Source organism: Anas platyrhynchos, chromosome 37 (assembly GCF_047663525.1).
Source record: "Anas platyrhynchos isolate ZD024472 breed Pekin duck chromosome 37, IASCAAS_PekinDuck_T2T, whole genome shotgun sequence".
NCBI classification, from domain to species: Eukaryota; Metazoa; Chordata; class Aves; order Anseriformes; family Anatidae; genus Anas; species Anas platyrhynchos.
Window position 1 is genome coordinate 4220883 of NC_092625.1, and position 69345 is coordinate 4290227.

The 69345-nt window shown below is 50.6% G+C and overlaps 2 protein-coding genes and 2 long non-coding RNA genes across 9 annotated transcripts; 1 reads left to right on the forward strand and 3 right to left on the reverse strand.

Moving 5' to 3' along the window:
• Positions 1-10145: 10145 nt before the first annotated feature.
• LOC140001082 (ATPase family AAA domain-containing protein 2-like) lies at positions 10146-31597 on the reverse strand. Its single transcript, XM_072032223.1, has 21 exons — positions 31463-31597; positions 27526-27640; positions 26984-27089; positions 26056-26178; positions 25725-25827; positions 25389-25504; positions 22954-23128; positions 22494-22582; positions 21999-22158; positions 21064-21154; positions 20322-20636; positions 19885-20011; positions 18724-18907; positions 17517-17750; positions 15868-16074; positions 14565-14724; positions 14097-14210; positions 13851-14000; positions 12533-12781; positions 11714-11847; positions 10146-10419 (listed from the first exon to the last, which is right to left on the reverse strand). The coding sequence occupies exons 1-21, from the start codon at positions 31586-31588 to the stop codon at positions 10372-10374; spliced, it is 3126 nt and encodes a 1041-aa protein (XP_071888324.1). The 5' UTR covers positions 31589-31597; the 3' UTR covers positions 10146-10371.
• On the forward strand, positions 23818-40244 carry LOC113841786 (protein N-terminal glutamine amidohydrolase). Of its 6 annotated transcripts, none has more exons than XM_072032301.1 (6): positions 23818-24498; positions 32247-32346; positions 33106-33156; positions 34365-34513; positions 34860-34984; positions 39943-40244. In XM_072032301.1, the coding sequence occupies exons 2-6, from the start codon at positions 32344-32346 to the stop codon at positions 40074-40076; spliced, it is 462 nt and encodes a 153-aa protein (XP_071888402.1). In that variant the 5' UTR covers positions 23818-24498; positions 32247-32343; the 3' UTR covers positions 40077-40244. The 6 variants fall into 6 exon arrangements, 5 of the variants coding, with proteins under 5 accessions (XP_071888402.1, XP_038040058.1, XP_071888399.1 ...); XM_038184130.2 differs by lacking the exon at positions 23818-24498 and adding an exon at positions 31925-32059; XM_072032298.1 differs by lacking the exons at positions 23818-24498; positions 33106-33156 and adding an exon at positions 31925-32059.
• Positions 29379-30753, reverse strand: LOC140001122 (uncharacterized). Its single transcript, XR_011806263.1, has 2 exons — positions 30623-30753; positions 29379-30526 (listed from the first exon to the last, which is right to left on the reverse strand). It is a non-coding gene; the product is annotated as an uncharacterized lncRNA (long non-coding RNA).
• LOC113841788 (uncharacterized) lies at positions 40205-41676 on the reverse strand. The gene is made up of 2 exons (XR_003494179.3): positions 40649-41676; positions 40205-40561 (listed from the first exon to the last, which is right to left on the reverse strand). It is a non-coding gene; the product is annotated as an uncharacterized lncRNA (long non-coding RNA).
• Positions 41677-69345: the final 27669 nt, after the last annotated feature.

Consider the following 69345-nt stretch of genomic DNA (forward strand, 5'->3'; position numbering starts at 1 on the left):
CTGCAGCAGCCCAGCTGTCCAAGGCAGCCCAGAGTCCCCCTGCCCCCAGGGAACACCAGCTCAGCCCCCTCCTGCCTGCCCAGGCTGGGCCCTCAGTGCTCCCCAAGTCACAGGGGCTGCAGTACAGCCTGGGTCCTCCGGGGCTGGCCCAGTTTGTGGCCCTGCGGCTGAGGCAGCCTCACTGACAGAGTATTCTGGGCTTGCAGCACTGACCTGGCCATGTGGGAGGTGATCCTGGCCATGCCGCAGACCTTGGAGAGGGTTTTAAACATCATGATGCAAGACTTGCCGCTGCGCAACTGGTGCACCGAAGTCACCAAAGACACCTGCATCCGTCGCTTGGCTGTGAGTTCCCAGATGAAACCTTGCTCACAGCAGGGCTACGTGTGCCCCTTCAGGCACACAGGCACAGCCCTGTGCCCATCTACCCCCAAACTGCCAGCTCCCGCAGGACGTACGGACACATGGTCCCTGGGGCCGGCAAGCCCCCGTAGCTCCCCGCGCCTGGTGCCTCTTTGGTGCCAGCTGGCGCTGCCCCATCCCTGCCCAAAGGTGGGAGAAGAAGAGGCTGCAGGGAGCCCTGCAGGCCCTGCCAGGCTCTCACTGCTCTTTCTTGCAGATGCTGGCCCAGAATCACATTTCTGAGGAGGACTTTGTTAACCCAGTGCACCTCCAGAGCTACCTGAGGCACCCAAGACCAATGATGCGCTTTTTGGTTCTGAAAGGGCTCTGCACCGTGTCAGAGAGCCCTGAGAAGGTGAGCGGGCCATCGTCAAGCAAAGCCATGTTGGCAGCCTGGGGCTTTGCTCTTCTGCCCTCCCGTCCCTCCCCGCTGCCAGGAAGCAAGGCAGGAGGCTGGTGCTCAGGAACCAGAGCCCTTTGCCCAGGGTGGTCTCTCACTGCCTCACGGAAGGGAAATGGTGTCTTTCCTACAGGCAAGGGAAATTCAGGTCTTGCTGCCAGACATCCTGGAGGCCCTGCAGGACACCAACACACACGTGGTGCTGAAGGCCCTGCTTGTGCTGAAAAACGTGATGGCTCATGTGGAGAGGAGGAAGGCCAGTGGCCCGGCTCTGCAGCTGGCTGAGAAGCTCCTGCCATTCTTTGACCACGTAAGTGTGCTGCGGGAGCCCGAGCCCTCAGCTGGGCCCCCTGTAACGAGGGCTGCCCTTCAGCCCGGCCCTGTGGGCAGCACTCAGGCAGGGCCTTCCCAGTCTCCTCGTCAGCCCAGGCGCTGGGGAGCTCTGCTTGGGCATGGCTGGTGCGGCTGGTGGCGAAAGTGGGGTGGCTGGCGGGCAGCCTGCGATGGCAACCGATTGCGTTGCCCTTCACGGGCACCAGGCCTTGCAGCTGCCCCTGAGCAGCTCCTCTGGGAAGGATCCAGCGCTGAAGCATCTCACAGTGCTGGGAGCTCCCTTCACATCGGCCATGCTAATGCTGAAATTCCTCCTGTCCTCCTCCCTGCCAGGAGTCCAGCCACATGCGGGAGCACTCCATCTGCCTCTTCCAAACCGTGGTGGAGGCTGTGCTGCGGCAAAGGAAGAAGGAAATGAAGAGGACAGTTCACAGGAGCCTTCTCCCACTCTACTTTCACATGAGAGACCAGAGTGAGAGCGTAGCAAAGGTACAGATCTCAGAGCTGAGCAGTTATGTGGGCAAGGGTGTGCTGATGCCACAGGGTTGCTCTGGGGGATCTCTGGCCGGCAGCATGAGCTGCCTCCGATGGTGGCTGTCCCGTGGCCTTGCCTTGGCCACTGAACCCAGTGCACACTGCCCCCCACCACAGCCTCCCATAACGCGCTGGGAAAGGCTCGCAGCCCTGCCAAGAGGAGGGGACAGAGGGTCTCCTTCCCAAGGCTGTGCTGCTACCTCCCAACCTCTGCTGCTCCGCAGGCCTCTGGGGAAGCTCTCGCCGTGACTGCAGAGTTTCTGCGATGCAAGGAGCTGAAGCGCTTGGCCCAGACAGAACAGACGTGGAGGATCGGGGAGTGCTTGGTAAGGACCCAACTTGGTTTGCCCCAGCTGGGCAAACGTGCCCGGCCAGAGCCCGCTGCCTGCAGCCGCATCCTCGCTCCCTTCCTGCCAGCACAGAGCCCCAGGGGGCTCTTCTGCAGGCCCCTCTGCCCTCCCTGCCCCCAGGATGCTGGAGGAGACCCTGGAGAGGGTGTGCAAGCCCCGTGACCCTGCGTTCTCTCTCTCTCCAGCTGCAGCAGGACAGAGGCAGAGTAGAAGAATACCTGCAGCAGAGCCAGCCCTACCTGCAGGCCACTCAGACCGACTTGCGACTTGAGGCCGTCAGATTCATTGGTGAGCCCAGCCCCTGGGTCCCTCTTGGGGCAGTCTTTGGCAGCCCCAGGCACTGCCCTGTTGCCCCCAGAGCCCCCCGACTGGGCCCTTGCTCCAGGGTGCAGGAGGGGGCACAGCCTGGCTGGCCAGGCCAGGGGCTGCGCTGCTGGGAGCGTGCTGGGGAGCGGGGCTCTGATGGGGTCTCTGTGTCTAGGTCTTGCTGCGCGCTACTGCGAGGACCAGAGCGAGGAGAAGCTGAATGAAATCCTCAGAGGTGAGTGAGGGCAGTGGGGGGTGTGCTAGGGCTGGGGGGACAGCGGCAGAGGCCCCCGTGCCTTGCCCTGCTCCAGGGAAATGCTTCGGGGCGGAGGAGCAATGCAGCCATAGGAACGAGGGAGAGGAGACGGGGTAGCCTGTGGTGTCAGGGAATGGCCTCCCAGCCTGGAGCTGGGCAGTGCCGCTGAAAGGGTTGAGTGTCCCTGAGGAAGAGTCAGGGGAAAGGGTGACAGTAAGGCTGACAGAAGGTGGGAGCCTGTTGTAGAGCACGCAACCAGGACGAAGAGGGAGATGAGACAGCCTACAAGCAGCTAGGAGCAGGGTCACGATTGCTAGCCCTTGCTCTCATGGGGAAGCACAATAGCGAGAGGAAAGAGTCCAGGAGATTCCTGGAGTGTGTGAATCCTCCCAAGGGATGGAGGCAGGTGGTGAGGGAACCAGCTTGTGAAGGTGCCCCACTTGACCTGTGGTGCGCAGGTGGGGAAGGACTGGTGGCTGCATTTGGGACATTGCTGAGCAGCAGCTTTCAACGGATTCCTTTGTCCCTCTTGCTCCTCCTGGCCTGGGGAAGAGTCGAGTGGGGCTGGCATGGTCTGCAGGGGATGCCTGGGGATCTCTGCAACGAGTGGGTTTTCATCTCTGCTCTTCTTTCTTTTGCAGTCCTCCGGCCTTCAGAGAAAGACCCGGAACCCATGGTCCGTTCCGGGGCAGTTGAAACCACCGTGATGCTGACGTCAAGGCATACCGCAACGTCAGGACGGAGATTTCCACTGCCGTGTTGCCGCTAGCCCCGCAGCAGTCCTCAAAAGAGCAATATATATATTTAATAGAACTAGGTTGTTGTCTCGTTATTCCAGCAGCTCCTTCACAGTGACTCGGTGCCATGACGCTGAGCTAACTTGGAGGCCACCATGGACGTCTTTTCCCTGGGCCCGGTGACTGCATGGTGCCTACTCAATCAGTGAAAGAGTCACAGAACCCTTGCGCTTGGAAAAGGGCCTTCAGCTCAAGTCCAAGCGTCAGCTAACACCACCAGGCCCACCACAAAACCACGGCCCTTAGCGCCAAGTCCACGCATTTCTTTAATAGCTCCAGGCCTGGGACTCCAGCAGTGCCCTGGGCAGCCGGTTCCACCCTTTGCATGAAGAAATTCTTCCTGACATCCCATCCTGTGAGTCCACCTGTGGTAGGTGCGCCCAGGTAGAAGAACTGCTCAGCCTCCTGGCAGAGCTTCGGGAGGAGGTGGGCAGGCTGAGGAGCACCAGGGAGTCGGAGAAGGTTGAACTGTACTGTGCCAGCCCTGGGACAGATGCGTCAGGCAGACACAGCAGAGGAAATGGAGGATCCCCTACCCTCTGGCCATCAGGCAGAAGGAGTGCATCTCAGTGACGAAGGGATGGAAGTTTAGATCTGCTCGGGGCAGCAGGCGGACCCCTCCTTGCCTACCTCACCTTCCTTTCAGGTGCCCTGAAACAACAGACTCTGGAAGTAATGGACACACAAACGATGATGTGCATGAAGGTCCATCCAGGTTGGAGGGGTTTTCTAGGGCAAGTCAGCCTTCCCCAGTATCACGACCACCTCCATCAAGAAGAAGAGAAGGGTTACTGTCATAAGTGACTCCCTTCTGAGCAGAACAGAGGGCCGCATATGCCGGCCTGACCCAACCCATGGAGAAGTCTGCTGTCTCCCAGGAGATCAGGGTAAAAGGTGTTTCTGGAGAGCTCACTCGCCCCGTAAGGCCCTCTGAGCATCATCCATTATTGTTCTGTCCCCGGGGTTTTTCGGGGCCCGGTGGCAGTGCCGTCCCCTCTGTGTCCCCCTTCGCGCAGGTGACACCTCGGTGCTGGCCGGGCTGTACGGCCCCGCGGAGGTGCGGGGCTCAAAGGAGAGCCCCGAGAGGGCGACGCTGGAGGTGCTGCTGCGCCCCAAGTTGTGGCTGCCAGGTGGGGGCCGCCTGGGGGGGGGGGGGGGCTCGGGAGGGAGATGGGGTCGGGGCCAGGCTCCGAGGGGCGTGGGGGGGGCCGAGGGGGTGGGGTCCGGGAGTGCTCTGAGGGGTCTGGGGGTGCTCAGGGGGATCCTGAGGAACAGGGGGGAAACGGGGGGAGCCCTGAGGGGGGGCTATAGGGGTTTATGGGGCTCCTGAGGTGCTCAGAGGGCTCCGGGGGTGCTCAGAGGGGTTTGGGGATGCTCAGGGGGATCCTGAGGGGACAGGAAGGTAACAGGGGGAGCCCTGAGGAGGGCTACGGGGGGGCTTAGGGGGCTCTGGGGATGCTCGGAGGGGTTTGGGGGTGCTCAGGGGGATCCTGAGGGGTGGGGGGGTAATGGGGGGAACCCTGAGAGGGTCTTCGGGGGTGTTCAGGGGGCTCTGGGGGTGCTCAGAGAGCTCCGGGGGTGGTCAAAGGGCTCCCGAGGGATGTGGGGGTGCAGGGGGGAGTCCTGAGGAGGGCTCTGGGGGTGCTCAGGGGGCTCCTGAGGGGCAGGGGGTGTAATGGGGGGAGCCCTGAGGAGGGCTTTGGGGACTCTGGGAATGCTCAGAGGGGTCTGGGGGTGCTCAGAGGGCTTCAGGGGTGGTCAAAGAGCTCCCAAGGGATGCGGGAGTGCAGGGGAGAGCCCTAAGGAGGGCTCTGGGGGTGCTCAGAAGGGTCTGGGGGTGCTCAGGGGGCTCCCGAGGGACGTGGGGGCACCGGGGGGAGGGCCTGAGGAGAGCTCCAGAGGGGAGCCCCCTCCTTGGGGGCTATTTTGTGACACTTTGGGGACACTCTGGGGATAATTTGGGGACAATCTGGAGGCACATTGGGGACACCTTGGGGGCTATTTGGGGACACACCTTGGGAGCTATTTGGGGACACCCTGGGGACAATATGGGGACACTCTGGGGACGCACCTTGCAGGCCCTTGGTGACGTAGTGGACGTCGATGTTGTCACCTGTTGTCACCCTGTGCCCCCCCCTCACCGGCGTGCAGCCCCCACTTGCAAAAGAGGCTGCGCTGGGGGAAGCCGCTGGCCCCCACCAGCTGCCTGATGACGTGCAGCTCCGCCATGCCCTGCGGGGACACGGGGGGGGGGGGACATGGGGACACACACACACGGTGTCACCCCACCCCAGAGGGGGGGTCCATGTCCCCCCCCAGGGGTTTCTGCACCCCCTCCAAGGAGCTCCCCACCCCCTTGCACTGCACATCCCAAGCCCATCGCAGCCCCCCCCACCCTCTTGTTCCCCCAATTGCCCCGTCTGACCCCCCCAATTGCCCTGTCTGACCCCCCCTATTGCCCCACGCCCCCCCCACTGCACCCCCGCCCCCCCTTTTACATCCCCTTACTCCCTTCTCCCCCCATTGCCCCCCCAATTGCCCCATCACCAATTATTACCCCCCCAGTCCCCCAATTGCCCCCTACAGACCCCCCAAATTGCCCCCCATCCCAAATAATTACCCCACCAGCACCCCCAATCGCCCCCACCCCAATAATTACCCCAACCAGTCCTCCAATTTCCCCCATCCCCACTAATTACCCCCTCCAGCCCCCCTCATTAACCCCCACCCCCAATTGCCCCCCCAGAACCCCCTTCCCAACCAGGACCCCCCCCCAGCAGTACCCCCCCCTGTCCCAAAAAGACCCTTTTCCCCGGGCCCCTTCCCCGCGTCTCCATCCTGCACCAGTCCCGAGACCCCCAAGTACCGGGGCTGGTGGAGTTGGGGGGAGGGGCGTCGGTCTTGGGGGTGCTCGGTGCTCCCCTGTGTCCCCCCCGCGGGGGGGGGGCTCAGCACTGCACCCCGTAGCGCTCGAAGTGGCCCAGGATGACGCCGAGCTCCAGGCGCACGGTGCCGGCGGCCCCGGTGCGCAGCCGAATGCGGTCGCCGTAACCGGGGTCGGGGGTAAGCGGTTGGGGGCCCCCCCCCCCCCAGCCAAAATTGGCTCAGGCGCTCCCGCCAGGTCCCCTGGGGCCGCCAGGTGACGCAGGTCAGCGCGTGGCACCCCGGGGTGCTGGGGATCTGGCAGGAGCTGAAGCCCATCAGCTCGCTATGCCCCAGGGAGCCCTGGTGCCACACCTCGAGGTGCAGCTTGGGTCAGCCTGGGGGGGGCGACAAAAGGGAGGGGACAGGTTGGGGACACTTTGGGGACACCTTGGCGGCTATTTGGGGACACTTTGCAGACACCTTGGGGGCACCTTGGGGACACTCTGGGGACGCACCTTGCAGGCCCTTGGTGGCGTAGTGGATGTCGATGTTGTCACCCGTTATGACCCTGTGCCCCCCTCACTGGCGTGCAGCCCCCACTTGCAGAAGAGGCGGCACTGCAAGTATATATAATCCTCTATACCTAGAGGATTGGTTATCTACTTTGATCAATCAAATTTGATGTATGTGATGCTGCTGGGGATGATTAGTATACATTGTGTGGAACAATGAGTTGGGTGAAATATTCTAGATATGGGAGTCCAATAATTGCTAAAAACTTGTTTATAAATCTTGCAGAGAATATTGTGAAAGCATTCTCTTCTGGTTCAATTGGCCTTGGCCAAATCTGAAAACAAGACACGGATTAATGATACTCAAAAGAAGATGAGGGATTGTGATATATGGAGTGGTAATTCGTGTGGAGAAAATGGTTGATATTAATAAAGAAGGGGGAGATTTGGGAGTGTGGCCATGGGGCTTGGAAAGCCCTGTGGTTGAGATAAAATTAGACCCTTAACGAGGAGGCCATCAGGAATGTAAAAGAGTTTAGAGGGAACCAAGAAGGGTGATTCAGGAGACTCCATGCAGGCTCGGGTTTCTTGTTCTCCAGCCAGTAAGGCATGGAAGCTCCTGGGTGTTTGCTGTTGTTGTTACATTCAAAGTTGTTTGAGCAATGAAAAGTTGTTTTGAAAAGAACTGCTGTGGAGAGAAGGGGATAAGAGGGGAGCCTGCCCTCAAGAAAGAAGAAGAAAAAAAGGCAACACGATGAAGTTACATCAATAAAGAAGCAGGAAAAAGAAGTGAAGAGGAACAGGCTGGCAGAATGGAGACCAGGACGGGAACAGGCATTTTGATTGCCTCATGAAGATAGGTTCGGCCAAACTCAGCAAACTGCTCAGAGAAGCTCGTACTGGAAACAGGCGCGCCAGAGCTGGAGAGAAGCTCGAGCTGAGAGAAGCGGAGCCAGCACACAACTGCCCCTCGCTGCTAAGCAGCTGCGCATTATGGGGAATCATACGTCCTTAGGAACAAAGACTGTCCTGGTCACCTCACAGCTTATTCTCCTTATTAACAATCGGACAGTTTATGATCCTGAAACATGGGACCAAACTGAGGTCAAGGTGTGGGACTCTGCAACTAGAAACGACAAGGTTGCAGTGGGATTGCTCGGCACCTGGCGAGCAGTCTCTGAGGCCTTAAAGAGCCCTGTGGGACCACAGTCAGAAACGTGTGGTTTGCCAGACTGTGAGGGAGCTGCGGGCTCCTTTACTGCTCCTTCTGCCACGCCATCGGCCCCTCTGCTGCTACAGCCATCGAAGGCTTTTGCTGTTACGCCCATGGTGACCTGGATGTGCCTTTTGGCCCAGGCCCTATGGCCTTGAGAAGGAGCTGGATATGCTTGTCTTCGATTTGGGAAGAACGGGATCCATAGGGCCTGAGGACCGAGTTGCTTGACAACATAAAGCAAGACATATTGTTCAAAAGGAATGGAAAACGGAGACTTGTTAGTAATCAGGAAAAGGAGTGGAAAATGGAGACAGTTGAGTCGTGGAACTTGGAGGATTGTTTGTTACCTTTCCTGATTGTACGTATGTATAGGCATACTTGGGTTTAGTATGTAAAGCAATGTTCTGTATATTTAGAATGTTTGATGTTCGTGTGTGCGTGCTGGTGGAGCGTAGACTCCCCGCACACCCAGCGCTGTTTACTTGCCTTTTATACCTTTTATAGCTTTTATACCTTTTAGAAATATTTGTTTTATAAATATTACAAAGTTCAGATTGAGTTGAGACCTCATGTATAACAAGGGGAAGAGCAGAGCTAAGAGCAGAGCTGAGCGCCTCCAGCCCCCATTTCTCGCCCCCACCCCACACAAAACAGCACCGGGGGGGGGGTGGTCCCAGAAAAGCTAGGGGCTGCTGGGGGGAGTCGAGGTGCTCTAGGGCAGGCGCAGAGGGAGCAGAGCAGCCCCTGAACCCCTCAGGGGGCCGATCCGGACCCTGTCCCGGTTACCCCAGAGCCAAACCAGCAGCCAAGCCCTCAGGCCCACCCCAGTGCTGGTGGAGACCCCAAAAACGAGGGGTCCAGACCCCTCCTGTCTCACAGGAGACCCCACACAAGACCTCAAAGACATCCCCTTTTGGGGACAATTCCACCTCTCTTGGCAAAACTTCCCACTTTTTGTAAACAACTCCCACTTTTTGGGAATGACTCCCCTTATTTAGGTAACAATGCCACCTTTTTGGGGAAAATTCCCCCGTTTTTGGGGAACAACTCCCCCCTTTTGGTAATAATTCCCCGTTTTTTGGCAACAATTGCTCCCTTTGTGGGAAAAACTCCCCCCTTTGGAGAAAAAATCTCAATTTTGGAGAAAAACTCCCCCTTTTTGGGGAAAAAATTTCCCCAAAAAGGGGGAATTGTTCCTAAAAGTATGTTGTTGTTACCCAGAAAGAGGGAGTTTTTCCCCCAAACAGGGGAATTTTCCCAAAAAAGGGGGAAATTTCCCCAAACAAGGGAATATTTTCCCCAAATGGGGAGTTGTTTCCCAAAAAGGGGAATTGGTCCCAAATAATAAATTAAATGTTAAGTTACAAAAGTTCACAGGCCATGAGATTAGAAATAAATCCCTTCTCGAGCTAAAAGATCTCTTTTTTTTTTTTTTTTCAGGAGCGGCCTCCCTGAATCTAAATAATCCTCTCACAGGCAGAACAGAGTGTGTCCGTTCTAACTCTTTATCAGATGTGGAAAAAGAGATCGAGATGACCAGTGCCTAAAAAAAAGAGGCACTCTCTTTTTAAGGCAGACTGATCAGCACAACACATTTTATCTGTTCTTAAGCACAAGCAACTCTAAGATAAATGGGTTCAAGGATCTTCAATGTGAAGAGTGAATATCCAGCGTATACCGGGAACACCTGACTTGGACCATGGACGCCTCACGCAGATTTCGGAGGAATTCGGACAACTCAGAAATCATCTTTTACAGGAAGAGACCAGAGAATTTGACTCAGTGTAAAACTGGCACAGGCAGAAATCTCCCCAGTTACAGATGCTCAAGCGCATTAGTTAAAAAGAGATTAGAGTGTGACTAGAGAGAAGTCTCAAACTCTTGTTATATACTTAAATTTCTCTCCAAGGATGGAACAACCACTATCACCGTGCATGACTGGCTGTAGAGGGAGAGAGCAAGTGAAAGACTTAGAAAAGCACCTTCCCTTCATAGTCCTCCCACTCCCAAAATGGTTCTCAAGGAAAACTACTGACAGACTAAAGTTAACTGCTTTGAAAGGGCTGTGTGGGTGGACCCGTTGTCTTCAAGTTCAAGCTTTTTCCTGCAGAAACTGCCAACAATTATGCCAAATACAACAATGGTTTTGCAAGATGGATAAACGTCTTCCAGACTGAAAGGGAGAAGTCGTACTGTTGTTGTTGTCTGTGCACAGACACCTAAGCAGTAAAGAGCAATGCTAAACAACCACGATATCCCAGAACACACAAATACTGCGTAACAGTGACAGAAAGCGCTAGAATTCAAAACAAAAATTACCTCCACCAAATCGGTTTTGTCGTAGTCTTCTCTATGGTTGTAAATACACTGATTAATGACGCCATATACTTTTTCCAGGTGTTAAATGTCAAATCCCTTCGTTATCTTAGTGACAAAGCATAACAGTTTCTGAAGACAACAATGGAGCAAAACAACAACTTTAGAATAGTATAAGATCCTTTGAATACGCTCTATATGTTTTCAGAGGTTGAACAGTAACAATACAAGTGACAGCCTACTTTTTCTTACGCTATTAAATAAAATGTGACACTTCAGAGAACAGATTAAATATCCCATAAGATTTCAGCAGGGAAAATATGAGTTAATTTTTCATATTTCAGAGAAAGGAAAGGCTGAAATTTCGGACAATCTTTTACTACTAATCAATCACATCAACGGTTGTAATTGCAAGTCGACTGCTCCCAAAGCAGCAGGGAATGACACGATCCTCTTTGTAGGACAGCTGCTGCCACAGCAAAGCCACTGTTGCATTTCATTAGAGAAGCGTTGCAGCAGCGCGGGGCACTGTAAAAAGGCTGCAGATCTTGTAGATACAGCTGTGCCAGCTGGAAAAGGAAGCACCCTTAGGTGATTACCTTTACCCACGTGTGCCATGCCTACAACTCTGCTGGCAGAACAGATTGCTCAAACGCCCAGAGCAAAGGTGGATTAGTTTGCTCAGTCCTACCTTTAAATTCAGGGGTGGGTAAATAGCAAAGTGACTGCTTGTAGCAATCACCTCTCTCTCACACAGCCATTTCTATTACCAAAGATGCAGAGATGATAATCTCTGGCACAGCAACAGTGACAAGCTAGTGGCAGCACCTTCTTCCACTGCCACAGCTGTCCATTAGCTGTGTGAGCCTGCGAGTATGTAGCTTTAGGGAGCAGCCATACCAAATGGAAATACTACTGCCCCCTGGAAATAATGCTGCTATCATCTAATCAGCAAACTCTGCCTCCCTCGTGTATATATATACACACACACACACTATAAGAACTTCTAATGCTGCACTTTCAAGGAATTTCAGAAAAGTAGTCACTTCTCCATGGCTAGCTAGTTTACGTCAACCTGCTAACTTCAGGTTTAAAATCATCACTGCAAGAAATAAAGATCCTTTTCAGGTTCTTAATACATCAAAGCATGAAAAAAAAATCCCCAAATAAAAGCCCTCAAACCCATCATTAAAATTACAAATCATTAAATGATATCCATAATAGTGCTAGCAGGTTGTCAATGTGGTATTTTAAAATTCAGCAAGGCCTTTTATCTTAAAAATTAGGCAAAGAATCTGTCTCCTAAACTACAGATGACCAGAAGCAAATGGTAGCCTACAGAAATCTACACGAGGTATGGAAACTAAACAGTCACAGTGCATATGTCCTATTTGAGCATCAAAAAAAAAGCTGAAATTAGACATACTTTGAGCTCATAGCGATCCACGATAACTATGTAGTCTGTCTCTGTAGGAACTTGTACAGGGTTCTCATCACTTATCTGTTGCTGGTCTTCTTCCCAAGAATGTTCAGGAGTCACTGCTTGAAATGCCCAGGAATCTGGAAGGACACAAATTTCTTCAGTCAGGTTTCCTGTTTATCTAGAATACAGTCTCAGTGAAGTATCCTGTACCTGCAAAACAGTCTCTCTCTACAAATACAGAGACAGAATTGTTATCGTCTGCACTGAGAAATACTTGGCTTCTCCCTTCTTTCCAGCTAAAGCCACTGCTCCATAAAAAAACAGAAACTAAGACAAAAAAAAGCAAACAAAAATACCCACAAACAAACAAAAAGCACTAATGAAAAGGTTAATAGTGAAAAAAAATAGTCATGTTGCCAATTCAGGTTAGGGAACACATCTTAGAGTACAACATTAGGGCTTAAGTCTCCTATTCCACATGTTACTCTGGATCCACGCATCTTGAAGTGCTGCTTTTTCACCTAAGCTGCTCGTTATTGGAAAGCACCTCGTACAATAAAAGAGTGTCAGTGACTGCCTGCTTTCAGTTAGGTACCATTAGAAAAAAACACACTTTAGAATCAAAAAAACAGCACCTACAGAAACATGTGGGCTAGGCTTGCACAATTAGAGGAGCAACATCGTTATGGAATAAACTGTGTGATGATTTTTGAGAGCTGTAACAGAAAAAATAGAGTGAAATTGAAGGCTAAAGCTAATAAATAGTGCAATCCTCCTCAGCAAGAATAGGGTGCTAAAGGATCTGATGGACTTCTCCCTTACCATTTGAACTTGGATTTCCATTAGTTATAGTTCCCCATCTTGGTGTTGAATATCCACAAAGCTTAGCACTTTCCTTTTCAGTGTTAAGTTTAACTTGACATACGTCAGAAACATGTTTGTCCACAAACTCTTCTCCATCACTATTGTTTTGGTCATCTGTTGGTACTCTGTTCTCTGTATCGAATTGAGAACTCCTCTTTGCTGCAGCACGCGCACAGTTGTTCCTTCTGCGCTTTCTTTCTGACGCACCTACAAAGAGACAGCATAAAAAAATAATCCAAAACATAACCAAAAGAATTCTTTCTTCAAAATCCATTATCTTCATCTTACTCAACTGACAAGGAAAACAAAGGAACTGAGCTACCACTGCCTATATCCCTACATATGCTGAGAAAAGAGTTGAAAGTTAATGGGGTCAGTTTGCTATTAAGATTAAAAACAAGCAAACAAACCACACACACAGCTACGGAATTTCATTCACTAAACAGTCACTTTCAGGATTTTACATGCTGAGGATTCTTACTTTGGATGGGCAGCATTAATACAACGTGAGGTTATTTGACAAAGTCACTGTCTTACTACATGAACTAATACAGATGAACATCATAAAAGCCTCTGGAAATAAGCTCTCCTTCGAGTCTGGTATCAAGCTGAAGACTTCAAAAGCTGAATACGTGTTTGGAAGAGATTAATTAATGAGACAATTTTAAGGGAATATTCAAAGGAGAAAAAACATGAAGACTTATACCTCGTACGCTTCCTGATTTGGTAAACCTTTTGTGAAAAAACAAACTTTGTGGTTTTGCCCAACATTCGTAGTATTCATATAGTATTGCAAAAGGATATGGGTGGAGTCCATGGCAAAATTCCCACTCTCACTAGTTAGACTTCCCTCCTTCAACTGGGAATCACAGTATGAGGTAGCTAAGATTTTAGCATTTGGGGAAGGGAGGGGTGGAGTGGGGGTAAAAATGCCATTTTGCATAATTAAAAACTAGTTAAGTATTCAGAAACTGCCATCCACAACATTTTTTACCTCAAGAATTAGCAATTTAGGGGCGGCTAAATGTCAATTGGGCCATCAAAGTTGTTTTTGTTTGTTTGTTTGTTTGTTTTTTATGTTGTAAACCAACTTTCTTTGAACTTTAATTCATCACTATATTGAATGAATGACCTCTGGATTTCTCTCTCACATTTTGAAGTAAATTTGAAAACAAAATACCTCTGGCATAAAGAGCCAGGCATCAGAGACACCTGTTGCGCCTCAAGAACAGAGAAGGTATGAATGACAAGAGCAGCTGAATAAAATGCAACTTACCATTAGAAATGGGTGTACTGGCATCTACAGGTGCCGCTGTCATCTCCTCATTTTCATTACTCTCTTCCTCTGGTTTGTCGTCTTCAGTAGCAGGGTTCTGCTGTGGTGACTTGGAGTCGTCCCATGGAGACCACGCTGGAGAGGTGCGACCTTGCAATAAAGAATAGATACCAAAGATCTTCGTCGTGCATTTTCAGTTACAAATGCAGAGACAAGTCTTAAAATCCTTAGCGTTAAAGCACGTACCTCTTTTCTCACGAGATTCTTTAATTTGTTCACAAAGTCGTCCAAACTCTGTATCCATTTCGTTCCTCACCATTGAATATGCAGTGTCTTGCAAAACATAGGCTCTGTGACGATCTGAAATTTTACAGACTTTAACTGAATGTTGTCTACCAACCAATGAAACTGTTTTGATCACAGAAAAAAATTGCTTTCTTCATAGGTTGGTTCCAAAAGGTTATCTCAGTGAATATTTTCAGCATAACAACGTAGAAGTTAATTAAACAAAAGCACTAGTTCCTTGGGAACACTTATATCACAATTCCATGCCCAAGTAGCAAAATGGTAAAATAGTTACAATGTGGTAAGAGATGTTCTCTGTGGATGTCCAAAATCATCTAATCCATCTGAAGTCTACTGTTTGAACACAGCATTTATCCATCTATACGTTTGACCGATTTTTTAAACTAGGGCTAAAAAGCACATCCTCACCTGTAGATCTTTGATCCGGGTAGTACTCTAAGGCATTGTTACAGATTAGATCGATGTCCTTCAGATAGTCTCCTGCAGTGAGGTACTGGTGCGAGTCAATTTGAGTCAGAACTGTTAAAAGATCCATCGGCTCTTTAATCCTTGTGGCATAGTCAGGTACCTGCAGATCAAATACAAGCATTCAGAGGTTTTCTTAACCTTGCGCACTGTCTACCAAATTATTCTGAAAACTTTAAATAAACGACTTCCTAAAAACTCTGAACATTTGCGATGCATCAGAAGATGCTGAAATTAACCAGTTTGCTTCTCAAAAATGGAAGGGCTCTTTCAACTGGCATTAGAGCTGCTAGGAGAGGACAACAAGAGGTAGGGCGGTCAGAAGCACGTGCATGGTAGAGAAGAAACACTGAGGGTGGGAGATTCATTTCACTTTGCTTCAGAAAATCACAACAGTGAAAGCTGAGTAAGCCATCCGACATTCTCTTTGTTGTCGACATTGAGGAAAAGGTGCATGCATTGCACCTGTGAAGTACCTATTGCAGGCATCTACTTTAGAATGAGGTAACTGGGCCCAGAGGTGCCGAGTTCTTCCCTCAGACCGTAAGAGGAGCCTAATAACTAGTTCAGATGAGGACATACGTATCTGTCTGGATTTTTCACAGCTCAAGAACCTAGGAGAAAAGGGGAAGAAAAGCCAGTGGATGCCCACATGAAGAGGACTTTGCTGATCCGCAGGTATATTCAAGTTACATCTGTCTTTGAAATATACGCCCCTAGTTTAGACTTATCTAATCAATTAAGGAGAAAAAGGGATCTAAGCAGCCAATTGGAGGAAAAAGAAAACACACTGCACTTATGGTTGATTCCTATTGAGGAGTTCCAGATGAAACAGAGAACAGGATCTCAAAACTTACTTTTACAAACGGCTGCTCCTATTCCTGTTCCCACAGGTACTGACAGTCCAATAAAGGGCTTTAGACTTCATTAAAGTAGTCCTGTAAATACTGTTTGTAATTATAAGGGAGGATCTCTGGGCTTTTCAGTGCTGTGACATGCCTACATACCAAAGCCTTTTCACGAGCAAACTGTGTTGGCATTTGGACTGGCTTTTTAGAATGAAACCAGGGCTTTCAGCGAATAATCCAATAAGAGACGTTTGAGAGTCAGCAGAAGTAAAAGCACTGCCTCTGCTTCTTGCAAAATCCTAATAGCGCAGCCCTAAAAACAAAGTTGAACCTTCCCCAAAACGCTGAGAAATACGAACGCTGAGAAGTTACAGACACACAGATCAGCACTAGTTTACCTTCTGTGGGTCAACGGGCTTTGCAAATTCCCTGAAACGTCTGTCAGTGGCAAGTCTGTGAGTAATGTCCCTCAAGAAAATTCTAAGTTCACGCAAGGTATCCTCCTCTTCCTCCTCCAGCATCCCTACTTCTTCCTCTTGTGGCTTCTGAGGCTCAGCTGGTGGTGCTACAGGCAGGACTTCCAATGTCCGATCAACTTCAATTAATCAGGAAAAATTAGCCAATTTACAGTACTCAAATTCAAGCATATGACAAATTACTGACAGAAAATGACCACCAAAGCAAATCCCAAAGAGCTAGTAACTTCGATAGGAAAGTTTTAGATGTACTTCTTATATCCTCCTCACCCGTTTTCTTTACAGGAGGCTTAGCCACTTGATTTAGAATTAGGTCCTCAAAAAAAGCTGCTCTCTCTGCCCTACCAGGCACCTCAATATTGCACACTTCTCCAAATTCCTTATTAAATAATTTTTGGATCTAAAGCAGAAGGAGGAAAGACATTTCAGATTTAAGGCCACAAAAACTCATCTTCTATTCCAAAAAGACGAGTACCTTTTAAAATTAATAATAACCTGAAGAACACAAACTGAAAAAAGTTATCTTCCTGGCCTTAAACGGCTACATTTTCACAGGCTGGCACGGCAAATTCAAATATCACCTTTAAGAATCACCTGTAGAATTAAAGCTCGGTGAAGGGATTGTACGCTACACTGATAAAGTAATGCCTTTCACCACATCCAACATCGCTTCCTTTGTATTTACTTGCCTTGCTGCATCCTTTACTTAGAACCTTTATGGCTATAGAGGGAAGAGAAAGGCTTCAGCAGACAAGTGAGGGCTTTTTGCTGAGTTTTTATTTCTCTACCAAAAGGTGTCTGAAGTAGCTAGTACCTCTACGTCTTCCTCCATTTTCAATTTCTAGTATTAAAAGGTAGGTAAGGAATTTCACTACTTATTTTAGAAGGAATTTAGAACCTGCACAAAAACTTCTGTGGGAACTCAAGCACTTTCAAAGCAGTTGATAATAAACACGTCTAGGTAAGACCCGTTCTCTTCCCCCAATAACTGAGACAAAATAATCAGAACGAGAACAGCGTGTTCCTGTTTTGGGCACCTTCCCTTAATGTAAACTCTCAGAAGTCAATGAAGTTCTGCATGTACTTTTTTTACTACAGTTTATTTAGGAATACAACTAGAATTCCATTCCAAAGTTACTTGAGCAGAAATTGGAACTCAGCTTTCCAGCTTGGAAAGCTTTGGCCTATATGAAGAAAGAAACTGATTTTTTTTTTTTTTTAATCAAAGTGTTTCAATTCTCTACTAAATTGCATTATTAGCAGTTTACCCAACATAGCATGGAATGACAGACTGTCAGAAGAAGTCTCTTCAGTAAAGACATCCTCTTGTCATTTCAAGCACTGCATATTCTTGACTGAACCACTTTGTAGCCACCGGAATTATTGTATTAATTTATTATTTGCATGCGTGAGAAGGGGGTGAAAGTCACTTGCTTGACTCAGAAAAAACTTTAAGCAGATGCTTTCACAGTATTCCTTTTCTCTAAGCAAATTTTAAGTGATTTGTTAGGGTGCCTGAGTAATAACAGTATGCATTTAACAGCACAGCATTTTGATGCTGGAAGCATTCAAAAATTACAAGAAACTGAAGAAATAGTAAGAAAAGTATTGAAAAACACCTCTTCTGGGAGATCTGAGTGACGTACATCAGACGTAGCAAGCAGCAAAACTGGCGAAAATGCTGGAATGTTACGTAGTAGAGTTAGAAAAGTAAGTTTCAAGGCAGGTCCAGCGTTGTCCCACCATAAATGGATATCTGGGACATAACTTATGCTTGGTGCTGTCTTCTGAGCATTTCGGATCAGCTAGTGAAAAGGAAAGCTTGGGTAAGAAAACTAAAACACGGAGAATAACCTGTTAATACATAGCTACATAGCCATCTGACTGCCCCATGAAATGAAACTATGTGAACAGAGTGGCAAGCATCCTTTCACATAAGGAATTTCTCTGGGCACCCTTTCAGATTATCAGTATTCGGAGAACTCTAGTCAGAAGATGGGAAGGATATATTCAGGCAGTGGCTAGACACCGTAGCTATATGGCCACAGCCACAATCATCGCATAACAAAGAAAGGAAATGTCCCTCTTTTGGGACACATCAGTATTCAGTAGTGTAACATGCCTGTTCTTACTTGTATAGCTCTCAAATGTTTCCACTAAAGGTAAAAATATTTTAAGGTAGTGATGCCAAACAGTAAAATGGATTTCCTGCCTAAAAGTAAAAACACCAAATCTGTTCATTTTTTCTAGCTAAAACCACATCAGCGTGTTAATGCTTTTATTGCACACACTGCAACAGCACAAGTTGTGTATGTCCGTGTGAAAACAAAATAAACAGAAGCCCCAAACCTTGGTTGCCTTACTAATATAATTTAAAAGAAGGCTACAAAAAGTAGCCGACATGCAGTCTGGTACAGAGCCATCTACTGGGAGCACACAGTCTTAGGAGGCAATGAGAACTACTTTCTGGATCCCAGGGAGATGAGCAGCATTTCTTTCCACAAAGAGATGTTCATTAGCAATACCGCCCAGCTTCCTGAGCTGCTAGCAACATCCTCACTGTAAAATTGGGTATGGAAAACGTGGACATGTACAACATCCAGATTGTTTGTGGTGCTGTCTAAAAGAAAAGGGGATTTTCAGACAGAAGCAAACATCCCAGCACATTAAAAGAAGGCCACCTCCATTACCAATGAATTTTGCTCACCTTACTTGCAACTCGATTGATCCTCTACATACAGTCAGTGAATCCGATGAGAATAAAAAGAAAAAAGGTACCTGTCCGCAGATTTCTTCTGGCGGTGCAATGTTTGTAAGCAGAACAGAAAGGTCCAGGGTGTGAACGGGAAACTTCTCCAAAGCGTGCAACACCACGGGTGCCACGTAAGAAACCTGGCCGTACCCTTCTTTTCCTACTATTAGCAGACGGGGCCGGCGTGATGTTGGTTCGCAGAAAGCACTCCTAGAACAAGAGTTAAGAAAACAAGCTTATAAATGAGGTGCTGAATAGACACACAGATGTTCCAAGTACTTTTCCTATAGATTTTCTTTTCCCTCCCCAAATAATCCCAATGGCAGTGGTACATTAAATACATGTAAGATTTCCAGTTAAGTTATTCAGTCATTCCAATTGTTTCATCTTCTTCCCTTGTGTTTCCTATTCTTTACTAAACCAAGACTGCAAATTAATATCCCTGCAATCTTGCCTTACTACTAGGAAATAAATTTGCAATGAGCATTTGTTTCCCCACTACAGTCAGGCTGTACCTTTGCTGGCTTAAATCAAAGATGCTAGAGACTTAGCCTTGCTCTAGAGGACAGAAAATCTTCTGGACAGCACAGCAATAGAAACTGAGAAAAATAACTGATCCAGCTGCGACAACATGATCTAACTTTCCAACCGTGGGCTTGCATGACTTCCATACTAAAATACCACAAGATTAACACAACTTGGTGGCTTAACAAATAAAGACACCATTCAAATTTTTCTCAAGGTGTTTTAACAAGCCATTTCTCAGTGTTCTTTCTACTACAAAATTCACTACTGGTTTAACAATCCTGGAAAACAGAAGGGCAAAAGGTGGCAACACAAACCCCTAAAGTTGGGGTACTTTTAGCTAAAAGGACAGATAGGACATGTATGCGGTCTTGAGTCTTTCAAAGAATGCCATGGATTAAGTCAACGTGTTCTGGTAGTCTACGGATCACTTTGGCTTAGGAAGAGAAGCCTGGGCATTTCAATTGGGTCATTCAGAGCAACTTCATTACAACTTTAGTCCCTTCACCCTTTCTTCTTGTGAATACCAAGCACCCCTTCTACACACTAACTTGATGTTACCCCTTCGTCTACCACCCCTCACACTTTTAACAGCTGGAACTGTTTACAAAGACTCATCAGACCTGAGAATTTAAACATAACAGGGATCTATCTTTCTTTACCTGCTGAAACAGAGGAGTTTTTTCTCCGGTCCGTCAGGCATTCCATCTTTGAATTCATCTCCGGAAACCAAGGATGCATCGTCATCACTGTTGAACATACCATCTTGTAAAATAGGATTTAAATGGTCTGAAAGGCAAAAGAGGTTTGTTAACTTCCCTGAATAGCCTTTGTCTCTTTCTCTTACATTAATACAGCTTCTAAATCAGTGCCAAAACCCTTTCTTCATTTGAGAGCACACACTGAAAGCTATTTCCTAGAGTTCATCCCACCACAGATCTAAGCAGATGGCACAAGGCCCTACAAAGCTGTACCAAGTCCCACTGATGTGTACGTATAAGGTACGCTACTCTTGGTGATTTTTTTCTCTCCCTTAGAATAAAGGAGCTTACGAACAATCTTTAGCAGAATTATAAAGAAGTGGATGCTGTGGTTATACCTTGCTGTCGGTCCTCCTTTAGCACTAGCTGTGCCTGCGGGAAGATCTTCTGCACAACTTGTAAAATATTCGCTACTGATCTTTTAAAAAGTGGCTTGAAAATGGGTGATAGTGCTTGTACGGGTGAAGCCTCGATCCTGTTTGATGCCGGAACAACCTTCTTCGGAGCCATGAAAAAGTCCTTTGCTTTTATTTTAATAGAATTAACGTCTAGTTGCAATTTCTCCCTACTTGCATAAATCTGAGGATAGCATCGGCGCAGAGAGCACAGAGCAGCTTCAGTACATAGGGATTTGATATCTGCACCACAGTATCCTAACAAACAAAAATCAAACGTTACATCAGTCAAGGCCCAGGTTTACAACATGCAACATTTAAAGAATTTGTCATGTCAAAACCAAACAGGTTAACAGGGAATTCAAAGTGCTACCGCTCTGCAGGGAAGTTTCATGTTGCTCACTGCCTGATATCCTGCGCTTATGCAGCTGAAGCAGACTCCTCATCAAAAACTATACTCTTGAGGCAGATGCCCCAGAACCATTTAATGTTCTCAGACAACAAGAGGAACGACAACAAAGAGTAAATAGATGAAAGCATCTAACTCTGATTGCTATGAAGGCGTGCCAGCTGCCTCGTTGACTAGTTGTGCAGCAAGGCACAAGAGCTTGGGTACTGCCTGGTACAAGCTAAGGTTCTTTACAACTTGGTCACAAGCAAGAATCCATTTTGGTTTCAGTCTTACCAATGCATTTCTCAGCTAGTTCATCAAGCAACATGTCCGGTGGCTTAGGGGTCCAGTCACGAGTATGAATCTTGAAAATTTCTTTTCTAGCCTGGAAGCAAAATCATTGCATTTTAGCTTGTCTCAAGTTTTCCTTAAAAATACCAACAAGAAACAAACAAACAAAAAAACCAAAACAGTCCTCCCTCAAAACCCCTCATCTACTAATACGCTTTTCTTACTTGCTCAACTTTCAAGTATTTTACAGTTATTTAATATACACTCTGCATTGTCAACCAGGAAATTGAATATTTCTTATTTGTTACACTGGACTTTTTTCTAGGAACCTACAGTGAAAGAAAAGGCATTTATAGCTTCAATAACAAGTTTCCAAACTACGAGACCTAAAGACCCAGAGGAAAATACTGCAATGAAAAATTTATCCAGAAACATTTCTTTGTTGTCCAAAAAACTTCTCTAAAATTTAACAAGCTTTCATTGTGACAGTCTCATTACTTCATCACATTTGCTTTTCAGGCAGTAAATTCACAGAAAGCACTTCTGGCACAATGTTTCAAATTGCTACAATTACTATAAAGAAGAAAATAATTATGACTCAAACTACTACCACTGATCTGGGGCACAATCAAATGCACACATGCCCCCTATTCATTCATAAGTGAAGGACTGAGACCAAAAACACAACTTCATGATGAAAGCGCCCAAGTGGACTAAATAATTAAGCAAACAGGTACAACTTTGGGAATGAAAGGTTTGATTACAGAACTAACTACTTGGTGGTATCATCTTGACCATATATATTCAGTACCAGATTTGCCCTCCATGGAACAACGCAGTGTCTCCACATATCACTCTCTTGTTCAAGTTGTCAATTTTTTTTTCCTATAAAGTTGGACTTTGCCATGGTAGCGCTAACGTTGAATTTCAGTTCTCACCTCTTTATTTGGCAAGTTGAAGAGGAACTCTCTGTCAAAGCGTCCTGGTCTTCGTAAAGCAGGATCTATAGAATCCAGTCTGTTGGTAGCTCCGATTACCACGATCTCCCCGCTGTTAACTATGCCGTCCAGAAGCGTCAGAAGAGTTGAAACAATGGAACTAATAGAAAAATATAATTTTTACTTACTGGTTCAGTAAATTTTGTCACATTCCACATGACTTTCTTCCATGAGTAGTCAAAAAGGACAAGCTTTAAGGACAAGACTCATTTTAAGACATAAACAATAGGTAAGTTAACACAGACCACATGCTGATATCAGGCTTAGTAAATTGGTTTCAACTATTGTTTAGAAGCACCTGTTTTGGCATTGAGTTACAAGTTTTCAGGATAAATTAACGTGTTCACAGTAAATTAAACAGGTCATCATCCTTTTTTTTTTTTTTTCATTCCCCAAAGATCAAGCAGATTTTATGTAGGTGCAAAACTGTAATACCTATGAATGTGGTCTTGTTTACTAGAGCGCACAGGAGCGAGACCATCTATCTCGTCAAAGAAAATAATTGAAGGTCGCATCTGATAGGCCTAGCACAAAAACACAGAGTAAAACACCATTATCTAAAGGAAAAATACACAAAAACATCATGGTTGGAATGTCATCTAAACTAGATTTTTCACTTCAGCCTCTGGGACCTCTACTGATAGAGCTACTGGAGTATCTGGCATGACTAACAGAAGACAGCAGTCTGTGTCAACCCACTGTATCCGGGTGACAGGAAGCAAATCGTTCCAGTAGCTCCTACAGCTGACATTCACAGCAGAAACACTGGCATTTCCGTTTCAGTGGGAAAAAAAAAATAACAAAATACAAAAAAAGCAAGTTCTACTTAAAAACGTTGACCACAGAAAATAATGGTTTCAACTCTGACAGAACACACTGTGCATTTCAACCTTACCTGTTCAAATAACACACGAAGTTGGCGTTCTGATTCCCCCACGTATTTTCTCATGCAGTCCGAAGCACTTCTCATAAAAAATGTTATTTTTCTGTCACTTCGGCTATATTCACCGGCAAGTGCACGAGCAACTAGTGTTTTCCCTGTTCCTGGGGGGCCATAAAATAGACAGCCTCTGCAATAAAAAACGATCCAGATAGGAAAAAAAACATCATGATGAGTACCTCCTACAACCATCATCTCTAGAACAAGCGTCTTTCCTAACCAAAACACATCATGTACAAGACAGCAGTAATAGCTGAAGTGTGGGTAGAGTCAGAACAGATAGAAGTTCTGCATTTTTACAACGTTTCACAAGAAAATTCATTTTTTTCACCCAAAGAAATGAATAAGGGGGTAACTCAAGTGTATAAAACCTTCAAAAGAGAGCATACTGTCCCAGAAGGACACTTCCAAAACTGCTGACAAACAGTTTGATCACAGCAAACCGGAGCCAAACAGGCAAACTTCAGCACAGAATCTGAGAATGGGCTGAATGGTGAATCACCACTTCATTCTTCAGTGATAAACTGCATATTCTTGCTTTCATAATATGCAGAATCTGATAGTAAAGCATTTAATGCTCCTCTCAAAAGCATTAAGTTACTGGGTTTGGTCTCTCAGACCATCTATTGCTGATGGCACGTGAGGAAGCCTAAAGCCGGAAGGAAAAGAGATGCCTTAGCACTCAGAGGGAAAAAAAAAAAAGAAAACAAAAGTAGGCAGGAAAAACAATTGGGCTTCCAGGCAACATATTACAATTGACTTCCACTAGATAATCCCTTCTTGCCTACAAACTAATCAAGCTGACTGTGGTGTAAATGCCTGAAGTAACTAGGAAAATAAAACTAACATTCACGTTTTTAAGGAAAAGGTACAGCTTTGAAGAGGCTTTCAGGGTAGGGCATAACTGCATTATCTGAGTGTTCCCTAGGCTCCCAACCTTAGATGCTATCGCGCTGGGGAAACTTGGTGTGCTAGCTCTAAGGAACACCACGGAGCGTGGAGTGGAGTGGAGACACCACGGCTAGGCTCTGTGATCAGGTGGGACCTCGATTGTTCTTGTGCACAAAGCAGCACTTTTTGCCACCCTAAGCCAAAGACCTGTCATGTTTTGACAAATGCTGTACCCTAGTGTACTTTTTGCTCATTATAATATCATTATAATACCAAAACACACCTCCATCCCAAAAGCTACCCGCCTCCAAGGTGCGACCACCCCTCACTGAGCATGCGCTCTGAATTTCTCGGAGCCTATTACTTTAAACGGAGACGGGAAAACTTTACACCAATCATAACTAAGATATGCTTGACTAGAGCCACTCAAGCTCCACCTAAAAGATAGAAAATAATATAAATTGGCCCAAGAGAGAGGGGATGTGAGGGAAGATACCATCGTCAGGGGAGATACCATCCCGAGGACATACAGCATCCTTAGGACCTCCTGACTCCTGGGATCAGTCGACGGGCTGAACCTCTCTTCCCCCCCCATTGGGACGCCTTTGGGTGAGATCTGAATATTTGCTTATAAATCTCTATATAGAGTCTTTGATCCTTTCAACGCGTTTATTTCTAGGCTGTGCACCCATAACACCTATAACACCTGTAACACCTGTAACATCTATACCATCTATAACATCTATAACATCTGTAACACCTATAACACCTATAACATCTGCAACACCTATAACACCTGTCACATCTATAACACCTATAACGCCTGTGTATTTCATGCATATTAGCTTGCTTTTGCAGACAGTCACTATCGCCGGCAATCCAAAAGAACCTGATATTCTGTTGCTGTAATAAACCATACTTGATTGCATTGTGATAGCTTTCATTAATGCGACTTGGGTGAGGGTGATTATCCGTGATAATTCAGTGTTCTGAATCTAACCAGACCCCCAGACGGTTAATGCATTGTTGGTGAATGTCTGAACGGACCCCCAGGTGGTTAATACGTTTTTGGTGAATGTCTGAGTGGACCCCCAGGCGGTTATTACGTTTTTGGTGATTGTCCGAACGGACCCCCAGTTTTGGTGAATGTCCGACTGGTTCAGTACTCTGAATTCAAACGGGCCCGTGACGGTTAATCAGCTACACCCCTTTAACGCGACACTGACTTGTACATAAAACTGAGAACAAAACCACTCCAACCCAACTAACCCAACTTTTTAAAGACACCAGACGGTAAAACTTAAAATTTTAAGACGTTGCTTATATTTTTAACCTACAAATATTCTGGATTCTATCCATTTTTAAGAAACCACTTTTTGCCACTACTAAAACAAACGTTCACCGCTGCCAAAATGTTGAAGCATGGAAGCATATTGATGCCTGAATTGAACTTTCTCCTGAAAACAGCTGACTTACGATTTATCACTTTAATGAGTTACCTGGGGGACTGAATATTGAACCGCTGAAAAACTTCTGGATACAGGAGGGGAAAAATCACCATCTCTTTCAAAGCTGCGATGTGTTCGGAAAGACCACCCACGTTCTCAAATCCAATCTAAAGAGAAATTCAACACAACAGAGTTTGTATGTTAAAGAAAGCAGCAACCTAGATCAAGGTTTCATCAGAAATTATCTCAGCACAACGGAAACATTCTGGGCAACTTTTGAAGTTGCTTTAGAGAAAACCATCAACAAAGGTAGTTGTAGATGGCACACTGAGATCTTTCATAATCCCTGGAAACACTCGCTGACACGATGATTAGTTTAAGACTTACCGCACTATCTATTTGCATTGCATCTCCCTGACTTCCTCCAACTTTCTTTTGATCCCTCTGAACTCTCTTTAGGTCCTGTTTCTGAAGTTTCACTCGAAAAGTCCTGATTTGAATTAAGGAGAAGTTATAGGGCTTCTTTTTCTTTAAGATGCAACTCGAAGATTTTTGTTTTTCATAATAATGCCAAGCAAATGTAGAAAACATTAATTAATATATAGAAGACCTAACTAATTGACATAAACTCACACAGTTAAATTTAGATAAACTTAAACATGGCTAAATATTCATTTGAAGGAGATTCATCCCTCCCCTATTCTCTAATGACAGCAACCTTCTTGGAGATGTGCTCTCGCTGTCCTCACTGCTCTCACCACTCTCCTCCGTATCACATGTGCTAAGCAAGGGAGATGAGCAAGAGGGTGTAGAATCACTGATGTCATCTGCATGTCTCTGTCTGCAAGCAAGCATATAAACCAGAAAGTTAAAAAGAAAATAGAGCAGATACTAAGTAACACCAAAAATTAAGGGAATTCTATCTCAAAATTTACTCTGAGATCTATTTTCCAGTCCATTGTACTCCTTAGCAATCTGATTTCAAAGGCCATGACATGATTTTCCTCGTGACAACTGTCTGCTTTCAAGAATGCTCAACAAAATATCTGGCAATCAACAGCATTCTCTACGCACTAACTGCTTACAGAATCCAAAAAGCCTTTATCATTACTAAGGCAATTTATGATTTCATTTAGATCTTTTATTGTTTAAGGTTAACTTCATATAGAAACATTAGTTGATTCCAAACAGAAACTAGAGTCAGTATTTGAGTGATAACTTTTTTTTTTTTTTAATCCAACAAAACTTCCATAAAGCCTCTCCCTCTAAATCGAATAAAATTATTTTTGGTTTTAAGAAAATAATTTGTATCCTTCAAGATTAAATAGTGTGACTAAGATTTTTAAGGGGGGATTCTGGCTTCAGTTCCAGAACCAAAGAATTTCAGTTACAGAAACTCAGACACTACCTCCATAATCATCTTATCAGCGACCCACAAATATTGGATTTAAAAAAGAAACCAACTTAAAAGTATCCACCTCCTGCCCTCCAAATATTTCTTTCCTCTCTATCCTCAGACTACCAAAGTACCGATCATAAACTTACTCTGTAATTACCACTAAACTGAAAACCCTTTGAAGCATTATGCAGTAAGGAGACTGACAGCTCTACGGATAAGTAAGAGCTATCACTAGCCATACACCAACCTGGCACGTCTTCTACATTTTTGTGACCCAGCATTTTCAAGTGACTCTTTCTGTCTGACAGAACAGGGCTGGCCCGAGTTAGTCCTCTCTCGATCTCTTTGTCTTACTGAAAGGAAAGAATTTAGAATAATGATACAGATACATTTAAGAGAGGAGGATATCAAAAGATAAAGAAAATGCCACGTGTTTCACTCATCCCTAATTCCAGAAGAATTTTTAACCGTTTTTGCTTTTCATCAGTGCATGGTACAAGTGGAAAACTACGCCCTTTTTAAAGGTGAACTGAAAATCACAAGAGCAAGACTATTAAGTGTGATTAATTACTGTTATATCAAGGATACATAGCACTAAGTAGGCCAAACAGCAAAGAAATATAATGGGCACAGGACACACGTGTCTGATAAAAACAGCGAAGTTCATGTGCAGAATGAAGGTACAGAACTGAAACAGAACTGTGTGCGCAAACACATGTATTTGCATTGAAAAAAATTATCTCACTTATGTGCAAGAAATAAGGTTTTAAGAGAAACTGTGCGTTCAACCTGCTTTCCATAGGAGCTTGGTAGCGGTCAACAGGTTTCCTCCGTCGAAGGTTGTAACGCCTTGGAACATCTTCACCGTCATTTTCTTTGTTCTCACTTCCTCTTGCTGTTTGTACTGTACCACAAAATGACACCGAATCGTTAAGTACTTTTGCAAATTATATGAAATCCAAAATGCATTACACAGATGCCTGTAAGTTTTATTATTATCATTATTTTAATGACACAGTGGATCCTGCAAAACCTTAAGATGAATTTATGCAAGTCACGTTTCAGAAATCACAAATCCTAGCAGATGAGCATGCATCTAGACATTGTCTGTCCTCTCTGAAACTGCTGATGGACTTGTCGTCAGCCTCAGTGTTTAACAACAGGCAAAATTCTGTCATATTGCTTAGCTAAGATGCAGATCTTCTGAAAACAGCTATTTCAGAAAGTCACTTCTTAGTTTGAGAAAGTGTTTAATGGAAAGGGTTTTAATAATCTGTAGTGCTAAGACTAAGCACAGTAATCTAAGTCCAAGTCTAGCTCTGCCACAAATTCTGTGAGCAATAATGGGCCAGACACAGGCTTGAAGCTCACCAATGAGAAAACAATGCCAAATGCACATAAGCTTAGGCCATTAGCTTCTGTCAAGTAACCTGAAGTTGTTTCATGAAAGATGGTAAAAAACACAAAAACCAGAGTGCAATTATCTACTGGGTTCTGGTGAATATCCTCTCACGTTAACAGCAGGACACCGAGGAAGGAACGTACATACTCCGTTCACCTACCTGTTTGCCAAAAGGACTTATCTTTTTTTCTTGGAAAGCACCGCCCTCTTTGGTTTTTATTTTTTAACCCCAAAGGTTGCATTGCTTTCTGAACGCAAGGTAGGTGCCATGGGGTATACAGACAGCACACGGAAAACTGAGCGATCAGTAAATGAGTTTGTGATCACTACCATCTCCAGTCCTTGGTGTTCCAACACTTCTATCACAAAAGCATGAATTTCTTTGCTTTATTGCTCCACTAACCCTTTCTCAAGAAACCCTGTGCTCAAGAAAAACCTGGAGGAAAAAAACAAACAAACAAAAAAAAACTTTCAAAACTAAAGCTTCCCTCTCCCCACCATTTTCTTGTGGATAACTTAAGCTTAATATCCTTGGCAAAAAGATATTGCAGCAAAACCTTTCACATAAACTTAGTGTTTCGTGAAAAACAACAACAAAAAAAACCTTTAAATTGAATTGGAATTTAAATTCAAAACTTTGAATTCAATTGAATTTAAATTAAAAAAACTAAACTAATTAAATTAAAAAATTTAAATTCAATTGACTGTTCAGAGGAACAGTCAAGCTTGACATTATACATCCTAGAATTAAAATCTAGTTCGAGTTTTTCTCCCATCTCCAGACCTTGCTAAAGATGCTTATTAGGAGCTCTGTCAAAAAAAAGTGTAAGGCTTGTTATATCAAAGCTTTGAACCCTTCTTACTGCCCTTGACCTTCTTCACATTGCTGCTCCTACAAGGGTGAGTACTATCATTTTTAGTACGGGAGGGAAGCTGTGATATCCTTGATTGGGGGGTCGTTCTGTTTACAAAATGAAGTTCCAGCAAGAGTACATCAAATGAAATTTCACTCCAAAGTCAGAAAATAGACAAGATTTTTCTGCTTCCCGGCACTAACTTTACTAAGAGCTTAGTTAGTGTTTGCTCAAGGTAACAGCAAAGGCATGAAGAAGTTAGAGGAGGGCACTGGTAAGGGCACGTGGGAGAATGCTTTTCTCCCTCCTGTTCTCCGTGCTGATAGAAAGGGGCCTCACGAGATGCTTGCCCTAGCACAAGTTTGAATCCAGGCATCTGAAACAACTCTTGAAGACATTTTTTATTCCCCAGACCCAGCAGAGATGAAACAAGACCTAAAGCTTGATGAGACCAGCCTGGTCTGCCACAGTGATGTTTAATGTTTTTCCTCCGGGAGGCTTAAGAAAGGAAAGAGTGGAATAACTCAGGAGACCTCTGTACACATAGTTATGCATTTCTTTGATGACTTCTCTGCAACAAGCACAGTGCCGTGTACTCGTGTTATTCTTTATCAGCTCTTCTTTTATCTTCACCTTGTCTCAAACAAGGGCACAGCCAGGAACAATGGACCAGGAACCCTGACCATCCTCTGGCTCCTACAAAAGCATCCCAAGTCAGTGAGACAGCAGACACTGAGAAGCACTACGTTACCTGCAGCAGGCTGCCAGCAGGGCAGAACTGGCTCGTATCAGTCACACAAGGCTGAAAAAACACACTCAAGAAGTGAAATTCAGCAGAAGCAAGTGGCTAAACCAGAGCAAGGAAACTGCAGGAAGGAATTTTGTAGTAGTTTGAAAGTTATTTTCCTCCTACTATGGGAAGTGATCAACAATTGCTTCTAAGAAGTTAGCTGTTGGGTGTCTCTAAGGAAGCAAGCAGATGCTCAAGTGCCAGCCAAACAGGTAAGTGTGTTTAGGCTAGGAGCTCTGGTGTCAAGTCCCTACGCAGATGACTCAGGAAGGCTCAGCAGAGAAAAGGGCCACTTCCCACTTTCCCCAAACAAAAAGGGAACTCTGGAGCACACGGGTGTCAAGTACAGGTCACAACAAAACGACCTTGTTCGGCCTGAGGAATCACAGCGGGGTTGTAAAGCTGCAGACAAACAGCCTCCAGAGGGACAGCCGCCGCTTACGGTCTGCCACAGGACTCCTTGGGACTGGAAACTTGGGAGAAGACGAAGCCATCAGACTCCGGTTTACCTGAGACTTTCTGCTGCATGCTCCTTAATCTAGATGGATGAAATACGCAGGTAAATGGCTTGCTGGTATCGGGAAAACTGCAAAAGCTGCTATTGCCGAGTCTTTGCGCACCAGAAAGTCAGGGAAGAGACATTAGGATGTGAACAAGCAGCTAGGAGCAGGATCGCCATCTCTGTCATCTAGGGCACTTCTACATGTCTCTGCTATATGAGTGCTCCAGCAAAGGCTGGCGGTCCTACAAACGAAACAGGAGTGACTCTGTGCCTTGAAGCATGGGAAAGTTCTGCAAAGAGGTGAAAAAACACAAAGAAAGAAACCAAACCAAACACACCTTACAACCTGTTTCATGAGAAGGATTCTGCTTTCGCTTCAGTGAAAACTTTACATTTAACTTCCTCATTCCTGCTCCCACAAGGAAAGCGGGCCAGCTGTTTGCCCTGCCTGACTTTGCACAGCCTTCCCTCACGTGCCACGGGCAGCTCAAGTCCTTGCAGGCTTTGACAACCGCTTCTCATGCACACTGCAACGGCAAAGTGGAGATACTGAAGCAGCCTCCAGCGCCTGCTTGCAAAGAGACGACACCCCAAGGGCTGCTTCCTGCTTAGTTCAGTAGACTTGAAATGAGAAGGGGGAAGAGAAAGAGCAAAACAAAACCCCAGCCTGAACCCAAAGAGCCGAGAACGCTGAGCTCGGCGGCACGGAGAGCTGAAAGCATCGCTCGGAGGCGGGGCTCGCCCTGAGAGCTGGGAGGTGCTTTGAGGTGGTTCTGCTCTGCCTTTGGGAAGAGCAGAGCTTGAGCTCTAGCTAGCTGTGTGTACAGCAGCCAATTCCTTCAGGTGATGCTGAGCGGGGATGGGAGCAGCAAGACGGAGCTGGAAAGGTGTGGATGAAATACCAGACACACGAATCGTCCCTAAGAGCAAATTCGGGCTTTCCCTAACACCATCAACCCCTTAAGGGAAGTCGTAACCACATTACACCCCCTAACTAACGGTTTTTTTACTTCAGCACTAATTAACCCTGATTTTTAGCCTTGCTCTCCGAGCCCCCTCAGCACCCCCCGCGTGCACCTGCCCGCGGGGCCGCCTGAGGGGGTGGGGGGCTGGTGAACGAACCCCCCCCCAAAGCTCCCCGCCCGGGCTCGCTCGGAGGGAACCCCGCGGGAACTCACGGCCGGGGCTGCTCTCTGCCTGCTCGTCCTCCTGCCGCCGGGCTGCAGCGAGAGGAACTCGGAGCTCGAGTCCATGGCAGCCAGGGACCGCCGGCGGCTGCCGGCGCTGCGCCTCAGCACCACCATGGCGGCGCCGCAGGGCCTCCCGGAGGCGCGGCGCCCACTGAGGCGGCCCCGCGGCCCGCTGCGGATCCCTCCGCCTCACACGGAGCCCTCCATCCCCCTCCTCCCCCCTTTCTTCCCTCCTCGGCGCGGCTCCCTCTTCCGGCCCTCACTGAGGGCCGGCCCTCGCCCGCTCTTTTAATTTTTTTTTTTTTTTTGGAAGTATTTTTTAAATCTTTGCCGGCGGAGGGTTACAGGCGGGAGGCGCAGCACCGTTTGAGCCTTTTGGCGGGCGGGAAGCGGCGCGTGCCGCCCCCTCAGGCGGGCACCGCCTCCTCACGGGCTCCGCGCCCGCCCTCAGGCGGCTCCCTCAGGAGCCCGGCCCCGTTCCCCAGCACGGGAAATCTGCCCCCGGAGCATGGCGGAGCTGGATGAGGACCGGTACCGGCCGGCGGTGCCTCCCCGAGCCGCCTGCGCCTACACCGGCTGCTACTGGTAAGGGAGGCGCCTGAAAATGGCGGCCGGCGCCTGACTGGAGGCTGGCGGCACGCTGAGGGGGGGAGTTGAAAACGGAGCTAAAAACCCCGCAGGGAAACCTTCCCGGCCCGGTTTGGGTTGCTGGAAGTGAAGGTGAAAAGGGGATTGAAAAGAAAACGGTGCCGTCGACGGTTGTGTTTTGCAGTGAGGAAAACGTGTGGAAGCTGTGCGACTACATCAGGAGTCGGGGGGAGCGCCCTGTGGAGGAGTTCTACGCGGTTTTCATCTCCAACGAGAGGAGGATGGTGAGTGGGTGAGTTGTGCGCTCCGTGGGGGTGGTAAACCAGAGGCGGGGGGAGGTGGGAGGCGCTTTAACTACCCCAGGCCTTTTAAGTACAGCCTGGGGTAGGTGAGTCTTGGCCCCAGGCCCCCCTGCAGCAGCTGAGAGGCACGCAGGCAGCAGCACCTGGGAGCATGAAGAATTTCATTTGTTTCTGGCCTCCAGACCCCACGCAGTATTTGCTCAAGACATCAAGGCAACACCAGAACCTGAGAAACAGTAAAAGGAAACAGCTCGAACTGCTGCACCAGAAGAGAGCCCTGCTCTCTCCTCTAGAAGCCCCAAGGATAAGGATACCCTCAGGGGAACAAAAGGTTCATGGCATTCTTTCCAAGCTTAAAAGAAGTTGCCCTAAAACAACAGATCAATCTTAATTAAAGGTTAAAGGTTGGGCTAGATGATCTTAAAGGTCTCTTCCAACCTGAATGTTTCTATGAATGTCCTTACCTGACACGCTTGGATTGTGGGAAGAAGGAATCACGGTGCCCCTAAGGGCTGTGGGATGATTTTTCCCTGTCATCCATCAGGTTAGGGGGAATATTACATTATATGGTCCAGAATAGCGTCCAGTTTAATGTTTCTGAAAGATAAAAACTGGAGCAAGCTTTCTGACAGCAGCACTGATACAAGCTGATGAAATGCAGAGTTTAGCAAAGAACTTACCCAACGTGAAACTAATCTCTGTAAGTCAGGAGTGGTTTATGCCAAATTGCTTAACTTTCAGGTCCCGCTCTGGAAACAGAAGTCAGGGCATGGAGATGAGCCTGTTGTCTGGGTAAGGCCCTCTGTTCTTTCTTTGTCAGTATTTAAGTGCGTGCCTCTGCAGCTGAGGTCTGCAGGATCAGATGTGGGTAGTGTTAGATACCTCTGCTGGAATGAATTTAGGTTTATGTCCCCCCTGAGCATCAGGAAGCACTCTGTATGTGCCAGAGGTCCCTTCCGACCTCAGCCGTCCTGTAGTTCTGTATTAGTATTTATTATTCTTCTACAGCAGCCTAAATGCAACCCTTTTATTGTTCACAGGGAAATAGCAGTGAGATGGCCCATAAAACCACCAGGTGACAAAGCTTAGTTAGCATCGGTAAGAGTGCACAACAGTTCTGTGAAAATTACTGTCTGGTTTTGTTGGGGCCCGCCAGCTTTGTAGGATGTTAAATAGATGTCTTGTAACAAGCTGACGGGTGAAAATATCCATATAGGTCTGACATGGGATGGAAAAACGTGAGCAATACATGTCTTCAGGTGCCAGCTTGTATGTAAGCTCTTCCAGAGTTTTTGGCGTGTCATTTAATTTAATGTAGTTCAGTAGTTGCCACTACAGAATTCCTTTTAAAGATGTGTAGTTATGGTTATACTGTATGGGAGGGAAAAAATCAATTTTGCGTGGCAATTTGTTTCAGAAATTCTGTTTTAAAAAAAAAAAAATCTGTGAATTTCTGAAATTCTGTCCTTACAGAATCATTTTCTGGAAAATTATCAGTGTGTTTATATTGTACAAAAGGCTTGGTTTAAAAAGAGGTCCAAGTGTTATCGGGATGATCTGAGAAGGAATAGGAGTTAACAACAACTATCTTCAATTTACTTTTTGGAAAACTGCAATGAATGTAAGTAACTAACACTGAAAATAATAACTGGAGTTTCTCCAACCCCCTGCCATACCCGTGTTTCCTACATGTTAAGGAATCAAAGATGTGGTATGAGGACTAGCGTACTCTTCAGGTTAGCTGCCCAGGCTGATATCAAAGAAGGCTACAAGTAATGGGGAGAATAGCAAGGCTTACCAAAAGGCACGAGGGCTGAGGCAGGCATTAGGAAACGTCTCTCCTGGTGCTGGAACATCACAGGCGTGATACCCGAGCATCAGAAAGCAGTCTCTAAAGAAGAGAAGCTGTAGCCTCAGCTTCCAGGAGGCTTTTTTTCTACTCCCTGTGCCGGTTTCTGGTTAACAACTGTTTAACTCCTGACAATTACCGTTCTTCCCAGGACTACCACGTTATCCTACTTCGTGTCTCCAGTGGGGAGCAGAACTTCATTTATGATCTTGACACAGAGCTGCCATTCCCCTGTCCTTTTGACGGGTACAGCACGGAGGCCTTCAGGCTGGATGACAGCCTTCATCCTGAATTTCACAGGTGAGGACAAAAAAAATAAAGATGAAGAGCATGAATTTTATTTCATGAAGTCCAAGTTGAAGTTGTCTCTGTGGATATATACTGATAGAAGTCTTCTGTTATACTCCAAGAAACTCAATGCACTGCATTATTTTTCTAAAGCTCTTTAATTGCTGTTGTTTAATCATCAAAAGCCTTTCCTTGCTGATGTTTATTCTTAACAGCCCAGCAGCTTAGCCCAGTGTTTCTGAGTGGAGTATTTAACTAAGCTAAGGCTCCCTGGGAGGAAGAAAGGGCTCTTCTCCAGAGTGGCTAATGCAGCGTTATGTACATATATCTCTTGATACAATTGTGCATTGTTGTTCAGGAAAATCCGGATGATACGAGCAGATCTGTACCTGGAGACGTTTGCTTCGGACAGATCTCACATGAAAGATGCAGATGGGAAATGGCAGAAACCTCCTCCCTCGTACCCCTGCATTGAAACAGCAGGTGAGCTGGCAGGACTCCTTTTTCCTTTTAACAGAGTTGAATGATTCAGTCAGAGGTGGGTGCAATAAATAAATGTGCTTTTGGACATGTGCTTTGGAAGCGTATCCAGCCAGCACAGTGTGTGGGGACAAAATGGGGCTCTGCAGTGCTTGCCTTTTCCGAACATGTAAAGTGTAGCGTGCTTCCTGGCAGCTGCCACTGCTGTTATCAAACACGAACTGCTGGTCTTCAGAAACTGAGCAGAGAGTAAGAGGTATGAAATGTTGCAGTGGGGAGCTGAAACAGAGGCCAAGCAACCTGCCTAGGGTTGGAAAGGGAATTTTTAACACGGTGATTACCCCACTTTTTTTTATCACACGGCGTTTCAGCTTACTCGAACCAGGTGTTTGCCAAGCTGGCTAATGTTTGCCATGTGCTTATTCTCTCCTTTTCTTCCCAGATGGAGAGAAGTGTGGTGAAGTTTTGTTTTGGTGGAGTTTGTTGATGCTGTGCACGTTTGGTTTTGCTGCTTTTTTAATAATACAATGCTACCATATATTTCTGTTAGAGAAGGTGGGGTCAAAGGAACATGTCTTGTGTCTAGAGCCAAGTTTATTGTGGTTTTAAGCTACAGGCAAGTTAATTCACAGTTTTTGTGTTGCTTTCTAAGAAAGTTTGGCGTTTCACTTGGGTATAAATGAGTTATGAGTGGGGGCGGGAGCACAGGTACAGCCTTGTGAAGCATTTTTAGAAATTCCAGGCTATGAAACACCTGTCTCAGCCAGCCCCCAGGTCATCCTTGGGATGTTGGTAGGTAGCTAAAGATGCAGAGACTTTGATTGCTCCCATACTTCATTCCTTAGCCTGTACCTTGCCAGGCTGGGAGGAGCATCCCCAAGTCATCCAGTCCAGACCCTGCTCAAAGCCGGTGCAATTAGACTGAGGGGCTTTAAGACTCTGTCTGGTCTAGCCTGGAACAACTCCAGGGACGGCCATTGCACCACCTCTCTGGGCACAGTGTTCCAATATTTGATCCCAGGCATGAATTCAATACAATTCCAGTATGCAACCAGAGTTTCCTGTGTTCCCACTCGAGTGCTTTGCTTCTTGTCCTGTTGCCAGCCACCTGGAAGGCTCTGAGTGCACCTGTGGTGATGTGCTCTTGTCTGGGCAGTCACCTGGGTGTTGCAGGGGACGGTGACTGCTTACCCTGCGCCCACCCAAGGTGGAGGATCGCTGACTGGGTAGCTCTGGGATTGGGGTCAGAACAGGAGGAGACTCTGTCAGGTCTAGGACATCTCGTTCACACTGCCTTTCGCTCAGTGCAAGTTTCTCAGGCTTTGATTTTGTTTTTCCTTTCCTCACCTGAGGCACCTCGTAATGGTGTGTGCTTCAATGTATGCACAGTCTTATCAGGCATAAAGCACCTGATTTCAAACTTGATAGGAAGCCAGGTGGCTGACCTTTGGTTAGTGTAAAACAGCCTGGGACATTGATGTTCATCCACGCCAAATGCCTTTATGGATAATTGCTTCCTCCCCACTTAGAGTACTCTCTTTTCCATGCTAATTTGTGTTTGTGGAAGATTAAATTGCTCGCTGCTGGTGTTAGAGGTGACTGTAATTTAACAGCTGGCGGAATTGATCACGTATATGGCTTTAGTGCCAATTTATTTGTGAGATCAGAGCATTACATTACTCCTTGAGGTTATATTGCTGTCATTTAGAGAAGCCAGAGTTATAAGCTCTTGAGAAGATGACTACAAAAGCTTATCAGTTACAAGGACTCATATTACATCTATTTGGTCTGTCTTTGATGCTAAACAAATGCTTGAAGACTGAAAAATAGCATAAATACATATATTTTTTTTTAATGTATATGAGCATTGTACTGTTAAAAAGAAATGAGCTTGTGAACTTAGGGTATTTAAAGAAAATCAGCGCTCTGGTGCTGCTGCGTCTTAAAGGATGTTAGTTACACTCAACACACCCTGCTTCACTTATCCAGTGGGGGTTTAAAGCTTTTAGTAAACTTAAAAAGATTGGAGGTTTTGTTCTTGATACTGAAATATTGCCTCTTCAGGGCAGAGCAGCTGCTGAGCCCAAATAGAGCACTTTGGGCAAGGAAATTCTGTAGCATTTAAGTCAAATGTAGGCCAAATAGGGTAATGTAAATACCCACTGTGGTGCTGGGACAAGGCACTGGGACCAGTGATGCCTTTTTATGAAGTTTACCAGGAAGTGTTAAAGGACTGTGAAATTCCTGTTGGAATTCAACCAATAAACTATCAGGAACCAGTGAAGCATTTTTTTTTTCCTAATACTAACTCAAAAGGAATAATTCTTGTGTTGGAGTAAGTCTTGTGTTGGCAGTGCTCTGGCCTCTGTTCCTCTGCTGCAGGTGCTCATCCTGCTTTTTTAAATAAAACTAAACAAGATCTGTTTTGAGGTGTGGATTCACCATTCTGGAGCTGGCTAGCCCAGCCTGGGGTTTTCTTTTAAGTCTTCCTCCTACAAATGAATGAGGTTTGATTCTGCATGGTTTAAGTCCCGATGAGATCAGCCCTCCTTGCTGCAAGCCTGTGTAAAATCCAGCTTGCACCCTGCAGTTACTCAGGTCTTACTGCTTCGATACAACTGGTAGCACCAGCTCCTAACGCTGAAAAGCCTCACTTTGATTTTCAGTTCTCCCCAGGTGTTTGGCAGCACACAGGCAGAATGGATGTGTAAAGGCTTTTTGTTCTTTTTATTACTACTGAAATCCCTAGAAGCCATGAATTCTGGGGGTTTATTTCTGAAGAATGCAGGTAGGGCAGCTGAGGAACTGTGTGGGTGCCGTGTGTGATGCGTTTCTGTAACGGGCAGCTGCTAGACAGGGCAGGCAGGTGGCTGCAGTTCCCTTCTGTACCTTCTCCACAAGGTAATGGCAGGATCCTAGCAGAAGGAAAGAAGGACTGATACAGATCTAAGCAGCTCATGCGTGCTATAACCTGATTCCCATTTGAAAATAAAACTGTTGTGAGAAACACCTCAAATAATTTTCTTCAGACAGGATCTTCTGTGAAGTTATTTTATTTGCGAGTGCAATGGCATGCGGCCTGTCAATCAGGAGCGCATTTCAGTAAACAAACCATAACCTTTTATTCGCTATTACCCGATGCCTGATCACCTCCCCTGTTTCCTCACTGAATCCTCTCTGGATTTATTCTTCGTTCCCCCTCAGCCACTAGATGCCCTAACTATTTGACTTCTCTTTTTCTATGAATTTTAATTTATTTTCCAATCCTTTCAAGCCCTGTTTTCCCAGAAATTCAAATAGCTTGTTAGTGCCTTCCTTCACAGCTGTTTTCTCCTGTCCTAACAATAGAAGATCATCCATATATTGTTACAGCAACACCCCCTTTGGAGGTTGGAATTACTCCAAAAACTCCTGTTGGCAGATGCCACAGGTATCGTGGCTGTTAGGCTGTGCACTATCGGATGGTGTTTTTGTTTTGTCCCTGCTCAGGGCAAAAGTGTCAGACTTGATCAAAAAAGAAATGAAAACGTGCACGGATCTCGGAATGCACCAGGTAGGTCTCACGGACTGTAAACAAAGTGAGTTTGGGCAAAGAGGAAGCCTTAGCTCTGTGCGTGCCCAAATGCAGACTAGTGTAACACCTACAGCATCAGAGGAGGACTGTGAGCGTGTTGTAAATCTTAAAAATAAACAGGAGATTTTTCATTATTATTTTTTGCCACTTTTTATCTGCTTCAGAAAAAGGCTTTTGTGGTGGTCTGTTTTTGCGGAGCTGTTGGCTAAAGCTGTAAGGTCTCACATAAGTGCACAGCCTTTAGATGTGACACGTGAATAACAAGGATGACAAAGGGGGACTTCTGTCTCCTGAACCAAAGGAGATGGGAGAGCACTACAGGCAGTTACATGGCTCTCATACTGCTTTAGTGCCACCTACTGACTGGTCTTTAGACCATCTGCTCTTCGCGGGACGGTGAAGCTTGTTTCTTCTTCTTGCTTGCCTGTTACAACAGGTTTTGCTCTCATTAAACTCCTGATGCACTGTGTTATGCCCTGCCACCACCCTCCTGACTGTCAGAGACTGTTTCCCTTCCTACAGACAGTGTGACAGCAGTTCCCAAGTTGCTAACAGCAGCTGCTTTGGTTGTGACTCTGCTGGAACAATCCCCCTTGGGCTTCTTCACCATTCGCAGAACATTTTAATTAAATTATTCTTCTGCTATGCTCAGTGCACATAAAGCAGGGACTTGTTTATCTTTCAGATCTTAAACTACATGAGTAATCACATTAATTGTAAAATAAAAGCATCTGAGAGGAAAAGACAAGCTGGGGATTGGAAAACAAGCTTACCAGGCTACCTGCATGCTGGAACTGTTATCCTCTGCTGGTTGTTCTGGAGTTCCAACAGAAAATTGCTGGGCTTGTGCTATTTTAAATCCCCACATAGTCAAGTAGAAAGTGGCCTAGTGCTGGCACTTGTGGCAGCAGTGGGACTGTGGTTGAGAGAGTTTTTGATGTTCAGTACCCAAAGGGGCTGACAAGGAAAAGGTCAAGTTAGGGGCCAGACCTTGCAGGTGCTGAGAGCTGGGGCTCAGAAAATCCCAAAGCTGTGCTGCGGTGTAGATATGGTGCAAACAAGAGGGCTGCAGGGGCTGCGTGTTGGCTGGGACTGCTGGGTATGGGATTCCCAAACGTTGTCTTCCCTTCCTCGCTTACACTATCTGTAATGGTGAGCCTAATTACACAGGCTTTTTGCAGCTGGAGCAAATTCCATTTCTATGGAATTTGGTTCTGGTGGCTCTGTATGGTCTGCAGAGCTGTTGGACTGCTGCTCAGCAAGTGTGCTGTGAGCTGCTCTGAGTTATACTTTCAAACGGTTTTTCTTGGGATTTTCATGGTAGCTGTATGTGCTACAGAAGCTGAATCGGGAACTCTGACATTTCACTTCTCTGCTCTTGTTTTAGATTCCAAGATGAACTTGGATGATTTCATCGGTATGAATCCCAGAGTGGGCTGGGGCTCAGTGCTGCCCTTATCGGACTTTGTGCGCCAGTTTGGCAGACAGACTCATCTCAGCTGCTCCGTGAAAGCACAGTGAAGTAAAGAAGCTCTTTCTGCTGCAGGTTGCAGGTGGTTTGATTTGTTTTGCTGCTCTTACATTGTATTTATGAATGGTTTACATTTCTTTATATGGAATAAGCGTTTGGGCAAATACAGTACCCAGGGTACACTGAACTGAATAAAGTCTTTTATTTTTATTACAAAAGAGTCAACTTCTTTTTTTTTTAATAAATCAGATCAGAGGTTGACATCCCACCATAAACGTGTTGCTCTGTTGTAAACAGAGGCCACCCTTGCAGCTCCCCCCACTACCAAAACCTCGCCACATAAACCCAGCACCTGGGCGTCACTCAACAGAGCCATTGAGCTGTAGAACATCAGGTTGTCATCCCTCCAGACATGAGTTTGCTCCTTGATTAAACTACTGAGCTGGTTCCTGGTGGCTGAAATCCTTGGCACGCTCCCTTTAGTGAGGCTCAGATAGGAGAATTTGCCACGTTTGGTCTAATTTCAGGATCAAGGCTGTTAAGGAGAACAGAGACAACCATTATTCAGAATGTAGAAGTTAAAAATCAGCATGAAGAAACGTTCCTTTTTCTCTTTACTCACTCTTTAGCTTGTCCTTTCCCACAGAGAAGTCCTGACTTTCTGTAGTCCATTCCTATTACAGTATTTATGTGCTGAGAGTCCCCGTGTGGTGGCTTTTTGGACTCGGTCACCCTTGAATTAGGCATTGAACAAACAGAAAAAAGTTCCTCACAGTCCCACTCTCTCCTGGCTTCTCTGTGCTGGTGGTCACTGGAAATTCTCCAGTAACCCAACACTACAACGTTTGCTACTGAAAATGTTAGGGCAAGGCCTTGACGGCCTGACATCCACGCTGGGGTCACCCTGTCCCATGGGTCGGTCCTCTCGCTTCCACCAAACTATGGATGCAGTGAGCTGGGATGGGACAGAAGACCCATGTCTGTCCTGCCTCTTTCTCCTCTGCTGCTTCCTTTTTGTTAAGAATATCATTTATTCAATTCAACCTCTTTTATGTGCCTGTTTGGGACTTTAGGGGAAAAAAAAAAGCTCTATTTTTCTGACATGCATTTTCTCGGTTGATGCATTTCTGCAGGCCTGTCTCGTGGAAATAAAATTTTTCAGTTGGCCAGCAGAGAGAGCAGTCAGCACGCAGCAAGCGTGCGGCCAGTTCCCTGCTGGCACGGTGTGCCAGGAGCTGTTACAGCTCAAAACAAATCATCCCACAGCGGCGCAGAGGTGATCTGTGTCTCACAGGGTTGGGGCACCGGGTTTCGTGTTGCCCTTGTCAGCCTGAGCCCCTGAGGGCATCGAGGAGCGTGCCAAGGCCTTCAAACCAAGCCTTTGGATCGAACCAGCGTTTGTAATTCCTACTGAAATGGGTGCGTGGCACTTGAGGATGTCAAACTAATCGATGTATGGATTTGGGGGGCTAAATTTAGGCACCCGGGAGGCTGTAATCCGATCTGCACCATTAAGTAGAGCAGCTGGGAGGCACCGGGCTGCACTCGTATGAATCAGATTCCAGGATCAGAGCCCGGGTCGGAACATTTTGGCCTGTGGGGCCCTTCCCTGCTCGCCCGCTCGGCGTCATCCAGCCAGGACCTCATGTGCTGTGAAACCATCTGCTGTGAAAACGGTCAGCTCTAGGGTCTGCTTTTCCCTTGTTAGGATGAATTGGGCCGAATTTTCCCGTTTTACGGTGCCGTGAGGTTGTTTTCTCCTTTTCCCCTTGCCTTTCCAGCAAACGCGGGTGGTGGGTTGAAGGACACTGCAAGGAGCAGGCAGGAGGTGTGAAAACCCCGCCGGGTCATTCCTGTAGCCCCCAGCAGCTGAGCACCTGCCTCCACCTTTTGTGGGGTTGCCCTCTTAGGGCACTTAGGATTCGCAGGCTCGGGGAATCTCAACGTGAAACCCATCTCCACGTCCGCCTGCGGTAATTTCCTGCTCAGAAATTGGAGGGAGCAAGCGCCGGTGATTTTCTTCTCCCTCCTGGCTTCCCCCGTGCTGACCCAGCCGAGGTCAAGGTGAATGAGGCATACCCGGGGAGTGTCCGGAGGCATCCGCGCAGCTTTGCTCAGCAGCTGCCTGCGCCCTTGCCCCTGGAGCTCGGCGAAGATCTGAGCGAGGCTTTTTTGTCATCATGGTGTCAGCAGAGAAGCACTAGCTGGAAGGGCAGCCTCTCAAAGCACAGCTGCAGCAGCGGTTCTGGAAAATCTCCCCGGTTTGACCTAAGATAAACAAATATGGCAGCTGAAGCGTCCTCAATGTTTCCTTGTTCTTATAGTAGGAAATACCTTGGATGCTGAGGGCGGCTAAAACAAATCTTGCCTACTTATCTAAGGCCTCTGGCAAGTCCCTGAGTTTCTGGGGGAGCTAAGCCGCTTCCCATGCGGGAGGCACACAGAGCTCGGGTTTGTGCTGCCGAAAATCAGCACACAAAGGACCTGAGCTGTGGATCGGTGCTCGCCAGGCCCGAGGGAGGTGGCATTGCTGGGTGTGATGAGCAGGGTGTTTCCAGCAGGCCAGATTCCTGACATTACATGACTTAAAAGCAGGAAATGCTCATTTGGCTCTCTCCAACGTCATACCTGCCTTCCCATGCAGGGCTATATCTGAAAGCCAAACACTGCAATAAGGCAGGAATCGTTACATGTTACTTTTTTTTTTTTTTTTTAACCAGCCTACACGGTAAGAATATGGTAGTTAGCTCAGCCTTCCCCTCTTCCGAGTGTGTAATGGTGGTGGCATGCTTCCCACCGCCTTGGCATGGCTGGTCGGGTGGCAGAGCACCAGCTTCACACTCGGAGCCCTCCAGAAAAAGCACTCTGCCACGGCTTTTAATGATTTAGCTGTAAAACCTCCCTCCGCTGCCATGGCTTCCGACTTGCAGAGGGGAACAAGGGTTTCCAGCCCGTGTTTATAGCTCCTGTAATCAGTAAGGCCACTTATACTGTACTCATGCACTCATCACAGAGTGTTTTGCTGTATGAAATGGTCGTGGTTATATTTATCCCTGTGCAAAAACAAAGTCATCACAAACTCGGGCGGCAACGTTCGGCGTGTTTTGCCCTTGCTGTGTGCTGCTGTTTCTTCAGCAAACGGAGCGTCTACCAGCCCAAGCCACGCTCCTAGCACAAAAACCCCAGCCTGCTGTACGTCAGGAACCCCTCTGGTGTTTTTCTCTACTTGTTTTTTTTTTTTGTCTTGTGTGAAGTAAACACAACTATTTAGTAAACTTTGCTCAGCTGCTACCTCAGTACGAATATGAGGCGATGCCAGCACAGTCCACAGGGTTCCATTAGCAGAGCTGAAAGCCGAGTTTGATCCGTTCTGCCAGAGGTACTAAAAATACCTTCTAATATGCTAAGGTATGTGTCTAGCCAGAAGATGTTTTCAAACGCCTTGTTCCAGGGAGCTGCTACACAGTAAACGGAGCCCGAGCAGCTCAGTCCTGAGGTGCAGAGGAAGAAGAGAAGAGGAAGGCCAAGTGCCTCCAGCCTGGCTCTAGACCAGGGGTAGCAGCACCATGTTCCCCCCACGTTGGTCCCAGCAGCAGGGTGGGAAGAGGGGACCTGGAGGGGGTTACAGTGCCCTACCTGCCATATGAACCAGTGGTGTTTTACTGGGAGGAATTAGATGCTTAATCCCTCATTCATGGCTTTCTCCGTTGCCTCTGCACTGCTTGGCATGGCAGCTGGGAGAAATGGGCTGGGACTGCCTTCTTCCACCAGTGTCCTGCTCCAAGAGACTTTGAGGGTTTACACGTGCTCATGGAGAGGGACTAAAACGAAGGCCCTCAGAAAACCTGTGTCCTTTTCTATTCAGATTTCCACCTTCTCTGGAAATCAAGTGCTGTTTCTGGTTGCTTTAGACAGTTTGGCAGGGTGTACTTACCTCCAGCAGAATACATTCGTGAAAAAGACAAGTTCGTGATTAATGCAGAAAGATTTCTTCCCCACCACAGTATGAGCCACGTCTTAAAACCTTTCGTTCAAGAAAAGCTGCTGCTGACAAGAAATTACTGACCTCCATTACTCATGCTGCAGCGCCCGGCATCTAAAAGTCATCTATTAATTATTTGCACGTAATGTGTGTGCATGTGCCCTTATCGCTCCCATGGGCAGTTGGCACCTCCTGAGAAATGCTCACACCTTGGCTGCTGCCGCCTGGCAACATTTGCGGGATTTTGGGCCAAAATTTGCAGCGCTGTTAGTCATTTTAACTCTCATTGTCACCCCATCACATAGCCCTTTGAAAACGTTTCAAGATATTTTTTTTTTCCATGCCAAAGTTTGGTTCCTTTAGGAAGACAACCTGGCAGTGGAAACACTGACAAAAGCACAGGCTAATGCTGTGTTGCTTAACATCCTTTCTTTAGACTGCTCCATCAGGGGGAGTTGCTTGTTTGGTGTTGGGTTTTGTTGTTTTTGTTTTGGATGGCACTAAAGAAGCCATAAAATTAGCTACAGTACTGCTTCAGGGATTTGCACACTTCAGCCACATCTGCCTTCAAAATAAGAAGAGGATCACAGTAAAATGAAGTACAGGAATGGCGCTAACCCTGCTGCCACCAGTCGGGCAGGGCAGGCCGGTGGCAGGGCAAGGCCTCGCCACTGTGCCTTGGGGACAGGGCTTTCTGGCAGGCTGACAGCATGCACAGGGACATTTGGCTCAGGCAGAACATTTCAAATGAGGGGGATGAGGAGCATGAGATAAACGGTGTCCCATCCTGTATTGTAGCAGAGGCACTGCCCTGCTGCCTGCTGGGGCCAGCAAGGCCTTGGGCTTTCCTGAAGGCTCAAGCAAGGGAAATTTGCATTTTCAGGGTTTCTTTCTCAAATAAAGATGAACTGAATTCACAAATACTAAAAAACCTTGAGGCTCTAGCCTGAGGAGAAGGGGTTTAAGGTGCCCAGGTGTGTTACAAACTGCGAGGCCTAGCACTGAGCGCGCAGAGGCCGTGCTACCTGCAGCTCTGCTCTCTGTGTGTGTGTGTGTGAGAAATGAGTTACCCAGCCTCTTTTCCTTCAAATGTTCACAAGAAGCAGGGAATAGTAAAACACAACTGTAGTTCTGGGCACCACAGTACAAAAAGAACATTAAACTGTTGGAGAGTGTCCAGAGAAGAGCTACGAAGATGGTGAAGGGCCTTGAGGGGAAGACATATGAGGAGCGACTGAGGGCACTGGGCCCATTCGGCCTGGAAAGGAGCAGGCTGAGGGGAAACCTCATCGCGATCTACAGCTTCCTCATGAAAGAATCATAGAATCACGAGGTTGGAAAGGACCCACAGGATCATTTAGTCCAACCATCCTTCTATTACCATTACTACCCAATAAGCTACTAAATCATATCTCGTGCACCTTGTCCAGGCACTTCCTGAACACTGTGAGGGACGGTGACTCCACCACCTCCCTGGGCAGGCCGTTCCAGTGCCTGACTGCTCTCTGAGAGAAAAAGTTGTTCCTGATATCTTATCTCCCCAGGCACAACTTGTGGCCATTTCCTCAAGTCCTATCATTAGTTATCTGAGAAAAGAGGCTGACCCCCTCCTCATCACAACCTCCCTTCAGGAAGTTGTAGAGTACAATGAGGTCTCCCCTGAGCCTCCACTTCCGCAGACCAACCACCCCCAGCTCCCTCAGCCGCTCTTCACAGGACTTGTGCCCCAGGCCCTTCCCCAGCTTTGTAGCCCTGTTCTGGGCACACTCCAGGGCCTCGATGTCCTTCTGGTACTGAGGGGCCCAAAGCTGAGCACAGCACCTGAGGGGCGGCCTCACCATGTAATACACAATAAATGTTTGTTCATTGTCTTTTGTATTATAAAAACAAGGAGTTCCGTTTGAGGAGCAGGAGTTGCAAAAGCTCCCTGCTGAAGTAAGGAGCTGTATAATACTTGGCTAGACACTATGAAAATTCTTTTGCTTAATGTAACAAAAAAGAGAACCCCCTCCCCTTCTCTCCCTCTGCATCTCAGTTGCCTCTTTCGTTCAAAGACCCTGCTGCAAAGCTCATGTAACCATCTCCTGATAAGTTGTTAAACTAGTGTATCAACATCCTGCCTTCCTGTCTCACACTGGGCCAACATGACCAACTAAAAAAAGAAGTTGAACCACAACGCCGAGGAAGACTACGGCCTTCATCTTCACGACCACCAGAGGGACAGAGACGACCCCCTAGCAACAGTGCGCGCAGTCGCAGAATATACCAGGATGTGCTGTGTAATCCCGGAATTACCAAGATATAAAAAGGGATGCTGGCGGGGGTGAGGTGCGCGCCGTTGGTGGAGCCGAGACTCCGTGGCCGCCCAGCGCTGTTTTGCTTGCTGTTGCTTACTCAATAACTTCCTTTCTATTATTAATGCAATGTTCTCTGAAAATTAATTAAGGGGGCAACTTATAACACTGGGGAGCTCTGCTTGGGCATGGCTGGTGCGGCTGGTGGCGAAAGTGGGGTGGCTGGCGGGCAGCCTGCGATGGCAACCGATTGCGTTGCCCTTCACGGGCACCAGGCCTTGCAGCTGCCCCTGAGCAGCTCCTCTGGGAAGGATCCAGCGCTGAAGCATCTCACAGTGCTGGGAGCTCCCTTCACATCAGCCACGCTAATGCTGAAATTCCTCCTGTCCTGCTCCCTGCCAGGCATCCAGCCAGGTGCGGGAGCACTCCATTTGCCTCTTCCAAGCCATGGTGGAGGCTGTGCTGCGGCAAAGGAAGAAGGAAATGAAGAGGACAGTGCACAGGAGCCTTCTCCCACTCTACTTTCACATGAGAGACCAGAGTGAGAGCGTAGCAAAGGTACAGATCTCAGAGCTGAGCAGTTATGTGGGCAAGGGTGTACTGATGCCACAGGGTTGCTCTGGGGGATCACAGAATTTCTAGGTTGGAAGAGACCTCAAGATCATCGAGTCCAGCCTCTGATCTCTGGCTGTGATCTCTGGGATCTCTCTCATTGTGAGCTGCCTCCGATAGTGGCAGTCCCGTGGCCTTGCCTTGGCCACTGAACCCAGTGCACGCTGTCCGAGCCACGGCTGCACTCGCGTCAGGCAGCACCCTGGGGTGTCACCAAGTGACGTCACAATGGGTGCCCACCCAGCCCAGGCGCGTGTCACAGTGGCACCCATTGTGACGTCACTTGGTGACACCCCAGGGCTCCGCCTTATAAGAGCGCAGCCGTGGCTCGGACCCTCAGTGTCGGTGCACGGCAGTGACGGACAGGGCAGGAGCACAGGGCCTTCGAGGAGTCCCCGAGCATAGCCCACGTCCCACAATGCCGCAACCGCCCGCCCGGAGGAGCCGCCGGTTTCTATCTGAGAACTCTCCCACTCCAGAGGCTGCTTCTGAAGGGGATGAGGAGGGAGGCATGCCCCCCAGGCAGCCCAGGCTGGCCTGGCAGGAGACCTGGTCTTCTAGGGGCAGCAACCGGCCAGCAGAGGACAGCTTGCTGGCAGTGGAAAGAACCCCAGTCGAGGCCTTTTTCCCGGAAGAGGACAGTAGCCTGTCAGAAGACAGCTTGCTGGCAGAGGACAGCACCTCGGTAGAGGACATATTGCCGGCAGAGGACAACAGCCTGGCAGAGGACATTTTGCCGGCAGAGGACAGCAGCCCGGCAGACGCCATTGCTCAGGCAGCGGGCAGCAGCCGGGTAGAGGAGAGCCAGGACGACGTACAGTGGCTGGATCCCAGTGAGTCAGGGTCTTCGGGATGGGGTGGGGAGGGTTGGGGACACAGAGACCCCTGCCTGACTCCAGGACTCCTTCCCTGGGTAAAGCGGCGCTTGGGCTGACGGGGCCGAGCTTCCTCCGCAGCACCACAGAATGCCAGGACGCTTTGGGCTGGGGGGGACCTCGGCGATCACGATGCTTCCCCCCAGCCCAGGCTGCCCAAAGCCCACCCAGCCTAGCCGTGGGCAGTGCCAGGGAGGGGGCACCGCAGCCTGCGCCAAGGCCTCACTGCCCTGGGCGTGAAGGAGAGAAATCCCTGCCTGTCCGAAAGAAACCTGCCCTCTTTGAGGTTAAGGCCGTCACCCCTTGTCCTGTCGCTGCAGTCCATGATGAAGATCCCCCCCCAGCTTTCCTGGAGGCCCCTTTGGGCACGGGGAGGCCGCAGCGAGGTCCCCCCGCAGCCTTCTCCAGGCTCCACAAGCCCAGCTCCCTCAGCCTCTCTTCCCAGTGGAGCTGCTGCAGCCTCTGGGCATCCCCACGGCCTCCCCACGGCCTTCTGGGGCTGGGGCCCTTCCTCTCCTCACCCCTGCATTCAGCCCCTCTCTGCAGCACTCTTTGCTTTCCTCCTTTCCAGGTAAGGCATGGAAACTGTGCAGAGACAAGGCCGTGGAATTCATCAGGGCGTATGTCAGAGGCACAGAAAAGGTAATGGCAGCCGCTTGCATCACAGCTGTGCTCCTGGCGCTGCCCTCCAGGGGTCCCACACAGCCCCAGACCCCTCAAGGCTTTGGTCCTGCTGGCCGTGGGTGTCCCCCTAATGCTCTGTTGGTGTCTTTGTGGCTGCCAGGACGACGAGGAGCAGAAGATGCTGTTCCTCAGCAAAATCTGCGATCTGTGCACATGTGTCACAGAGAGGGGTGTGCCGATGAACTTGCATGGCTTCTGCAGCAAACATAAGCTGGTGGAGAACATCATGGTGAGAGGATGCGCAGCGGGTTGGGGAAGGGGCAAGGCCCCCCGGCACCAGCCCCCTGGGAGGCGAGGGCTGGGGCAGCGCTGGCTCTGCTGCTGCTGGGTGCCGGCGGCTCCAAGGTCTCATCCTGCTTGTGCTCTGCAGGCGCTGCTGGAAAAGGAGCCCATGGACAGCTTGCGCACAGCATTCCGGCAGAAGGCCATGGAGACTGTCGCCCTCCTCAGGTGCGTGCCCAGCCCCTGGTGGCAATGTCCTGGTGACCCTGAAGCTGGCAGGGAGGCTGCCCGTCCCTCCCAGGGATGCCTGGCCAAGGGAGGTCCGTGTCCTCCTTCATAAGCCTCGAGGCACTGCGTCCAACAGGCTCCTCTCTCTCTTTTCTTCAGCAACACCATACCAACAGCACTGTGTGGCAAAAAGGAGAGTCTCCTAAACATGTGCTGCAAGAGCATCTTCTTTCTGCCTCCGGAGTCGGATGTGCCAGAGACAGGAGTGCTCTACGCCAAGGTATGTGCTGGGTGAGGTACCAGCACCCCCAGTCCTGCTGAGCTGCTGCCTTGCTTCCCCGTGCTGACACAACCAGAGACCAGTGCAGGGCCGGGGCCCAGATTTGCTTTCCCAGCCTCGCCCCTTCCCCGACCTGATCTTGTGCTGCAGGAGGTCTGCACACAGCAGCTTTTTAGCCCCAAAGCCACCCCTGAACTCCCGAGGGGCTCAGAGCCAGCTCCTGGGGGTGAGGAGGGCCACAGAAATAATTCGATGCTCTTCTGTCCTCCCTGCAGACTATGAAAGCCATGGACACCATGCTGGAGGGCTTCGTACGCAACTGTGCCAACACCAGTGTCAGCATAGAGTTGGAGAATATGTTGAAGGTTTGGCATTTGCAAAGAATTTCCAAAGAATCCTCTCAGGTCTCATTTGCAGACCACTGTCAACCCAGCAACTTCTCTCCTCACAGGTGATGCTGGACTTTGCTGTCTCCAAAGACTCAGCTGTGCGTGAGAGCGCTGTGAGGAGGATTGAGAGGCTGGGTGATTTCATCATCAGTTATTTTGTGAGCGAGGTAAGGCACAAGGAACCCTCCACCCTTTCCTGCATCCCAGAGCATCCTGCCACTCAGGGGTGCCTGTGAGGCAAGCCTCGATGCACGTGAGTGCCTCAGAACCGTGAATCGAGGGTCTTCGTCCCTCCTTCGCCCCTGCTCTTCCCTCCCCAGGCCCTGCTATCTCAGGGGCTGGCTCTGCCTCCACTAAGCCCTTTGTCTCTCCTCCCTTCCTCACCCAGATCACAGATGACTATGAAAACTATAGCGATGATGAGCCCACAGAGCTCTACATCCCCATCCTGGGACAGCTGCTGGGCATCCTCTTCATTTTCACCAGTGACAAAGATTCCATCAGATTCACAGCTTTAGAAACTCTTTCTCACATATACAAAATCATCAGAAAAGGAAGAGGTAAGAAGGTGTGGTGGGCAGCGTCCGTCTGCACACAAACATCTACTGATTTGTCTACTTGTTTTCCCCGAGTTTAGTGGGGACTGTTAGTGTTAGGTTAGAGGTTGGACTCGATGATCTTGAGGTCTCTTCCAACCTAGACATTCTGTGATTCTGTGAGTATTGTGAAGGATTGTTTTTGTGCTTGGTGGAGGCTGCCCACGGAATTCTGCCAGGTTCCCTGGCCTCCTCTGCTCCTCACAGCAGCTTCCCGCAGCATTCTGGCTATCGTTTTCCGCAGAAGCTAGACGCTCACCTGCCGTCCAGGAGCAGTTCTCTGCTGCTGTCCTTCCCAACCCTCCCCAGATCACCTACCACGCTGTTTTGTGGTGTCCCCCAGTCTAAGCCATCGATCGATGAGCACTTCCCAAACGGCATCTTCCCCGAGGAGTGAACAGCAGAGCCAGCCGTGCATCACCAGGGATGGTGACGCCCTCCAGAATGCTCCCTGACTGTTTGCTCCCTGCCGTCTTAAAGGCAGGTGTCAGGGGGCTTCCTGCACATCCTGACCCCGAGCAGAAGGGGGTCTGTGACACGCTGCTACCCCCACGGCACCCAACGCCATTGCTTCTCCTCCTTCTGCATCATCCCTGAGGTCCCTCTTGCTCCCAGCACTCCTCACCTTGTGCTTTACATCCCTGCCCACCACTCTCCTCGCCGTGGGTCTGAGCCTCCCTCCTCAGCCATTCCTAGTGAAAGTGCTTTTCACCATTTGGCAAGCTTGTTGGCAAAGATGCTCTTCCCTACTGACTCTTCGCTGTTGCCCCCTGTTTAGAATGCATATTGAGAGAGGACATGCTATATTATGCAGTGAGACACAAGAAATTGGAGTATGCAAAACTTCCATTTTCTACAACATCAACTCCGTGTGAAATTGCCAAGGTAATGAGCTCTGGCCTTGCTGGGGATCTTGTCCGCAGCATCAGCAGGCATCTCGTGTGAGCAAAGGGGTCCAGAACCGGTGGGGCTGGCACGGCCTCACTCGCCCTGCTGAGAGGGTTCCTCTTGTCCCCAGGCTGGGGCTATGCGAAGGCTGCTCCCCTGTGTCCCGGCAGCAGCTCCACCCTCCTGGCCACCAGCAAGCCCTGGTTACCTGCAGGGCCAGCACTCTGGCCCCATATGCCCCATCCTCACCCCTTCCCCCGAGGGCCCTCTCTCCAGAGCTGCCCTTGCTGCTCAGCTAAGCAGCACCCTTGGGACACTCAGTGAGGCATGTCTTCGCTCCTCCTTCTTCCCACAGGGGTTTGGAGGACATCTCTTCCCTGATGAGAGGCTGGACATCATCCTCACAGCCCTTGAAGCTTTACAAGACTCCAGCATCCATGACAAGCAGGGGGCCTGCAGCGTGCTGGACGCAGCCTTGGAGGACCCTTTCTACTGGCTGAAAGATGTAAGTGGCCTGTGGCCATGGCCCTGCCCTTGAGCTCTTCCAGGCGTGGTTCCTCTCTCCTTCCCTGCCTCCCTCCCTGCCTCCCTCGCACATCGGGGTCTCTTGGGCTCCAGAAGCCACCTGAAGCCAGCAGAGAGCAATGGAAGGGGCCAAAGTTTGATTGGCAGCTGTGACAATGGCTGCTGTCTGCTGGCAACACCATTCCCACTTTGTCCCCCAAGGTGCCAAAGACCATGGAGTGCATCAGGAGAAACCTGGGCAGCATCCACACGGCATTGGCGCGGCAGTGCCTGGACTCCCTGCTTCTCCAGATGACCAAAAAGATGTCCAGGGAAGAAGTCAAGAACCTGCTGCAGTTCTCTCCGCCACGTGACAGGTCCTGGCCTTAACATCCTTGAGGGCTTGTTCCGTGTTGGGAGATGCACCTGGAGACTCTCTGCTTGCCACACCAATGGCAAAGAGCAGGACATCCCCAAGGAGCACAGCCCTCCTTCCCACCAATGTGTTCCAGCCCTACTGGGCCAGCCAGGGCTGCAGCAGCCCAGCTGTCCAAGGCAGCCCAGAGTCCCCCTGCCCCCAGGGAACACCAGCTCAGCCCCCTCCTGCCTGCCCAGGCTGGGCCCTCAGTGCTCCCCAAGTCACAGGGGCTGCAGTACAGCCTGGGTCCTCCGGGGCTGGCCCAGTTTGTGGCCCTGCGGCTGAGGCAGCCTCACTGACAGAGTATTCTGGGCTTGCAGCACTGACCTGGCCATGTGGGAGGTGATCCTGGCCATGCCGCAGACCTTGGAGAGGGTTTTAAACATCATGATGCAAGACTTGCCGCTGCGCAACTGGTGCACCGAAGTCACCAAAGACACCTGCATCCGTCGCTTGGCTGTGAGTTCCCAGATGAAACCTTGCTCACAGCAGGGCTACGTGTGCCCCTTCAGGCACACAGGCACAGCCCTGTGCCCATCTACCCCCAAACTGCCAGCTCCCGCAGGACGTACGGACACATGGTCCCTGGGGCCGGCAAGCCCCCGTAGCTCCCCGCGCCTGGTGCCTCTTTGGTGCCAGCTGGCGCTGCCCCATCCCTGCCCAAAGGTGGGAGAAGAAGAGGCTGCAGGGAGCCCTGCAGGCCCTGCCAGGCTCTCACTGCTCTTTCTTGCAGATGCTGGCCCAGAATCACATTTCTGAGGAGGACTTTGTTAACCCAGTGCACCTCCAGAGCTACCTGAGGCACCCAAGACCAATGATGCGCTTTTTGGTTCTGAAAGGGCTCTGCACCGTGTCAGAGAGCCCTGAGAAGGTGAGCGGGCCATCGTCAAGCAAAGCCATGTTGGCAGCCTGGGGCTTTGCTCTTCTGCCCTCCCGTCCCTCCCCGCTGCCAGGAAGCAAGGCAGGAGGCTGGTGCTCAGGAACCAGAGCCCTTTGCCCAGGGTGGTCTCTCACTGCCTCACGGAAGGGAAATGGTGTCTTTCCTACAGGCAAGGGAAATTCAGGTCTTGCTGCCAGACATCCTGGAGGCCCTGCAGGACACCAACACAGACGTGGTGCTGAAGGCCCTGCTTGTGCTGAAAAACGTGATGGCTCATGTGGAGAGGAGGAAGGCCAGTGGCCCGGCTCTGCAGCTGGCTGAGAAGCTCCTGCCATTCTTTGACCACGTAAGTGTGCTGCGGGAGCCCGAGCCCTCAGCTGGGCCCCCTGTAACGAGGGCTGCCCTTCAGCCCGGCCCTGTGGGCAGCACTCAGGCAGGGCCTTCCCAGTCTCCTCGTCAGCCCAGGCGCTGGGGAGCTCTGCTTGGGCATGGCTGGTGCGGCTGGTGGCGAAAGTGGGGTGGCTGGCGGGCAGCCTGCGATGGCAACCGATTGCGTTGCCCTTCACGGGCACCAGGCCTTGCAGCTGCCCCTGAGCAGCTCCTCTGGGAAGGATCCAGCGCTGAAGCATCTCACAGTGCTGGGAGCTCCCTTCACATCGGCCATGCTAATGCTGAAATTCCTCCTGTCCTCCTCCCTGCCAGGAGTCCAGCCACATGCGGGAGCACTCCATCTGCCTCTTCCAAACCGTGGTGGAGGCTGTGCTGCGGCAAAGGAAGAAGGAAATGAAGAGGACAGTTCACAGGAGCCTTCTCCCACTCTACTTTCACATGAGAGACCAGAGTGAGAGCGTAGCAAAGGTACAGATCTCAGAGCTGAGCAGTTATGTGGGCAAGGGTGTGCTGATGCCACAGGGTTGCTCTGGGGGATCTCTGGCCGGCAGCATGAGCTGCCTCCGATGGTGGCTGTCCCGTGGCCTTGCCTTGGCCACTGAACCCAGTGCACACTGCCCCCCACCACAGCCTCCCATAACGCGCTGGGAAAGGCTCGCAGCCCTGCCAAGAGGAGGGGACAGAGGGTCTCCTTCCCAAGGCTGTGCTGCTACCTCCCAACCTCTGCTGCTCCGCAGGCCTCTGGGGAAGCTCTCGCCGTGACTGCAGAGTTTCTGCGATGCAAGGAGCTGAAGCGCTTGGCCCAGACAGAACAGACGTGGAGGATCGGGGAGTGCTTGGTAAGGACCCAACTTGGTTTGCCCCAGCTGGGCAAACGTGCCCGGCCAGAGCCCGCTGCCTGCAGCCGCATCCTCGCTCCCTTCCTGCCAGCACAGAGCCCCAGGGGGCTCTTCTGCAGGCCCCTCTGCCCTCCCTGCCCCCAGGATGCTGGAGGAGACCCTGGAGAGGGTGTGCAAGCCCCGTGACCCTGCGTTCTCTCTCTCTCCAGCTGCAGCAGGACAGAGGCAGAGTAGAAGAATACCTGCAGCAGAGCCAGCCCTACCTGCAGGCCACTCAGACCGACTTGCGACTTGAGGCCGTCAGATTCATTGGTGAGCCCAGCCCCTGGGTCCCTCTTGGGGCAGTCTTTGGCAGCCCCAGGCACTGCCCTGTTGCCCCCAGAGCCCCCCGACTGGGCCCTTGCTCCAGGGTGCAGGAGGGGGCACAGCCTGGCTGGCCAGGCCAGGGGCTGCGCTGCTGGGAGCGTGCTGGGGAGCGGGGCTCTGATGGGGTCTCTGTGTCTAGGTCTTGCTGCGCGCTACTGCGAGGACCAGAGCGAGGAGAAGCTGAATGAAATCCTCAGAGGTGAGTGAGGGCAGTGGGGGGTGTGCTAGGGCTGGGGGGACAGCGGCAGAGGCCCCCGTGCCTTGCCCTGCTCCAGGGAAATGCTTCGGGGCGGAGGAGCAATGCAGCCATAGGAACGAGGGAGAGGAGACGGGGTAGCCTGTGGTGTCAGGGAATGGCCTCCCAGCCTGGAGCTGGGCAGTGCCGCTGAAAGGGTTGAGTGTCCCTGAGGAAGAGTCAGGGGAAAGGGTGACAGTAAGGCTGACAGAAGGTGGGAGCCTGTTGTAGAGCACGCAACCAGGACGAAGAGGGAGATGAGACAGCCTACAAGCAGCTAGGAGCAGGGTCACGATTGCTAGCCCTTGCTCTCATGGGGAAGCACAATAGCGAGAGGAAAGAGTCCAGGAGATTCCTGGAGTGTGTGAATCCTCCCAAGGGATGGAGGCAGGTGGTGAGGGAACCAGCTTGTGAAGGTGCCCCACTTGACCTGTGGTGCGCAGGTGGGGAAGGACTGGTGGCTGCATTTGGGACATTGCTGAGCAGCAGCTTTCAACGGATTCCTTTGTCCCTCTTGCTCCTCCTGGCCTGGGGAAGAGTCGAGTGGGGCTGGCATGGTCTGCAGGGGATGCCTGGGGATCTCTGCAACGAGTGGGTTTTCATCTCTGCTCTTCTTTCTTTTGCAGTCCTCCGGCCTTCAGAGAAAGACCCGGAACCCATGGTCCGTTCCGGGGCAGTTGAAACCACCGTGATGCTGACGTCAAGGCATACCGCAACGTCAGGACGGAGATTTCCACTGCCGTGTTGCCGCTAGCCCCGCAGCAGTCCTCAAAAGAGCAATATATATATTTAATAGAACTAGGTTGTTGTCTCGTTATTCCAGCAGCTCCTTCACAGTGACTCGGTGCCATGACGCTGAGCTAACTTGGAGGCCACCATGGACGTCTTTTCCCTGGGCCCGGTGACTGCATGGTGCCTACTCAATCAGTGAAAGAGTCACAGAACCCTTGCGCTTGGAAAAGGGCCTTCAGCTCAAGTCCAAGCGTCAGCTAACACCACCAGGCCCACCACAAAACCACGGCCCTTAGCGCCAAGTCCACGCATTTCTTTAATAGCTCCAGGCCTGGGACTCCAGCAGTGCCCTGGGCAGCCGGTTCCACCCTTTGCATGAAGAAATTCTTCCTGACATCCCATCCTGTGAGTCCACCTGTGGTAGGTGCGCCCAGGTAGAAGAACTGCTCAGCCTCCTGGCAGAGCTTCGGGAGGAGGTGGGCAGGCTGAGGAGCACCAGGGAGTCGGAGAAGGTTGAACTGTACTGTGCCAGCCCTGGGACAGATGCGTCAGGCAGACACAGCAGAGGAAATGGAGGATCCCCTACCCTCTGGCCATCAGGCAGAAGGAGTGCATCTCAGTGACGAAGGGATGGAAGTTTAGATCTGCTCGGGGCAGCAGGCGGACCCCTCCTTGCCTACCTCACCTTCCTTTCAGGTGCCCTGAAACAACAGACTCTGGAAGTAATGGACACACAAACGATGATGTGCATGAAGGTCCATCCAGGTTGGAGGGGTTTTCTAGGGCAAGTCAGCCTTCCCCAGTATCACGACCACCTCCATCAAGAAGAAGAGAAGGGTTACTGTCATAAGTGACTCCCTTCTGAGCAGAACAGAGGGCCGCATATGCCGGCCTGACCCAACCCATGGAGAAGTCTGCTGTCTCCCAGGAGATCAGGGTAAAAGGTGTTTCTGGAGAGCTCACTCGCCCCGTAAGGCCCTCTGAGCATCATCCATTATTGTTCTGTCCCCGGGGTTTTTCGGGGCCCGGTGGCAGTGCCGTCCCCTCTGTGTCCCCCTTCGCGCAGGTGACACCTCGGTGCTGGCCGGGCTGTACGGCCCCGCGGAGGTGCGGGGCTCAAAGGAGAGCCCCGAGAGGGCGACGCTGGAGGTGCTGCTGCGCCCCAAGTTGTGGCTGCCAGGTGGGGGCCGCCTGGGGGGGGGGGGGGGCTCGGGAGGGAGATGGGGTCGGGGCCAGGCTCCGAGGGGCGTGGGGGGGGCCGAGGGGGTGGGGTCCGGGAGTGCTCTGAGGGGTCTGGGGGTGCTCAGGGGGATCCTGAGGAACAGGGGGGAAACGGGGGGAGCCCTGAGGGGGGGCTATAGGGGTTTATGGGGCTCCTGAGGTGCTCAGAGGGCTCCGGGGGTGCTCAGAGGGGTTTGGGGATGCTCAGGGGGATCCTGAGGGGACAGGAAGGTAACAGGGGGAGCCCTGAGGAGGGCTACGGGGGGGCTTAGGGGGCTCTGGGGATGCTCGGAGGGGTTTGGGGGTGCTCAGGGGGATCCTGAGGGGTGGGGGGGTAATGGGGGGAACCCTGAGAGGGTCTTCGGGGGTGTTCAGGGGGCTCTGGGGGTGCTCAGAGAGCTCCGGGGGTGGTCAAAGGGCTCCCGAGGGATGTGGGGGTGCAGGGGGGAGTCCTGAGGAGGGCTCTGGGGGTGCTCAGGGGGCTCCTGAGGGGCAGGGGGTGTAATGGGGGGAGCCCTGAGGAGGGCTTTGGGGACTCTGGGAATGCTCAGAGGGGTCTGGGGGTGCTCAGAGGGCTTCAGGGGTGGTCAAAGAGCTCCCAAGGGATGCGGGAGTGCAGGGGAGAGCCCTAAGGAGGGCTCTGGGGGTGCTCAGAAGGGTCTGGGGGTGCTCAGGGGGCTCCCGAGGGACGTGCGGGTACCGGGGGGAGGGCCTGAGGAGAGCTCCAGAGGGGAGCCCCCTCCTTGGGGGCTATTTTGTGACACTTTGGGGACACTCTGGGGATAATTTGGGGACAATCTGGAGGCACATTGGGGACACCTTGGGGGCTATTTGGGGACACACCTTGGGAGCTATTTGGGGACACCCTGGGGACAATATGGGGACACTCTGGGGACGCACCTTGCAGGCCCTTGGTGACGTAGTGGACGTCGATGTTGTCACCTGTTGTCACCCTGTGCCCCCCCCTCACCGGCGTGCAGCCCCCACTTGCAAAAGAGGCTGCGCTGGGGGAAGCCGCTGGCCCCCACCAGCTGCCTGATGACGTGCAGCTCCGCCATGCCCTGCGGGGACACGGGGGGGGGGGGACATGGGGACACACACACACGGTGTCACCCCACCCCAGAGGGGGGGTCCATGTCCCCCCCCAGGGGTTTCTGCACCCCCTCCAAGGAGCTCCCCACCCCCTTGCACTGCACATCCCAAGCCCATCGCAGCCCCCCCCACCCTCTTGTTCCCCCAATTGCCCCGTCTGACCCCCCCAATTGCCCTGTCTGACCCCCCCTATTGCCCCACGCCCCCCCCACTGCACCCCCGCCCCCCCTTTTACATCCCCTTACTCCCTTCTCCCCCCATTGCCCCCCCAATTGCCCCATCACCAATTATTACCCCCCCAGTCCCCCAATTGCCCCCTACAGACCCCCCAAATTGCCCCCCATCCCAAATAATTACCCCACCAGCACCCCCAATCGCCCCCACCCCAATAATTACCCCAACCAGTCCTCCAATTTCCCCCATCCCCACTAATTACCCCCTCCAGCCCCCCTCATTAACCCCCACCCCCAATTGCCCCCCCAGAACCCCCTTCCCAACCAGGACCCCCCCCCAGCAGTACCCCCCCCTGTCCCAAAAAGACCCTTTTCCCCGGGCCCCTTCCCCGCGTCTCCATCCTGCACCAGTCCCGAGACCCCCAAGTACCGGGGCTGGTGGAGTTGGGGGGAGGGGCGTCGGTCTTGGGGGTGCTCGGTGCTCCCCTGTGTCCCCCCCGCGGGGGGGGGGCTCAGCACTGCACCCCGTAGCGCTCGAAGTGGCCCAGGATGACGCCGAGCTCCAGGCGCACGGTGCCGGCGGCCCCGGTGCGCAGCCGAATGCGGTCGCCGTAACCGGGGTCGGGGGTAAGCGGTTGGGGGCCCCCCCCCCCCCAGCCAAAATTGGCTCAGGCGCTCCCGCCAGGTCCCCTGGGGCCGCCAGGTGACGCAGGTCAGCGCGTGGCACCCCGGGGTGCTGGGGATCTGGCAGGAGCTGAAGCCCATCAGCTCGCTATGCCCCAGGGAGCCCTGGTGCCACACCTCGAGGTGCAGCTTGGGTCAGCCTGGGGGGGGCGACAAAAGGGAGGGGACAGGTTGGGGACACTTTGGGGACACCTTGGCGGCTATTTGGGGACACTTTGCAGACACCTTGGGGGCACCTTGGGGACACTCTGGGGACGCACCTTGCAGGCCCTTGGTGGCGTAGTGGATGTCGATGTTGTCACCCGTTATGACCCTGTGCCCCCCTCACTGGCGTGCAGCCCCCACTTGCAGAAGAGGCGGCACTGCAAGTATATATAATCCTCTATACCTAGAGGATTGGTTATCTACTTTGATCAATCAAATTTGATGTATGTGATGCTGCTGGGGATGATTAGTATACATTGTGTGGAACAATGAGTTGGGTGAAATATTCTAGATATGGGAGTCCAATAATTGCTAAAAACTTGTTTATAAATCTTGCAGAGAATATTGTGAAAGCATTCTCTTCTGGTTCAATTGGCCTTGGCCAAATCTGAAAACAAGACACGGATTAATGATACTCAAAAGAAGATGAGGGATTGTGATATATGGAGTGGTAATTCGTGTGGAGAAAATGGTTGATATTAATAAAGAAGGGGGAGATTTGGGAGTGTGGCCATGGGGCTTGGAAAGCCCTGTGGTTGAGATAAAATTAGACCCTTAACGAGGAGGCCATCAGGAATGTAAAAGAGTTTAGAGGGAACCAAGAAGGGTGATTCAGGAGACTCCATGCAGGCTCGGGTTTCTTGTTCTCCAGCCAGTAAGGCATGGAAGCTCCTGGGTGTTTGCTGTTGTTGTTACATTCAAAGTTGTTTGAGCAATGAAAAGTTGTTTTGAAAAGAACTGCTGTGGAGAGAAGGGGATAAGAGGGGAGCCTGCCCTCAAGAAAGAAGAAGAAAAAAAGGCAACACGATGAAGTTACATCAATAAAGAAGCAGGAAAAAGAAGTGAAGAGGAACAGGCTGGCAGAATGGAGACCAGGACGGGAACAGGCATTTTGATTGCCTCATGAAGATAGGTTCGGCCAAACTCAGCAAACTGCTCAGAGAAGCTCGTACTGGAAACAGGCGCGCCAGAGCTGGAGAGAAGCTCGAGCTGAGAGAAGCGGAGCCAGCACACAACTGCCCCTCGCTGCTAAGCAGCTGCGCATTATGGGGAATCATACGTCCTTAGGAACAAAGACTGTCCTGGTCACCTCACAGCTTATTCTCCTTATTAACAATCGGACAGTTTATGATCCTGAAACATGGGACCAAACTGAGGTCAAGGTGTGGGACTCTGCAACTAGAAACAACAAGGTTGCAGTGGGATTGCTCGGCACCTGGCGAGCAGTCTCTGAGGCCTTAAAGAGCCCTGTGGGACCACAGTCAGAAACGTGTGGTTTGCCAGACTGTGAGGGAGCTGCGGGCTCCTTTACTGCTCCTTCTGCCACGCCATCGGCCCCTCTGCTGCTACAGCCATCGAAGGCTTTTGCTGTTACGCCCATGGTGACCTGGATGTGCCTTTTGGCCCAGGCCCTATGGCCTTGAGAAGGAGCTGGATATGCTTGTCTTCGATTTGGGAAGAACGGGATCCATAGGGCCTGAGGACCGAGTTGCTTGACAACATAAAGCAAGACATATTGTTCAAAAGGAATGGAAAACGGAGACTTGTTAGTAATCAGGAAAAGGAGTGGAAAATGGAGACAGTTGAGTCGTGGAACTTGGAGGATTGTTTGTTACCTTTCCTGATTGTACGTATGTATAGGCATACTTGGGTTTAGTATGTAAAGCAATGTTCTGTATATTTAGAATGTTTGATGTTCGTGTGTGCGTGCTGGTGGAGCGTAGACTCCCCGCACACCCAGCGCTGTTTACTTGCCTTTTATACCTTTTATAGCTTTTATACCTTTTAGAAATATTTGTTTTATAAATATTACAAAGTTCAGATTGAGTTGAGACCTCATGTATAACAAGGGGAAGAGCAGAGCTAAGAGCAGAGCTGAGCGCCTCCAGCCCCCATTTCTCGCCCCCACCCCACACAAAACAGCACCGGGGGGGGGGTGGTCCCAGAAAAGCTAGGGGCTGCTGGGGGGAGTCGAGGTGCTCTAGGGCAGGCGCAGAGGGAGCAGAGCAGCCCCTGAACCCCTCAGGGGGCCGATCCGGACCCTGTCCCGGTTACCCCAGAGCCAAACCAGCAGCCAAGCCCTCAGGCCCACCCCAGTGCTGGTGGAGACCCCAAAAACGAGGGGTCCAGACCCCTCCTGTCTCACAGGAGACCCCACACAAGACCTCAAAGACATCCCCTTTTGGGGACAATTCCACCTCTCTTGGCAAAACTTCCCACTTTTTGTAAACAACTCCCACTTTTTGGGAATGACTCCCCTTATTTAGGTAACAATGCCACCTTTTTGGGGAAAATTCCCCCGTTTTTGGGGAACAACTCCCCCCTTTTGGTAATAATTCCCCGTTTTTTGGCAACAATTGCTCCCTTTGTGGGAAAAACTCCCCCCTTTGGAGAAAAAATCTCAATTTTGGAGAAAAACTCCCCCTTTTTGGGGAAAAAATTTCCCCAAAAAGGGGGAATTGTTCCTAAAGTATGTTGTTGTTACCCAGAAAGAGGGAGTTTTTCCCCCAAACAGGGGAATTTTCCCAAAAAAGGGGGGAAATTTCCCCAAACAAGGGAATATTTTCCCCAAATGGGGAGTTGTTTCCCAAAAAGGGGAATTGGTCCCAAATAATAAATTAAATGTTAAGTTACAAAAGTTCACAGGCCATGAGATTAGAAATAAATCCCTTCTCGAGCTAAAAGATCTCTTTTTTTTTTTTTTTTCAGGAGCGGCCTCCCTGAATCTAAATAATCCTCTCACAGGCAGAACAGAGTGTGTCCGTTCTAACTCTTTATCAGATGTGGAAAAAGAGATCGAGATGACCAGTGCCTAAAAAAAAGAGGCACTCTCTTTTTAAGGCAGACTGATCAGCACAACACATTTTATCTGTTCTTAAGCACAAGCAACTCTAAGATAAATGGGTTCAAGGATCTTCAATGTGAAGAGTGAATATCCAGCGTATACCGGGAACACCTGACTTGGACCATGGACGCCTCACGCAGATTTCGGAGGAATTCGGACAACTCAGAAATCATCTTTTACAGGAAGAGACCAGAGAATTTGACTCAGTGTAAAACTGGCACAGGCAGAAATCTCCCCAGTTACAGATGCTCAAGCGCATTAGTTAAAAAGAGATTAGAGTGTGACTAGAGAGAAGTCTCAAACTCTTGTTATATACTTAAATTTCTCTCCAAGGATGGAACAACCACTATCACCGTGCATGACTGGCTGTAGAGGGAGAGAGCAAGTGAAAGACTTAGAAAAGCACCTTCCCTTCATAGTCCTCCCACTCCCAAAATGGTTCTCAAGGAAAACTACTGACAGACTAAAGTTAACTGCTTTGAAAGGGCTGTGTGGGTGGACCCGTTGTCTTCAAGTTCAAGCTTTTTCCTGCAGAAACTGCCAACAATTATGCCAAATACAACAATGGTTTTGCAAGATGGATAAACGTCTTCCAGACTGAAAGGGAGAAGTCGTACTGTTGTTGTTGTCTGTGCACAGACACCTAAGCAGTAAAGAGCAATGCTAAACAACCACGATATCCCAGAACACACAAATACTGCGTAACAGTGACAGAAAGCGCTAGAATTCAAAACAAAAAGCGGCTGGTGGCGAAAGTGGGGTGGCTGGCGGGCAGCCTGCGATGGCAACCGATTGCGTTGCCCTTCACGGGCACCAGGCCTTGCAGCTGCCCCTGAGCAGCTCCTCTGGGAAGGATCCAGCGCTGAAGCATCTCACAGTGCTGGGAGCTCCCTTCACATCAGCCACGCTAATGCTGAAATTCCTCCTGTCCTGCTCCCTGCCAGGCATCCAGCCAGGTGCGGGAGCACTCCATTTGCCTCTTCCAAGCCATGGTGGAGGATGTGCTGCGGCAAAGGAAGAAGGAAATGAAGAGGACAGTGCACAGGAGCCTTCTCCCACTCTACTTTCACATGAGAGACCAGAGTGAGAGCGTAGCAAAGGTACAGATCTCAGAGCTGAGCAGTTATGTGGGCAAGGGTGTGCTGATGCCACAGGGTTGCTCTGGGGGATCACAGAATTTCTAGGTTGGAAGAGACCTCAAGATCATCGAGTCCAGCCTCTGATCTCTGGCTGTGATCTCTGGGATCTCTCTCATTGTGAGCTGCCTCCGATAGTGGCAGTCCCGTGGCCTTGCCTTGGCCACTGAACCCAGTGCACGCTGTCCGAGCCACGGCTGCACTCGCGTCAGGCAGCACCCTGGGGTGTCACCAAGTGACGTCACAATGGGTGCCCACCCAGCCCAGGCGCGTGTCACAGTGGCACCCATTGTGACGTCACTTGGTGACACCCCAGGGCTCCGCCTTATAAGAGCGCAGCCGTGGCTCGGACCCTCAGTGTCGGTGCACGGCAGTGACGGACAGGGCAGGAGCACAGGGCCTTCGAGGAGTCCCCGAGCATAGCCCACGTCCCACAATGCCGCAACCGCCCGCCCGGAGGAGCCGCCGGTTTCTATCTGAGAACTCTCCCACTCCAGAGGCTGCTTCTGAAGGGGATGAGGAGGGAGGCATGCCCCCCAGGCAGCCCAGGCTGGCCTGGCAGGAGACCTGGTCTTCTAGGGGCAGCAACCGGCCAGCAGAGGACAGCTTGCTGGCAGTGGAAAGAACCCCAGTTGAGGCCTTTTTGCCGGAAGAGGACAGCAGCCCGGCAGACGCCATTGCTCAGGCAGCGGGCAGCAGCCAGGTAGAGGAGAGCCAGGACGATGTACAGTGGCTGGATCCCAGTGAGTCAGGGTCTTCGGGATGGGGTGGGGAGGGTTGGGGACACAGAGACCCCTGCCTGACTCCAGGACTCCTTCCCTGGGTAAAGCGGCGCTTGGGCTGACGGGGCCGAGCTTCCTCCGCAGCACCACAGAATGCCAGGACGCTTTGGGCTGGGGGGGACCTCGGCGATCACGATGCTTCCCCCCAGCCCAGGCTGCCCAAAGCCCACCCAGCCTAGCCGTGGGCAGTGCCAGGGAGGGGGCACCGCAGCCTGCGCCAAGGCCTCACTGCCCTGGGCGTGAAGGAGAGAAATCCCTGCCTGTCCGAAAGAAACCTGCCCTCTTTGAGGTTAAGGCCGTCACCCCTTGTCCTGTCGCTGCAGTCCATGATGAAGATCCCCCCCCAGCTTTCCTGGAGGCCCCTTTGGGCACGGGGAGGCCGCAGCGAGGTCCCCCCGCAGCCTTCTCCAGGCTCCACAAGCCCAGCTCCCTCAGCCTCTCTTCCCAGTGGAGCTGCTGCAGCCTCTGGGCATCCCCACGGCCTCCCCACGGCCTTCTGGGGCTGGGGCCCTTCCTCTCCTCACCCCTGCATTCAGCCCCTCTCTGCAGCACTCTTTGCTTTCCTCCTTTCCAGGTAAGGCATGGAAACTGTGCAGAGACAAGGCCGTGGAATTCATCAGGGCGTATGTCAGAGGCACAGAAAAGGTAATGGCAGCCGCTTGCATCACAGCTGTGCTCCTGGCGCTGCCCTCCAGGGGTCCCACACAGCCCCAGACCCCTCAAGGCTTTGGTCCTGCTGGCCGTGGGTGTCCCCCTAATGCTCTGTTGGTGTCTTTGTGGCTGCCAGGACGACGAGGAGCAGAAGATGCTGTTCCTCAGCAAAATCTGCGATCTGTGCACATGTGTCACAGAGAGGGGTGTGCCGATGAACTTGCATGGCTTCTGCAGCAAACATAAGCTGGTGGAGAACATCATGGTGAGAGGATGCGCAGCGGGTTGGGGAAGGGGCAAGGCCCCCCGGCACCAGCCCCCTGGGAGGCGAGGGCTGGGGCAGCGCTGGCTCTGCTGCTGCTGGGTGCCGGCGGCTCCAAGGTCTCATCCTGCTTGTGCTCTGCAGGCGCTGCTGGAAAAGGAGCCCATGGACAGCTTGCGCACAGCATTCCGGCAGAAGGCCATGGAGACTGTCGCCCTCCTCAGGTGCGTGCCCAGCCCCTGGTGGCAATGTCCTGGTGGCCCTGAAGCTGGCAGGGAGGCTGCCCGTCCCTCCCAGGGATGCCTGGCCAAGGGAGGTCCGTGTCCTCCTTCATAAGCCTCGAGGCACTGCGTCCAACAGGCTCCTCTCTCTCTTTTCTTCAGCAACACCATACCAACAGCACTGTGTGGCAAAAAGGAGAGTCTCCTAAACATGTGCTGCAAGAGCATCTTCTTTCTGCCTCCGGAGTCGGATGTGCCAGAGACAGGAGTGCTCTACGCCAAGGTATGTGCTGGGTGAGGTACCAGCACCCCCAGTCCTGCTGAGCTGCTGCCTTGCTTCCCCGTGCTGACACAACCAGAGACCAGTGCAGGGCCGGGGCCCAGATTTGCTTTCCCAGCCTCGCCCCTTCCCCGACCTGATCTTGTGCTGCAGGAGGTCTGCACACAGCAGCTTTTTAGCCCCAAAGCCACCCCTGAACTCCCGAGGGGCTCAGAGCCAGCTCCTGGGGGTGAGGAGGGCCACAGAAATAATTCGATGCTCTTCTGTCCTCCCTGCAGACTATGAAAGCCATGGACACCATGCTGGAGGGCTTCGTACGCAACTGTGCCAACACCAGTGTCAGCATAGAGTTGGAGAATATGTTGAAGGTTTGGCATTTGCAAAGAATTTCCAAAGAATCCTCTCAGGTCTCATTTGCAGACCACTGTCAACCCAGCAACTTCTCTCCTCACAGGTGATGCTGGACTTTGCTGTCTCCAAAGACTCAGCTGTGCGTGAGAGCGCTGTGAGGAGGATTGAGAGGCTGGGTGATTTCATCATCAGTTATTTTGTGAGCGAGGTAAGGCACAAGGAACCCTCCACCCTTTCCTGCATCCCAGAGCATCCTGCCACTCAGGGGTGCCTGTGAGGCAAGCCTCGATGCACGTGAGTGCCTCAGAACCGTGAATCGAGGGTCTTCGTCCCTCCTTCGCCCCTGCTCTTCCCTCCCCAGGCCCTGCTATCTCAGGGGCTGGCTCTGCCTCCACTAAGCCCTTTGTCTCTCCTCCCTTCCTCACCCAGATCACAGATGACTATGAAAACTATAGCGATGATGAGCCCACAGAGCTCTACATCCCCATCCTGGGACAGCTGCTGGGCATCCTCTTCATTTTCACCAGTGACAAAGATTCCATCAGATTCACAGCTTTAGAAACTCTTTCTCACATATACAAAATCATCAGAAAAGGAAGAGGTAAGAAGGTGTGGTGGGCAGCGTCCGTCTGCACACAAACATCTACTGATTTGTCTACTTGTTTTCCCCGAGTTTAGTGGGGACTGTTAGTGTTAGGTTAGAGGTTGGACTCGATGATCTTGAGGTCTCTTCCAACCTAGACATTCTGTGATTCTGTGAGTATTGTGAAGGATTGTTTTTGTGCTTGGTGGAGGCTGCCCACGGAATTCTGCCAGGTTCCCTGGCCTCCTCTGCTCCTCACAGCAGCTTCCCGCAGCATTCTGGCTATCGTTTTCCGCAGAAGCTAGACGCTCACCTGCCGTCCAGGAGCAGTTCTCTGCTGCTGTCCTTCCCAACCCTCCCCAGATCACCTACCACGCTGTTTTGTGGTGTCCCCCAGTCTAAGCCATCGATCGATGAGCACTTCCCAAACGGCATCTTCCCCGAGGAGTGAACAGCAGAGCCAGCCGTGCATCACCAGGGATGGTGACGCCCTCCAGAATGCTCCCTGACTGTTTGCTCCCTGCCGTCTTAAAGGCAGGTGTCAGGGGGCTTCCTGCACATCCTGACCCCGAGCAGAAGGGGGTCTGTGACACGCTGCTACCCCCACGGCACCCAACGCCATTGCTTCTCCTCCTTCTGCATCATCCCTGAGGTCCCTCTTGCTCCCAGCACTCCTCACCTTGTGCTTTACATCCCTGCCCACCACTCTCCTCGCCGTGGGTCTGAGCCTCCCTCCTCAGCCATTCCTAGTGAAAGTGCTTTTCACCATTTGGCAAGCTTGTTGGCAAAGATGCTCTTCCCTACTGACTCTTCGCTGTTGCCCCCTGTTTAGAATGCATATTGAGAGAGGACATGCTATATTATGCAGTGAGACACAAGAAATTGGAGTATGCAAAACTTCCATTTTCTACAACATCAACTCCGTGTGAAATTGCCAAGGTAATGAGCTCTGGCCTTGCTGGGGATCTTGTCCGCAGCATCAGCAGGCATCTCGTGTGAGCAAAGGGGTCCAGAACCGGTGGGGCTGGCACGGCCTCACTCGCCCTGCTGAGAGGGTTCCTCTTGTCCCCAGGCTGGGGCTATGCGAAGGCTGCTCCCCTGTGTCCCGGCAGCAGCTCCACCCTCCTGGCCACCAGCAAGCCCTGGTTACCTGCAGGGCCAGCACTCTGGCCCCATATGCCCCATCCTCACCCCTTCCCCCGAGGGCCCTCTCTCCAGAGCTGCCCTTGCTGCTCAGCTAAGCAGCACCCTTGGGACACTCAGTGAGGCATGTCTTCGCTCCTCCTTCTTCCCACAGGGGTTTGGAGGACATCTCTTCCCTGATGAGAGGCTGGACATCATCCTCACAGCCCTTGAAGCTTTACAAGACTCCAGCATCCATGACAAGCAGGGGGCCTGCAGCGTGCTGGACGCAGCCTTGGAGGACCCTTTCTACTGGCTGAAAGATGTAAGTGGCCTGTGGCCATGGCCCTGCCCTTGAGCTCTTCCAGGCGTGGTTCCTCTCTCCTTCCCTGCCTCCCTCCCTGCCTCCCTCGCACATCGGGGTCTCTTGGGCTCCAGAAGCCACCTGAAGCCAGCAGAGAGCAATGGAAGGGGCCAAAGTTTGATTGGCAGCTGTGACAATGGCTGCTGTCTGCTGGCAACACCATTCCCACTTTGTCCCCCAAGGTGCCAAAGACCATGGAGTGCATCAGGAGAAACCTGGGCAGCATCCACACGGCATTGGCGCGGCAGTGCCTGGACTCCCTGCTTCTCCAGATGACCAAAAAGATGTCCAGGGAAGAAGTCAAGAACCTGCTGCAGTTCTCTCCGCCACGTGACAGGTCCTGGCCTTAACATCCTTGAGGGCTTGTTCCGTGTTGGGAGATGCACCTGGAGACTCTCTGCTTGCCACACCAATGGCAAAGAGCAGGACATCCCCAAGGAGCACAGCCCTCCTTCCCACCAATGTGTTCCAGCCCTACTGGGCCAGCCAGGGCTGCAGCAGCCCAGCTGTCCAAGGCAGCCCAGAGTCCCCCTGCCCCCAGGGAACACCAGCTCAGCCCCCTCCTGCCTGCCCAGGCTGGGCCCTCAGTGCTCCCCAAGTCACAGGGGCTGCAGTACAGCCTGGGTCCTCCGGGGCTGGCCCAGTTTGTGGCCCTGCGGCTGAGGCAGCCTCACTGACAGAGTATTCTGGGCTTGCAGCACTGACCTGGCCATGTGGGAGGTGATCCTGGCCATGCCGCAGACCTTGGAGAGGGTTTTAAACATCATGATGCAAGACTTGCCGCTGCGCAACTGGTGCACCGAAGTCACCAAAGACACCTGCATCCGTCGCTTGGCTGTGAGTTCCCAGATGAAACCTTGCTCACAGCAGGGCTACGTGTGCCCCTTCAGGCACACAGGCACAGCCCTGTGCCCATCTACCCCCAAACTGCCAGCTCCCGCAGGACGTACGGACACATGGTCCCTGGGGCCGGCAAGCCCCCGTAGCTCCCCGCGCCTGGTGCCTCTTTGGTGCCAGCTGGCGCTGCCCCATCCCTGCCCAAAGGTGGGAGAAGAAGAGGCTGCAGGGAGCCCTGCAGGCCCTGCCAGGCTCTCACTGCTCTTTCTTGCAGATGCTGGCCCAGAATCACATTTCTGAGGAGGACTTTGTTAACCCAGTGCACCTCCAGAGCTACCTGAGGCACCCAAGACCAATGATGCGCTTTTTGGTTCTGAAAGGGCTCTGCACCGTGTCAGAGAGCCCTGAGAAGGTGAGCGGGCCATCGTCAAGCAAAGCCATGTTGGCAGCCTGGGGCTTTGCTCTTCTGCCCTCCCGTCCCTCCCCGCTGCCAGGAAGCAAGGCAGGAGGCTGGTGCTCAGGAACCAGAGCCCTTTGCCCAGGGTGGTCTCTCACTGCCTCACGGAAGGGAAATGGTGTCTTTCCTACAGGCAAGGGAAATTCAGGTCTTGCTGCCAGACATCCTGGAGGCCCTGCAGGACACCAACACACACGTGGTGCTGAAGGCCCTGCTTGTGCTGAAAAACGTGATGGCTCATGTGGAGAGGAGGAAGGCCAGTGGCCCGGCTCTGCAGCTGGCTGAGAAGCTCCTGCCATTCTTTGACCACGTAAGTGTGCTGCGGGAGCCCGAGCCCTCAGCTGGGCCCCCTGTAACGAGGGCTGCCCTTCAGCCCGGCCCTGTGGGCAGCACTCAGGCAGGGCCTTCCCAGTCTCCTCGTCAGCCCAGGCGCTGGGGAGCTCTGCTTGGGCATGGCTGGTGCGGCTGGTGGCGAAAGTGGGGTGGCTGGCGGGCAGCCTGCGATGGCAACCGATTGCGTTGCCCTTCACGGGCACCAGGCCTTGCAGCTGCCCCTGAGCAGCTCCTCTGGGAAGGATCCAGCGCTGAAGCATCTCACAGTGCTGGGAGCTCCCTTCACATCGGCCATGCTAATGCTGAA

Bases quoted from the DNA above. Each gene is read 5' to 3' on its own strand.
- LOC140001082 (XM_072032223.1), bottom strand. From the start codon at position 31,588: ATGGTGGTGCTGAGGCGCAGCGCCGGCAGCCGCCGGCGGTCCCTGGCT. The intron at 25,828-26,055 runs GTTGCTGTCATT...AATTCAAATCAG, and splicing joins GAGAGCACATCTCCAAGAAG to GACTTTTCGAGTGAAACTTC. The intron at 14,211-14,564 runs GTGAGGATGTGC...GTAAAATTTCAG, and splicing joins CCCGGATCAAAGATCTACAG to ATCGTCACAGAGCCTATGTT.
- LOC113841786 (XM_038184130.2), top strand. From the start codon at position 31,983: ATGGCGGAGCTGGATGAGGACCGGTACCGGCCGGCGGTGCCTCCCCGA. The intron at 34,514-34,859 runs GTGAGGACAAAA...ATTGTTGTTCAG, and splicing joins CTTCATCCTGAATTTCACAG to GAAAATCCGGATGATACGAG. The intron at 34,985-39,942 runs GTGAGCTGGCAG...CTCTTGTTTTAG, and splicing joins CCCCTGCATTGAAACAGCAG to ATTCCAAGATGAACTTGGAT.